The sequence below is a fragment of the Symphalangus syndactylus genome, chromosome 15 (genome assembly GCF_028878055.3).
Source record: "Symphalangus syndactylus isolate Jambi chromosome 15, NHGRI_mSymSyn1-v2.1_pri, whole genome shotgun sequence".
In the NCBI taxonomy this organism is placed as follows: Eukaryota; Metazoa; Chordata; class Mammalia; order Primates; family Hylobatidae; genus Symphalangus; species Symphalangus syndactylus.
The window spans coordinates 90340032-90412120 of record NC_072437.2 but is presented as its reverse complement, the minus strand read 5'-3'; the positions used below and the strand labels follow the sequence as shown (position 1 = coordinate 90412120).

At 41.3% G+C, this 72089-nt stretch overlaps 1 long non-coding RNA gene across 2 annotated transcripts; it reads left to right on the top strand.

The window, feature by feature from the left end:
* The first annotated feature begins 42146 nt into the window (after positions 1–42146).
* On the top strand, positions 42147–65139 carry LOC129464029 (uncharacterized). 2 transcript variants are annotated; one of them, XR_010116090.1, is made up of 3 exons: positions 42147–43817; positions 46925–47142; positions 64853–65139. It is a non-coding gene; the product is annotated as an uncharacterized lncRNA (long non-coding RNA). The 2 variants fall into 2 exon arrangements; XR_010116089.1 differs by lacking the exon at positions 64853–65139 and adding an exon at positions 51720–52750.
* Positions 65140–72089: the final 6950 nt, after the last annotated feature.

Genomic DNA, 72089 nt, shown 5'->3' with positions numbered 1-72089 from the left:
GATGGGTTTCCTGGAGAGGGCCAAGGCAGGATGGAATGGGCTGCTAAACAAAGCAGGTAAAGCCTTCCGGGAAAGCCCCACCGTTTGTCTTCCTATTACTCCCAGGCAGGAGCTGACTGAAGCTGGTGGGGTGAAGGACTGATAGTGTTAGTCCTGTATCTCATTCCCACCTTGAAGGGTCATTTCACCCAGATGAGGAAGTAAGAACTGGAAAAAGTCCCTATGAGTTCTCGAAGCCCCTTCATTGAGAGGGGTCTCTAAGTGTAGGTGGTGGAGGAGGAGGAGTTGAGAATGAGATTCCATTTTTCTTTTGCACCAATCTTTTTTCCAGTGGCCTGGCTTCTTACAGAAATGGCCCAGCTCAAGGGGTCTCCACCTAGGGTTACCTCTGGGAGCCTCCACCTGTTGTAATTGAAGATTAGGAATCTTAGTAATTTTGATCATTAAAGAAATGCAAATCAAAACCACAGTGAGATATCATCTCACACCAGTCAGAATGGCTATTACTAAAAAGCAAAAAAAAAAACAGGTGCTGGCAAGGTTGTGGAGAAAAGGGAATGCTAATACACTGTTGGTGGGAGTAGAAATTAGTTCAAGCATTGTGGAAAGCAGTTTGAAGATTCCTCAAAGAGCTAAAAACAGAACTACCATTCAACCCAGCAATCCCACTACTGGGTATGTACCCAAAGGAATATAAGTCGTTCTACCATAAAGACACATGCATGCATATGTTCACTGCAGCACTATTCACAATAGCAAAGGCATGGAATCAAGCTAAATGTCTGTCAATGGCAGATTGGATAAAGAAAATGTAGCACATATACACCATGAAATATCATGTAACCATAAAAAAGAACAAGATCATATCTTTTGCAGGAACATGGATGGAGCTAGGTGCCATCATCCTTAGCAAACTAATGCAGGAACAAAAAACCAAATACCACATATTCTCACTTGTAAGTGGGAGATAAATGATGAGAACACATGAACACAAGAGGGGAATGACAGATACTGGAGCCTCCTTGAGGGTGGAGGGTGCTAGAGGGAGAGGATCAGAAAAAATAACTATTGGATACTAGGCTTAATACCTGGTGACAGAATAATCTGTACAACCAATCCCTGTGACATGAGTTTACTATATGACAAACCTGCACATGTACCCCTGAACCTAAAATTAAAAGTTTTACAACAAAAGAAATGGGCCGGGCCTGGTGGCTCACGCCTGTAATCCCAGCACTTTTGGAGGCCAAGGCGAGTGGATCACCTGAGGTCAGGAGTTCGAAACCAGCCTGACCAACATGGAGAAACCCTGTCTCTACTAAAAACACAAAATTAGCTGGGTGTGGTGGTGGCGCTTGCCTGTAACCCCAGCTACTCGGGAGGCTGAGGCTGGAGAATCGCTTGAACCTGGGAGGTGGGGGTTGCGGTGAGCTGAGATCGCACCATTGCACTCCAGCTTGGGCAAAAAGAGCGAAACTCCGTCTCAAATTAAAAAAAAAAAAAGAACTTTAGTGGTTATTTTTTTATTAATGTCCTGAAGTGTGTGGGCAAGCTGGTTTGTCAAATTAGCTCCACCAGAAGTGGGTATAGTTTTCTATTTTATGTGGGCTCTCTCCCCTTTCGTGTGTGTGTGTGTGTATGTGTGTGTGTGTGTGTGTGTCAGGGTCTCACTCTGTTGCTCAGGCTGGATTACACTGGCCTGATCATAGCTTACTGGAGCCTCCAACTCCCAGACTCAAGTGACCCTCCTACTTCAGACTCCTGAGTTGCTGGGACTACAGGTGTGCACCACCATATCCAGCTAATTTTAAAATTTTTTTGTAGAGATGGGGTCTCACTATGTTGCCCAGGCTGGTTTCAAACTCCTGGCCTCAAGCAATCCTCTCATCTTAGCCTCTCAAAGTGCTGGAATTACAAGCATGAGCCACTGTGCCCAGTCCTACATGGGCTTTTTCAACAAGCTGGGGAAGTTCTTGAGAAAAGGCCTTCACAAACATAAAATGAAAGACTCCTTGAGTAGAATCTACATCTACAGGTAATTCAGAATTTTTAAAAAATGCAAGCTGAGGCTGACTATAGTAATTTTAAACTGGCTCATTGTGATCTTGGGTACAGTCCTGGATTTTATTTCAGTCTAAGGTTTTAGGAAAAGGCCCCAGAATAGCTTTGTGAAGATTCCTTTTTTTGCCATGCCTTGGGCTTTTTCACAGTCTTTGGATGTATATTTATCTAAATCCTTCTCAGGGCCATGTCAACAAGCCTAGGCCATCCAGCATTGGGCCTGACCTTCACCAACAGGCATGTGAACCACTGGCATAGATGAGAAGCCCTGGTTAATCCACTTGAATTACCACGTTGAATTCATGAGCAAGCTGGTGAGGGTCCTTAGCGACTTTGGGAAATCCTTGCAGCAACTTGTAGTTCAGCCTTGCACCAAGGAACACGAGAAACATGGGGGTTAGAGGAATCATTAGTGAGCTTAACTTTAGAAAGACAGGTTTTAACAGGATCAGGTTCAGGGTAGTAAGAGCTGAGGAATCTAGAGGGAAAGGCATTTCAGCCAAAGGAGGATGGAGAGAGGGGACAGAGGAGAGAGAAGGGAGGTCGCCTTCAAGGAGGAAAGAGTCTGAGCCTCCAAGGCTTTGTCATCTTTCCCTGTTTGTCTCAGTTAATTTGGAGACAGTATCTTGTAGGGAGGCAATGTTAGAATCCTGAATGTGCTTAGAGCCTTTTAGGTGCCAGTTGAAGTAGGCCTTCCATTTGGATTGTTTAATTTTAGGACTAGAGTCTTCTAATTTTGTCCTAAGAAAGACAAGTTTTGAGGAACTCAAAAGACCCTCACCATGGTTATTGAAGCTCCAAGTTAGTTTTGGTGTACTCTTTCCATTAGGAGGATAATTTTTTGTCATATAGCCTGCAGCGTTCTCAGAAGGGGAACCGTTATTGCCTCCTTTGGAATTTTGGGATCCCATTCTGCTTCTTATTAATCTCTTGAGAACAAAAAAAAAAGTCTATAAGCCCTGTCAGGGAGTTTTAGGGGTTTGTTTTAGTGTGCTTGGCCCAGGGTTTTGTTTGACATGGCTGGAGCCTGTGCACTAATCGCCCCACCTGTGACCAAGTTTGCTCTAGATACATAAATCTTTTCTTGAAACTGGCAGGCCCCCTAGTGGTAATCTTCTCTGTCTGTGTCCCGGTTTATCCTGACGGGAGAGACTTCTCTTTGGAGACTGATATCCCTGGCAGAATGGTGGTAAATGCCCTAATGGCTTTTAAGGGGTCAACTGTGCCCACCTTTTTAGAAAGTAAATTTTGTTCTCAAAAGATGTTTGGAAACAGAAGGAAAAAATCAAGCAGCAAACAAAACTGTAAATGTATGCAAGTACTCAGAAACCAAAAGTGCATTACTAGAACCAGAAAAACAAACTGTCTTTTTACCAGAAAATATTTGGCAGGAAAGACAAAAAGTCTTTTATATTCCCAGAAGCAGGAGCCTTTACTAAGGTCCCTTAACCCAACCAGATCCTGAATAAGGTCAACAGACAACTGCTACCAAAGGAAGGGAGCTTGACCTGAGAGAAGCTGTATCTGGGTAGGGAAAAAAAAGACAATCTGTGGAAGTGGAGTGCACAAAAGGCCCAATTGTGTGTACCTCGCCTTGTCCCAAAGGTCGCTGATCCCTTCCAAAGGTAATTGTTTCATCCTACTTCTGACACCAGATTATGTCAACCTAAAGAAAAGACATTAGAGAAAGCTATCCTGAAATATATTGAATTTATTCGGGAATGGAAAAAGGGAATTATAATCTGGGATTCATGGAATGGCAAACCACAGGTGAGAGAAGGGTAAAGGAAAGCTTTTACTGGCAAAAAGAGAGGTTCAACATAAGCTATGTAGAAGCAGAATTCATTGGTTCCAGTGGCTCAAAGTCAGAACTGTCATCAGTTTATTGGTGGAGATGCTGTTACTGGGCAAGTGTTCTTTTCAGAGCATCTTATATGGATTGCTGCAGCCTAAAGAATATCTGGTGATGCACCTTATCATAGAAATACATGTATACGGGTGAAATGTGCAAGCTTTGCAAGGCAGAAGATGTGCAAAGGATGTGAAAGGATTTCTTGTCAGCTTTTTAGAAAGTCCTTTGAAACAGTTCTTATCTCAGACATGTTAGCATGTCTTATCTGAGATAAGACCCCCTCCTTTCTGCATTCCCAGCCCTAGTTTGTCAGGGTCTGACAAGAGTGATTTCATCCTGGTATCTGCAATTCTCGCAGCTTGTATAGACGTAGTTTTGCAACTGTGCAAACATTTCTGCAGAGTAAATATCTAGGAAGAGAAAGCTAGATCAAAAAGTAAACATATTTGAAATTCTAATAAGTGTTGTCAACAGCCCTCCTTAGAGCTGGTACTAATTTACACTTCTAAGACCTGTGTATGATAGAACCTATTTTCCCACAGCCTCGCCAGAAATACTTTATCATATTTTTCAGTTTTCCTGCTTGAGAAATGAGTAGTAATTTCTCAGTGTTGTTTTAATTTGCTTTTCTTTTATTATGAGAAAAGTTGAGCATCTTTTCTTATGCTTAAATTCTTTTGTATTTCCTTTTCTGTTAATTGTCTGTTCTGGTCATTTTTCTATTGGATTGTTGGTTTTTTTCCTATGGATTTCTAGGAGCACATTATTTTATTCACAGTTCATCTTTTGATGAACATTATTTATAATGTTATTTTTGTCATACAGGTTTAAAAAAATTTTTTTAAATAACTTCTGGATTTTGTGTTATGCAGTTGGCTATCAGTATCTGTGAGTTCTGCAACTAAACCATAGATTGAAAATGTTAAGAAAAAAAGAATAAAAAATAAAAATACTGTAATAAATATAATGCAAATTTCAAAAAATATGAACACTATTTACATAGTATTTACATTGTATTAGGTGTTATAAGTAATCCTTATAAGCATAGAGATGATTTAAAGTATACAAGAGAATGTGCATAGGTTATATGCAAATAATACACCATTTTATATAACAAACTTGAGCATTCATGGGCTTTGATATCTGAGGGAGATCTTGGAATAAATCCCCCAAGTATACAGAGGGACAACTGTAATTAGAAAGGCTTTTACCGCTTGCTATAGTTTGAACGTATCCCTTCAAGTTTATGTGTTGGAAACTTAATCCCCAATGCAACAGTGTTGAGAGGTGGGACCTTTAAGAGGTGATTAGGCCATGATGACTCTGCCGTCATTAATGAATTAATGCTGTTTTGGGGATTGAGTTGTTGATAAATAGATGAGTTCAGCCTCCTTCTCCTCTTGCTCTCTCATGTGTGCTCTTGGGCCCTTCTGTCCTTCCACCATGGGATGACACAGTAAGAAGGCCCTAGCCAGATGCAGCTCCCTGATCCTGGACTTCTCAGCTTTCAGAAGCATGAGCCAAACACATTTCTGTCTATTATAAATTACTCAGTCTCAGGCATTCTGTTATAACAGCACAAAACAAAGACAACACTCTAAAATTACAACAAATTATCTTGTGTTTACTTCTAATACTTTTGATTCCATTTTTGACATTTAAATCTTTGATTTGTTTTGAGGTTTTCCTGTTGAATAAGATAAAATTCAATTGTATTTTTATTTCCAGAATGCTACCTGTTGTCCCTAAACCATTTCTTAGTCTATCTTTTCCCTCGCTGATTTCAGATGTAATTTTTGTTGTAAATTTTTGTGAGTATTTGGATATATTTCCAGGCTTTTTGTTTGATAACATGTCTTTCCTTCAATTCATAATTATTGCAATTTTGTTTTAATATTTACTCTTCTTTTTCAGAATTGTTCTAACTATTCTTGTTTGTTTCATTTTCAACATGAATGTTAAAAGTAGTTTGTTTAATAATGCAAGAACAACAACAGCAACAAAACAATAAAATATCTGTTGGTATTTGATTTGTGAATGCGCTAAGGAAGAATTGCCATCTTTGGATGTTGGAACTTCCTATACAAGTACATGAACGTCTTTGCATTTGTTTATGTCTTTTTATGTTGATTTTGATGTTCTTTATATAGCTCCTGTGATTTCTTGCTTGTTAATTCCAATGAATTTTTTTGTTGCTACTATTGTGGTAAGCAGGCTCTGTATCAGTAGGAGTTACAATACGAAACAAATGACTCTATTTAAATTGGTTAACTAGAGGAGATAAAGGGGATATTAGCAAAAATGTGAACAAAGTACAGAAAAACCAAAGGGACGGAGTGGTACCTTTGGGCTACTAATAGAAGTCCTAGGTCCCTCATTTTCACACATAGGCATGAAGAGTTTGAAGGAGTAGTTGCTGAAATCCAGAGACAGCACTCTTATTGGAGAGGCCATCTGACAGGAGCTATAACCTTGTCCTAGCCCACTGTGATCCCTCCAGACAGAATAGGAGTAAAAGAGGAAATAACTATGCTCCCCAACTCTCCTCCATTCCTTAGATCTCCTGCTAGAAATTCCCAGTGGCCAAAGTCAACCAGAGGCAAGAGGGCAAGAGGGTCCGTTGATAAAACCAACACTGTCAAGCCTTGCTGGGGGGAGAGCAGGAGAGAGTATGGTGAGAGTGAATCTGGAGGGCCAACAGAGGATACCGAATGCTGTGTCCTTTTTCCCACTGAAACTTCTACTGGCCGTTATTTTTTATATTTGTAAGATACTGATTTTTACTTTTTTTTTTTTTTTTGCATTTTTGAGGCACAATTTGCATTCAATTAAATTCACAGATTTTAAGAGTATAGTACAATTGGCCTGGTAACAGTGGCTCACGCCTGTAATCCCAGCACTTTGGGAGGCCGGGGCAGGCAGATCACGAGGTCAGGATATCGAGACCATCCTGGCTAACATGGCGAAACTCTGTCTCTACTACAAATACAAAAAATTAGCCGGGCGTGGTAGCGGGCGCCTGTAGTCCCAGCTACTCGGGTGGCTGAGGCAGGAGAATGGCGTGAACCTGGGAGGCGGAGTTTGCAGTGAGCCGAGACTGTGCCACTGCACTCCAGCTTGGGCAACAGAGCAAGATTCTGTCTCAAAAAAAAAAAAAAAAAGGAAAAGAAAAAGAGTATAGTACAGTAAGTTTGGCAAATACATACAAATATGCAAGGCCCCACCAACATCAAAATTCCTCTGTGCTCCCCTGTAGCCAATCGTTTCTCTCCAACTCCAGGCCTAAGACAACTGATCTTTTTTTTCACTATAATTTTGCCTTTTCCAGAATTTTGTGTAACTAGAATAATATGTTGTCTTCTATGTCTGGCTTCTTTCACTTTGTGTGATATTTTAGTTTCATCCATGTTGCAGGTATCAACAGTTCATTTTGTCTTTTTGCTGAGCAGTATTCCATTGTCCGGATATACAACAACTGGTTCATCTTTTCACTAGTTTATAAATATTTGGGTTATTTCCAGTTTGGAGCCGTGAAGAATAATGTTGCTATTAACTTTGGCTTCCAATGTCTTTTTCGTGGAGATATATATATGTACGTATGTGTTCTTGGTTATATAACTAGAAGTGGAATTGCTGAGTCACATGTGGTGTGTGTTTCACGTGATGAGAAACTTGCAACTTCTTTTTCAAAATGGATATGGAAAACAGTGTAACTAACCACTAGCAATTATGAGTGTTCCAATTGTTGCATCTTCGTGTGGATACCAATCAATGCTTGGTGTTGTCAGGCTTTTCAAATTTCTGCCATCCCAGTGTCTCTCCTTGTATACTGGTCTCTCCTTGTTGTTTTGATTTGCATTTCTTTGGTTTCTTTGACAGTGATGTTGAGCATCTTTTAAATGACTTATTGGCTATTTACATATATTCTTTTGTGAAGTGTCTGTTTAAATCTTTTGTCGATTTTTTGATTGAATTGTTTGTCTTCTTATTAGTAAGCTTTTTGTATATGCAGGACACAAGGCCTTTGTTGGATACGTGTTTTACAAATTTTTTTTTCCAATTTTGTTTTCTGAAGAGGGTCCTTTGAAGAACAAATATTTTTCACTTTAATGAAATTTAATTTGCAAATATTTTTCTTTTGTCTAACCTAATATCACAAATCAATCCTTCTATTTTTCTGCTGCTTGAAGTTTTAAGATTTTAGCTCTTAAATGTAGGTCTATGACCCATTTTGAGTTTATTTTGGTATACAGTAAAAGAAAAGGGTCCAGATCCTTTCCCCCAGCAATATGGAAACTATTCTAGCACTGTTCATTGAAAACACCATCCTTTCATTACTTAATTACTTTGGCACTTTGATAAAGATCAGTTGACTATGCATATGTCAGTCTACTTCTGGACTGGACTCTGTCCCACCGGTTGGTGTGCCTTTCCTTATCCCCATACTACACTTTCTTGGTTACTGCAGTGTTATAGTCAGTCTTCATATCAGGTAGTTTAAGTCCTTTGACTTTTCTCTTCTTTTATTTATTTATTTATTTATTTATTTTTATTTGTTTTTTTGAGACAGAGTCTCGCTCTGTCACCCAGGTTGGATTGCAGTGGTGCGAACTCAGCTCACTGCAATCTCCACCTTCTGGGTTCAAGCGATTCTCCCACCTCAGCGTCCCGAGTAGCTGGGACTACAGGTGCGCACCACTAAGCCCAGCTATTTTTTTTGTATTATTAGTAGAGACGGAGTTTCACCATATTGGCCAGGCTGGTCTCAAACTCTTGACCTCATGATCTGCCCGCTTCAGCCTCCCAAAGTGCTGGGATTATAGGTGTGAGCCACTGTGCCTGGCCGACTTTTCTGTTCTTTCTAAAATTGTTCAGCTACTTTAGATCCTTCACATTTTTATATCAATTTTAGAATCCACTTGTCAATTTCTAAAAGAAAATGCTTGCTGTAATTCTGATTAAAATTACATTGAATCTATTGATATCATAACAATATTGAGTCTTCCAGTTCATGGACATTACCTATCTTTCCATTTATTTAGGCTTTCTTTAATTTATTTTAACAGCATTATTTATCAGGGTATAGATCTTCCACACCTTTTGCTAAATTTATTCATAATTTTTTTATGTCATTGTGAACATATTTGTATTTTAAATGTCCTTTTTAATTGCTTGCTGTTTATATATAGAAATAAAAGTGATGATTGCATATTGATCTTTTATCCTGTGATCTTGCTTTAATCACTTATTAGTTTTAGTAGATTTTGTATATTCCCTTAGGATTGTTTTATGTATGTACTTATATTGACTGCAAATAAAGACAGTTTTATTTCTTCTTTTACAGACTCTGTGCTTTTTTTTGTCTTATTGAACTATCTTTATAAGAGTGAATATCTTTGTCTTGTTTCTGTTCTAAGGTTGAAAGCACTTGGTTTTTCACAATTTAGTACGATGTTAGCTCTGAGTTTTTTATAGATATCTTTTTTCAGGTTGCAGAAATTTCATTCTATTCCAAAATTGCTCAAAGTTTTATCATGAATAGGCTTTGAAGTTTGTCAAATAGTTTATTCTGCATCTGTGGAGATGATCACGTTTTTTCTCCTCTATTCTATTAATATGGTGAATTATGTTAATTGGTTTTCATATATTAAAGCAATATTGCATTTCTTACATAAACACCATTTGATCGTGATACATTATTCTTTTATTATATTACTAGATTTCCTAATATTTTCTTAAACATTTTTGCATGTATGTCCATGAGGGATATCGGTCTATGGTTTTCTTGTTATGTCTTTGTCAGGTATTAAATGAGGGTAATGCAGGCCTAATAATATGAATAGAGCAGTATTCCAACTCCTTTTTCCTGACATAGTTTGGGAGAGATTTAAACTTAATGTTTTAACTTATGTTAAAACTTAAATGTTTGGGCCAGGCGTGGTGGCTCACACCTGTAATCCCAGCACTTTGGGGGGCTGAGGCGGGTGGATCATGAGGTCAGGAGTTTGAGACCAGTCTGGCCAACATAGTGAAACCCCGTCTCTACTGAAAATACAAAAAAAAAAATTAGTCGGGTGTGGTGGTGTGTGCCTGTAATCCCAGCTACTTGGGAGGCTGAGGCAGGAGAATCGCATGAACCTGGGAGGCAGAGGTTGCAGTGAGCCGAGATCGCGCCACTGCACTCCAGCCTGGGTGACAGAATGAGACTCCATCTTAAATTAAAAAAAAAGAAACTTAAGTGTTTGATAGAATTCGCCATGAAGTTATCTGGGACTGGTGTTGTCTCTGTAGGAAGGTTTTTAATTAAAAAATAATTCTTATATATTTTTTTTTTGAGATGGAGTCTCGCTCTGTCGCCCAGGCTGGAGTGCAGTGGCGCAATCTCGGCTCACTGCAAGCTCTGCCTCCCGGGTTCACGCCATTCTCCTGCCTCAGCCTCTTCGAGTAGCTGGGACTACAGGCGCCCGCCACCACGCCCGGCTAATTTTTTTTTTTTTTTTTTTTTGTATTTTTAGTAGAGACGGGGTTTCACCGTGGTCTCAATCTCCTGACCTCGTGATCCGCCCGCCTCGGCCTCCCAAAGTGCTGGGATTACAAGCGTGAGCCACCGCGCTAATTTTTTTATATGTTATAGGACAGTTTAGGTCTTCTGTTTTTCTTGAGTCTGTTTTTGAAATCTATTTCATCTAAATCCTCAAATTTTTTGTCATAATGTTGTTCACAATGTTTTTTATTATTCTTTTAATGACTACAAGAACTATATTGATAATTTTCTTCCATTTCAGATATTGATAATTTGTGCATTTTTAATTGACCAGTTCAGCTACAGGTTTATCAAATTAGTTGATTTTTCAGAGGGCAAGTTTTTTATTTCACTGATTTTCTCTTTGGTTTGTCCATTTTCTAGTTCATTGATTTCCACTGATATCCTTGTTATTTCTTTCCTTGTACTTACTTTGGGTTTGTACTATTATGAAGTTTCCATTTATCTCTAGTACTACTTCTTTCATAAAATCTTTGTGTCTATAATCATATAGCTGCTCCAGCTTTCTCATGCTTTCTTATGTGTCCATGGTATGTCTTTTTCCATTCTTTTACTTTCAACTCATTTGCATCTTTGCATTTAAACAGCATCTTTTGTAGACAACACATAGGTGGGTCTTGCTCTTGTATTTCAATTGCCAATCTCTGTCTTTTGGTTGGAGCGTTTAGTCCATTTATATTAAATTATTGATATGATTTCTGTTAAGTCAGACTTTTTACTCTTTGTTCATTATTTGTCATATCTTAAAAAAAAAATCACTCTAGCCAGGTGCAATGGCTCACGCCTGTAATCCCTACGCTTTGGGATGCCGAGGCGGTGGATCACTTGAGGTCAGGAGTTCGAGACCAGCCTGACCAATATGGTAAAACCCCATCTCTACTAAAAATACAAAAATTAGCTGGGTGTGGTGGCGCACACCTGTAGTCCCAGCTACTCAGGAGGCTGAGGCAGGAGAATTGCTTGAACCTGGGAGACAGAGGTTGCAGTGAGCCAAGATCACACCACTGCCCTCTAGCCTGGACAACAGAGTGAGACTCTGTCTCCAAAAAAAAAAATCACTTTAGTTCTTTTTTCGTGCCTTTCATGTGTTAAACAGATATATTTTAGTGTACTATTTAATTAACCTATTGGCTTTTTAGCTAATTTCTTTTCATTAGTTTTTTGGCAGTTGTCCTAGGATTACAATATGCATCTTTAACTGATCAGACTTTACTTAAAGTGAATGTGGAATTACTTCTGTTAATACACAGGAATCTTGCAACAGTGTAGTTCTACTTACTACCAAGCCTTTGTGCTACTGTTGTCGTACATATTACTCCTGTACAGTTTATTAACCTGACAACACAGTGTTCTAATCTACGTTTTATCCAGTTGCGTGTATGTGTGTAAAGTCTTGTATATTTACCTACGTTTTTGGTGCTCTTCATTTATTCCTATATATCTGAGTTACCACCTGGTATCATTCTCCTTTAGCCTGAGGACTTCCTTTGGAATTTGTAATAGTACAGTTGATCCTTGAACAACATGGGCTTGAACTGTGGAGACCCACTTATATGTAGATTTTCTTCCACCTCTGCCACTCCTGAGATAGCAAGACCAACCCCTCCTTCTCCTCCTCAGCCTATTCAAGGTGAAGACAATGAAGATGAAGACCTTTATGATGATCCATGTCTACTCAGTGAATAGTAAATACATTTTCTCTTCTTTATGATTTTCTTAATAACATTTTCCCTAGCTTACTTTATTGTAAGAATACAGTATATAACACATACAATGTATAAAATATGTGTTCATCAATCGTTTATGTTATCAGTAAGGATTCCAGTCAAAAGTAAGCTATCAGGAGTTAAGTTTCTAGGGAGTCGAAAGTTATACACAGATTTTCAACTGCTGTGGGGCAGGGGTTGGTGTCCCTAACCCCTGTGTTGCTCAATTATCAACTGTACAAGTCTCTTATACCAAATTTTCTGTTTTCTTTTATCTGAAAATGTCCTTAATTTACCTATATAGTTGAAGTATAGTTTTCTAGGATATAAAATTCTTTTGAGACATTGTCTCACTCTGTTGCTTAGGCTTGAATGCAGTGGCATGACCATGGCTCACTACAGCCTCAACCTCCTGGGTTCAAGCAATCCTCTCACCTCAGTCTCCGAAGTAGCTGGGACTACAGGTGTGTACCACCACACTTGGCTAATTTTTGTATTTTTTGTAGAGACAGGGTTTCACCATGTTGCCTACCCAGGTCTCAAACTCCTGAGATCCAGTGATCCTTCCACCTTGGCCTCTCAAAATGCTAGGGTTACAGGTGTGAACCACTGTGCCTGGCCTAAAATTCTTTTTTGACATGTTTTTTCTTTCAGCAGTTTGAATATAAACACCAGTGTCTTCTGGCATCCATTGTCTGATGGGAAGTCAGTCGTCATTTCCTTTCTCCATTCCATGTAATTTTTATTTTGTTGCTTTCAACATTTTTTCTTTATTTTTGACTTTTTGTAGCTTAGATATGATGTGTCCAAATGTGTGTTTATTGAGTTTTGTTGACTTTTATGAATCAAATTTGAGATCTCTTTTTGTTATTATTTCTTCAAATATTCTCTCTCCATGATTCCGATTACGGGTATGTTGGAGTGCTTGATATTGCTCCTTGGGTCTCTTGGCATTGCTCATATTTTTCAATATTTTATTCTTTATTTTTCAATTGAATAATTTATATAGCTCTATCTTCAAGTTCACTGGCTGATTTTTCTGTCACCTACATTCTGCCACTGACCTCACGTGGTGGTCTTTTATTTCAGTTATTGTAAACTCTTCTCAAGCTTTTGTCTATCTTTGGTCATTTTTCAGGGCTTGCAAATAGTTACCTTTTAATAACTTTGCTCAGTTTTTGTCATTGTCTGTGGAAAGAATTGTCATCCTCTTCATACCTGCATCACCAAAAATGTCTCCTGCTCTTTTTTTTTTTTTTTTTGAGACAGAGTTTCGCTGTGATGACTAGGTAGGAGTGCAATGGCACAATCTTGGCTCACTGCAACCTCTGCTTCCCAGGTTCAAGCTATTCTCCTGCCTCAGTCTCCCAAGTAGCTGTGACTACAGGCACCTGCCACCACACCCGGCTAATTTTTGTATTTTTAGTAGAGACAGGATTTCACCATATTGGCCAGGCTGGTCTCGAACTCCCAATCTTAAGTGATCTGCCTGCTCAGCCTCCCAAAGTGCTGGGATTACAGATGTAAGCCACCATGCCCAGCCTCCCTCTTTGTGTAGTAATTGTTTACATTACTATTTCCTGAATTTCCTTGTTTCTAGTAGCTTAAAAATTGATTCTCTTGGGATATAATTATATCATCTTCCAACTGTGATATTTTTACCATCTGCTATAGTTTGAATGTGTCCCCCACAGTTCATGTGTTGGAAACTTGATCCCTAATGAGGCAGTGTTGGGCAGTGAGGCCTAATGGGAGGTGTTTGGGTCATGGAGCACTGCCTTTATGAATGAATTAATGATGTTGTCACAGGGGTGGGTTCATTACTATAGGTTGGGTTCCTTATAAAAGGATGAGTTCAACCTTTTCTTGCCCTCTCTCTTGCTCTCTCTTTGTCCTTTTGCCTTTTGCTGTCAGATGACACAGCAAGACGGCCCCCACCAATGCAGGTCCCTTGATCTTGGACTTTCCGGTCTCCAGAACCATGAAAAATAATTTTTTTTTGCTTATAAGCTATCTAATCTGTGGTATTCTGTTCTAACAGCACAAAAGGGACTCAGACATCATCTTCACAATGTTTATATATCTGATTTCTTTCTCTTGTCTAAATTCACCAAGATTTCCAGTAATAACAGTGGTAAGTATGGGCATCCATGATTTATTCTGAAATTGATTAGGATATCACTAGTGTGTCTCCAGAAATCCTGGTGCTATTGTTTAAGCTAAGATAGAAATATCCTTTATCATATTAAGAAAATATCTACGGCCAGGTGCGGTGGCTCACGCCTGTAATCCCAGCACTTTGGGAGGCTGAGGCAGGTGGATCATGAGGTCAGGAGATCGAGACCATCCTGGCTAACATGGTGAAACCCCGTCTCTACTAAAAATACAAAAAATTAGCCAGGTGTAGTGGCGGGCACCTGTAGTCCTAGCTACTTGGGAGGCTGAGGCAGGAGAATGGCATGAACCCAGGAGGCAGAGCTTGCAGTGACCCAAGATTGCGCCCCTGCACTCCAGCCTGGGCGACAGAACAAGACTCCGACTCAAAAAAAAAAAAAAAAGAAAGAAAATACCTATTTATGTTTTATTATTTTTAAAATAAGAAATACTGGCTATTTCAAAATCATTTTCAGAATTTATTAAGATAAATATATGATAAATTAGTGTATTACATTAAAATATTTCTAATATTCAACCTTCAATGCTGAAATAAAGCCCAACCAGTTGCGTTATGTTACTCTTTTAATGTGGTGCTAGATTTTTCTAGTAGGTTCTTATTTTAAAATTTTAAAGTCAGTATTTATAAGTGAGAAGTGTGTCTGACTTTTCTCTTTTGTGCATTATTTTCAGGTTTTGACATCATGTTGTCTGGTTTGTTTGTTATTTTCCCTTTTCTTCTTTTATTCCTTCCTCTTTTTGGGGGGGTTAGTTAATGGTTTGTCTATTTTGTTGGTTTATTTAAAAAGATCAACTTCTGGTTTTATGTATTATTAGTTTTAGAGTTTTTCTACTTTGAAATTCATTTACTTCTTTATTACTGCCCCAGTCAAAAAGCACTTTAGTTTCTATTTTTAATCCTTAGAGTTTGTTTTGTTCTGTTTTTCTCTTTGTTTTTTTTGTTGTTATTGTTTTGTTTTGTGTTTTTGTTTTCACTTTCTTTTCTCGCTCTCTCTTAAACATTTGAGTACTTTCATTCTTTCCCTTGTTTAGATTTATATTATTATTAAAGTTAGAATTTTATTCTGGACTCTGCTTCAGTTCAATCCTGTAGACTCCAATACGTAGCATTCTCATTTTGTTGGTTTCTCAGAATTCTGTAATTATGGATTCTATTTCTTTTTTAATGGAGAATTATTTAGGAGAGTTTTAAAAATGTCTAGTTAAAAGAGTATTTTTAAATGTCTGGTTTTCCTACTCATTACTAGTTTATTGATATTTGATCAGAAAATCATATTTGTCTTTTTTCCTACATTTTGGGACTTACTGAATTTTTTTGTGGTCTAATAAGTGGTTATTTTTATTGCCATTTCATGAACATTTGAAGAAAGACTTACGTCTTCAGATTACAGAGTTTACAGAAATATTCTGTATACTTACATTTATTTTTTTCTACATGATCTGCCATTGGCCGAACGAAGTGAATTGAAGTCTGCTATGAGTAATGTTATTTCTTCTTTACCTTCTTGTAATGCCTGTAATTTCAGCTCTATGAATATTATTGGTACTTAGGTATTCATAATTGTTGTATCTAAATTGTGAATTATACTCCTTGGTGTACCATAAATTGCCTTTTTTTTGGTTCCTGTGTAATACATTTCATCTGAATTTCATCACATCTCATATTGAGTTTGTGACCTTGATTTTTGTTTGTATTTTCCTGGAATATTTATGCTAATTCTCTTATTTTCAACCTTCCTGAATCACAGATTTTAGGTACGTCCCTTGTAGATAGCGTGGAATTGGGATATGCTTTTTCATCTAATTTAACACTCTTTTAAAAAGTGAGTCAGCCCATTTGCATTGACTGATGTGGCCAGTATGTTGCTTCTTAGGCTGATTGTATCATTTTGATTTATTTTCTATTTTTATAGTTTTTTAAAATCTTTCACTAAGTCATTTGTTTTTCTTATTTTGTACTTTCTGTGATGTTCTTATAAAATTCAGAAAGGTTTATATTTCTGGTCTAGAAAATATCTTTATAATTATCACTTTATATAATACCCTATTTCCTGTATTTCTTCATGTGGTATATACTAGTTCCCTGCTATGAGAAATTTTTTATTAATAATATTATCTGATCAGGCATAGTAGCTCATGCCTGTAATCCCAGCACTTTGGGAGGTCAAGGTGGGAAGATGACTCAAGGTTAGGAGCTTGAGACCAGCCTGGGCAACATAGCGAAAACCTGTTACTACCAAAAACAAAAAAAAAAATTTTGTTGGGTGTGGTGGCATGCACCTGTAGTCCCAGCTACAGCTGCAGTGAGCTGTGATCATGCCACTCTACTCCAGCCTGGGCAACACAGCAAGACTCGGTTTCAAAAATAATATTAATGTTATTATTATCCACCAATCAAATTTTTAGTTAGTAATATTCTCTCCCTTACTGTTTACTTTTACACTGTTAATTATCTGCTGGAAATGAGACCTGTTTATATGACTTTGCCAACTGTGATTTTTCCAAATGTGTCAATTGCTTCCATAAATTTTCTGAATTTATGGTGATGTTTGGTCACATTTTTTGTTTCCTCCTTGCAATATTTTATTTTACTTAATTTGAGACGCAGTTTCACTCTTGTTGCCCAGGCTGGAGTGCAATGGCACAATTTTGGCTCACTGCAATCTCTGCCTCCTGGGTTCAAGCGATTCTCCTGGCTCCAAGCGATTCTCCTGGCTCAGTCTCCTGAGTAGTCGGGATTACAGGCACGCAGCACCGTGCCCAGCTAATTTTTGTATTTTTAGTAGAGACGGGTTTCACCATGTTGGTAAGGCTGGTCTCAAACTCCTGACCTCAGGTGATCCACCTGCCTTGGCCCCCCAAAGTGCTGGGATTACAGGTGTGAGCCACCACACCCAGCCCCTCCATGCATTATTTTAATTTAACGGTAATTAAATTCACAGTTTTCATTTGTTGGTAAGTTCTGGTGCTCTGTTTCACATGGTTTAAATAGCTTCTTTGTATTGAAACTGGGTGTCTTTTCCTTTTTCTTTTCTTAAACCTCACTCATAATTGAATACACTGCATTGTCCTTGGTAAGGCACTTGAAGGACTGGACATATACTAAGTTGTACAGAAATGTTCATATCCGATGCCCAAGATTTTGTAAAGCAGCCTGTGAAGGAAACATGCCCACTACAATCCTAGTTACTTGCACTCTCAGTAGCTACACATTTTCAACAAACTCAGTGAATTTTCTCATAATTTCCTCTGAACAATCTTGCTTTTTGTGAAGGCAACAGAGCACAGAGAGGGTGGCAATATTCGCTTCTACCTACAACTATAAAATGGAGCTAAAACTATGATTTTCACCTCCCTTTATCATCTCTGGTGACATCCTGGAGCTTCTATGCCCTCCTCCTGGCCTCCCAGTCTCCTTAGATTTTACCTTTACTTGGCACTCGCTAGTTGGTGTTGTGGTGGAGCTATCAGGCTCCAGGTCACAATGCACAAATAGCTACACTATTTCCAGAAGACACATTCCTTTCTCCTTTTTTAGGGCAAAATGTTTCAATTTCTCAGGGTGCAGCTGCCTTCATTTGCAATTCATCCACAGAAACACTTCCTCACTTCCACAATCTGTCAACATCAGCTAAACTTATAGAAGCTTTACCTTGTAATTGGGATTTTGTTTCCCTCCACGATGACAATTTGAAGCAGATGGCCTTAGTTATCAACAATGGGGCGCTGAGCCTATCAATTAGTGTTTAGCGATTCTAGCCTAGGATATTGTCAGTCTATTGATGTGTTACTGGAAGAAGATAGTTTATATCTTAATTCTATAGAAGAAATAAGATCACGGTAAACGTGAGAAATGTAAATTTTAAAATATGAATATTCTTTCAATGGAGAAAATATTAGTGAATAATGATATGGCAAAGCCTGCTGAAATACATCAATCATCCACTTAAAGATGATTCCTACTAGGCAGTGAAATGGAGCAAACTTCCAGTACACACATAGCATGGATGAATCTCAAAAGCATCACACTCAGCGGAAGCCAGACACCAGGGAGTCCCTCCGCAGGGTTTCCTGTGTGTAAAGCGCTGCAGCCACAGCGCTCACCTGTGAAATAGGAATCAAAGCCCGCGGTTGCCGGGTGAGGAGGAAGGACTGGAAAGGGGTGGGGGAGAAAACTTTCTGAGCTGAGGGGAATGTTCTCTATGGAGGTAGGTAATTAGCTGGGTCTATACCTTTTTTAAAGCTTATGAAACTACACTTTTAAGATTTGCATGTTTTACTGCATACAATTGTACCACAATTTTTTTTTGAAAGAAGATGATTTATTCATTACTTCAGTTCCCTTAAGGCTTTATCAGGGAGTTTCAAGTTAACTAGGAAGTGCTTTCGTAAGAGCACAGTTTTCCTCTGAGAGACGCTTTTTATCTAATGTGTCTTATCAGTACTAATCCGTGGAGAGGTCATGGAAAACGTTTAAGTGTGGAGGTGCACCAGCCGGTTTCAGCGAGGTGTGTGCACCTGGCCGGCGTCACTGAACCTCCAGAGCCGTGGTTTTGGCGCACGTGAGCCAAGGAACCCACAAGTCCGGCCGGGCTGCAGTGTGCCCAGAGCTGCTGTTTTGAGCCCTGGGAGTATGTTAGCTCATCTGGTCCTCAGAACCTGTGATATGGGTGCTGCTATTATTCCTACCTTCCTGATGGGGAATGAGATGCACAAGGCTTGGTAGATTGCTCAAGGCCACAGTGGCGGGCAGGTGGCAGAGGCCACGAGCGCTGCCTAACCACGCCTGCCCACGCCGGTGGCCAGCCTGGGCCGCGGCGGACACAGCACTGCGCATTTCTTCACCTCCGGAGGGTGGGCCCTGGGCTGAAGAACCCCGGCCTGCATCCGAATGGGCTCTCATGCAGACACGGATGTTCTGTCCGCTCCTGGAGTTGTCTTCGCAGGAAGTGGTGGCCCCTCTTTGTGTGGGGCTCCGCAGAGGGCGAGGAGTGAAGTTTCCTTCCGGAAAGTTTGCAAAACCTCTCGGGGGTCTCCTCACAACCTCCCTGCCCCTGTTTACACGGCTGCCGGATGGTTCTTTTCAAAGTACAAACGTGTGCCGCTGCTCCCACCCCGACTGGATCCCCTTCAAAGAGTCCCCGAGCTGAGAGGCGGATCTGGAGCACGCGGACTTCGGGGCTGCGCCTCCCCAGCTCACCCCACGCCCAACTGCGGGAGCCATGCTCTTAATTCCTGGAAATTGATGCTTCCACATCTACAAACCGGCCAGTCCCTGTTCCTGGTAAACCGTGGCCCACCCAAAACCATCTGCAGACTTTTTTTTTTTTTTTTTTTCAGTAGTCAGGGAATCGCTGTTTCTCCCAGTCTGGAGTGTAGTGGCACAGTCACAGCTCACTGCAGCTTTGAACTCCTGCTTGTGTGCCTGTGCGTGCGTGTGTCTGTGTGTGCGTGTGACATGTGTGTGCGCGTGTGCATGTGTGTGTGTCCGTGTGCGTGCGTGTGTGCCCGTGTGTCCACGTGCATGCATGCATGTCCTTGTGTGTGTGTTCGTGCGTGTGTGCCTGTGTGTGTGTGTTCTCACTGCTTATCTAATGCTTATCTGCCATTTTTTTCAATTTAAAGTGAAATTGAGAGGAATCTTATCTAGTGTTAAAATCCAGATCATTTTAGATCCCCAAATAAAAAGATTCAGTGACCTCTTTCTGAGCGTGCACTGACAACAAAACAGTCAGTCAAACTGAAAATTTTGGAATGCTCTATTTGAAAGTGGTACTGTCAGGTAAATCTAGAATAGGGGCTACCAAACAAAAGGGCATCTAATGCAGACCATTTTCCATTTTTCTGTCTAAGAATGTCTGCTACTTTTGTTATTTGTACTTATAATGATAGCAGTGTTGATAGCAACTGATATGCCTACGGATGGTTATAAATGTCAAGCCCTGTTCTGAGCCCTGAGAGTGTGTTAGTTCATCTGGTCCTTGGAACCTGTGAAATGGGTACTGTTATTATTCCCACCTTCCTAATGAGGAATGAGATGCACAGGGCTTGGTAGATTGCTCAAGGCCACAGTGGCGGGCAGGTGGCAGAGGCCACCCGCACTGCCTACCCATCCATCCCTCCTGCGCTTCCTGCACCTTGGAGGGTCCTCCCTCTGCCCGGCTTCTACCTGCTAAATCCAATCTCACCTTTCATGGAGTTATTCAAATATTTCTTCCCCAAGGAATTTAGTGGAAATAAGTGCTTCATTCTCTGCATTTTCTTAACATTTACCTGTACCTACCTCTTTCTTTTTTCACAGATTCATTCAATACACATCTATTAAGTGCCTCATGTATTCCATACCTGTGACCCTCGGGTAGTTCCTGCCCTCAAGTGGCTCACCAGCCTAGGGAGGTGACAGCTGAGCCAACAGGACATTCTTCACTGGGATTTGTGTGGCGCTGGAGCTCTGCACAAGATGCTGTGGATGCACAGGAGGTCCCAGGCTGTGGGTGTCTAGAGGTTTCCTGGAGGTGGTGTTGCTTTAGCTGAGTTCCAAGCTTAGCCAAGCCAACCAGTTGGGAGCAAAAGGGTTTTCTTGGCAGAGGGTTTGCAACTCCCAAACAGGGAACTTTAGGAAACTGCAGTGAGTTCAGCCTAGTGAGGTTCGGGGTGAGATTCACTGACCTCATGGAGCTTTACTCAGGACAAAAATCTCCAGAAAGCAGGAAGCCAAGCCACCTGGTCCTCTTCTTGGCTGAGAACCAGACAGGGAGGGGCTTGGGGACAATTTAGGGATACAGGCTGATCTGGGATTTCTGGTCCAGGTGGTGAGGAGGGCCTGGCTGGGTGTCTTTTGTTACTCAGTTCCCTCTGGAGTCTGTGCACTCTGATGTTAATCCATCCCCTCCTACTCCCTGGACTCAGAGTGCCTAAGGCTGTCTATATCAAGGAATGCTGTGTTTGCAAAAACCAGCGGCTTAATCTCAGCTTCTCTCTCCACCAGCACCTTTGGTTGCCTCCCAGGCGCAGCTTTTCCCACCTTAGCCAGGTTGGGGTGGGGGGCACCATGAGAGCAATAGCCACTCTGCTCATTCTCCCCCAACACCTGAGCATCAGGGGGCTTCAGAGGTGCAGGGCTCAGCGGGGAAATGGCAGCAATGGTGGAGGCAGTGGCAGCAGGGGCCACAGCAATATTCCCGCTTGTTTCAGAGCACTAGGTCAAATCTGAGAGGATTTGATCTGGATTCCAAATCACAACATTTAAGAGTGTTGACATTTGCTCCAGCTAACATCCTCCCACTCTCTACAACATTATTGCATTCTGACCGTTTTCTCTAAAGATAGGTCACATGTGATGACTTAATAGTGGAATTGGATCTGGCATTAAGCTACACTGATTTTCAAACTGGTTCTGGGACACAGAGCAGTCTCAGTGTGTTTTACGTTCTGAGAACTTTGCGTGTATATTTTAGTTTCTTATTTTTATTTAAATGAGTAACAACAGATAGAAAACAGAAGTGCACATCTCTCACCTGCTCAACCTCTTACTCTCTGAACGCCTTCTAAAATCATGGGGAAACTCACAGACATATAGTTAACTTCCTCATTTCAGATTGATGAATATTAAAAAGCAAGTCCGATATTTTGAATGGCATAATTCATTCAGTAAATATTGTTTGAGCATCTATCAAGTGTTGTAGGAGCTGGGAATATAACAGGGAATAAAATAGACAAAGACCTTGTCTTTGTGGTGCTTACATTCTAGTGGGAGGGAAAAGGCAATGAACAAACACGTAAATAGATAGTAAGTCAAACGGTGATACATGGGATAGAAAATATAAATATCAACATATAGTGGTGTGTGTGTGTGTGTGTGTGTGTGTGTGTGTGTTGAGCCTGTGTTGCTATTTTACATTAGTTAATCAAAGTTCCCCCTATCTGAGTGACAATGGGGAAGTGGCCTGAAGGAAGCAAGAGACGAGCCAGGCAGCTGTGCCGAGAGAACAGCAAGAGAACCCACAAGTGCACAGGCTGTGAGGCCAGAGATGAGCAGTTCAATGGATTAAAAGCATCAAGATTGCTAGTTAAATGGTATAAATCAATGTATTTGCTATGGACTAAATGTTTGCGTCCCCCCTCAATGTATTTGTTGAAACCTAACCCCCAATGTGACAGCATTAGGAGGGAAGGGTCTTTGGGAGATGATTAGATCATGAAAGTGGAGCCCTCATGAGTGGGGTTAGTGGCCTTATAAGAGGCTAAATAGAGAGGAATTTTTTCTCTTCCACTGTATTAGTCTGTTCTCACACTGCTATAAAGAACTGCCCCAGACTGGGCAATTTATAAGGGAAGGAGCTTTAATTGACTCTCAGTTCCACAGGGCTGAGGAAGCCTCAGGAAACTCACAATCATGGCAGAAGGGGAAGCAAATATGTCCTTCTTCACATCCTGGCCGGAAGGAGAAGTGCCTAGCAAAAGGAGGAAAAACCCTTATAAAACCATCAGATCTCGTGAGAACTCACTATCACGAGAACAGCATGAGGGTAACCACCCCCAAGGTTAAATTACCTCCCACTGGGTCCCTCCCACAACATGTGGGGATTGTGGGAACTACAATTCAAGATGAGATTTGGATGGAGACAGAGCCAGACCATATCATCCACCATGTGAAGACACAGCTAGAAGGTGCCATCTTTGAATCAGGAAGTCAGCCCTCACCAGACACCAAATCTGCTGGCACCTTAATCTTGGACTTCCCAGCTTGCAGAACTATGAGAAATAAATTTCTGTTGTTTATAAGCCATTTAGTCTAAGGTATTTTGTTAAAGTAGTGTGAACAAACTAAGATACTACTTAATTTTATTTTTCTATTGTTTTGTGTTTCTTCAGGCCATAAGTGCTTTTTAACTAGATATGTACCTGTCAAGATGTGAGGGTGGACTTCTCACGTTTGATTTGCCAACTTCCAGAAGGAATCTCATGACACACCCACAGGGAACAGCAGAAAAGCCTCTTCCACTTTCATGCTTTCTGAGTGAGGGTCTCAGGTGATTTTGAAAGCACTCCAAGGAAAGCTTTTGAGAGCTTCCTCTTGTCACGGTGGCCAAGGAACGTTCGGCATCCATGAACTGGAATTGCAGAGTTTAGAGTGGGTGTTCATTTTTCAAAAGTTGAAGTCAACTAGTTGCTGACACTGGACTGCATGGTTACGGGTGAACCTGGGATTTTTCTCATTGGTGCTGTAGCTGACATTCTTCATATCCACTCAAATCTCTTATGTGAAAATACTTATATCCTTTCAGCTACGTGTAATGTAAAACTACATCCTTGCATTACACATTCTGGACAGGCGGTTTAGTATTTATGGAAGAATTTAAGCAACTTCAACATCAGCAAATAAAAGAGAAAAACAGACATATGCAGACTCACATACATGATCAGTCCATGAGGAGAACAGGCCTCTTCCAGAGGGGGAGGTTCCCAATGCTTACAGTTAAAGTGAATTTCAAAAGAAACTGACCACACCTAGAGTGCATGCTGCTAAATTGTTTACACAATTGACATCTAACGGCAAGGTAGCCTGAGGGTACAATCTTTTTATGATGTGTCCACAATTGAAAGACTATTTTCAGTGCAGGTCAAATGCTAAGAAAAATAGAACAAATCTTAAATTTGAAAAGTCAAGAGTCAAAGGAGGCTTCCATAAAGGACTGGCTAAAAAGGTGATGTTTAATTTCAAAAGGTGATGCTAAAAGGAAGGATTCTGAAGTTCTACAAAATCTATAAAATTGTATAAATTGGAAGTGACAAGCACACTCCTGAAGCATTTCACATTTTTGAGTTGGCTTTTCTCTTTGATGTTTCTATGGCATCTTCCTTGCTCAGAGACTTTTCCTTGCATTCTAGCTGTAAGATCCTTTTCTCAGTCTGTCTCCACCATCACACCATTAATTCCTCCAGGACAGAAAGCACATTGTTTTGTTTCTTCTGTGCCTGAAACAGAGCCTAGCATATGGTTTAAGCTAAATCAGTGCTTATGGAGCAAATGAATGAACAAAGGGCCATGAGCAAAAGCATGGAATGAGGTTCTGCCCTGTGACACTAAGGAGAGAAGCCATTTCTCTTACTGTCTCCTGTCTCCAAAGAAAAGGAGGAAGTAAAAACTGAAGAATAACACACTGATCGGTGCCACTGGTCAGGCCTGTAGGGTAAAGATTAACCCCCACCCGAATCGCTTGTGCTATCTATAGATCACAGACAATGGTGTGGAGAAATATTTGCCTTGCTTACCCCCACCTAGTCATGTACCCCATGCTTGCTCAATCTATCACAACCCTGTCATGTGGACCCCTTAGAGTTGTAAACCCTTACAAGGGCCAGGAACTCTTTCTTTGGGGAGCTCGGTTCTTGAGATGCAAGTCTGCCAACTCTCCCAGCCAAATAAAGCCACTTCCTTCTTTAACCCGGTGTCTGAGGAGTTTTGTCCATGGCTCGTCCTGCTACAACACCTTAGTATCCTAGCAAGGCAAGCAAAAACCAAAGTACTGTTTATGCAATGATTTTAAATTAGATGCCTCTCATTGTTCATGAGAACGTGCACAGGCTGAAAACAGAAGACGTTCAAAAAGATTGAAATAAGCTGATGGATAATGGTTCCAAATGGATTATTTGAAGGAAACTAGGAATTGAAAAGGTCAATGATGTCACTGAGATAACGTATATCCAGAGAGCTGAGCCAAGGTGCCAGGCATGTGGACAGACCTCAACAACAAACAACCTTTCCTCCTTCTTTTGTTATTAAAGAGCAAATAGTCCTGGGTGAATTGGGTTGTTCTTAGCAGTTCAAAGATCTGCTATTTTACACCAGAGAAGCAGCTGCTCTCTCAGAGGCTGCCTCTTCGGAGTGTTTGGCAACCGGCTGCTGCCTTCATGACACCAGGAGAACTAATTGAGTCAGGTAGATAACAGGGTTGCATGAAGAGCCACACAGAGAAAACTGAGGTGGGCTTAGGGGGCCTCCACATCAATCTCCTGAGGTCACTTATTCTTTCTCCTCAAGGTTCTTTGAATCTGCCTGATACACTTCCTCTGCCTGACCTCAGCCACTGAGGGGGCTAAAAAAAAGGGGGGGACATTAAGGTCCCAATTCCTGGATTACTCACAGTTTTGCCTGTTTTACCACTTTCAGCCACACAGCAGCCAAGATGATAGCCCTCACATGAGCACAGTTTTCACCATGTCACCAGCTCCTTGAGGGTGACAGTGGGTGGTAAGTCCATCTCATCTTCTCTGCCTTAATTTAGAGACATCCCCTAAACCAGTACTATTACCTCTCCCCACTCTTCTGGTGGTGCCCATTCTCCTTCCTCCCCTCATGCACTCTCTCCTGTTTTCTTGTCCAAGTCTCTCCCCATCTTCAATGCCCTTCTCACCACGTACGCCCTCTAGTGAATTGCAGGAAGAAATCTACCATTCTTCAGCGACCTCTCAACCTTAGAAGCCGTTTTCTTTACGTCGAAATTCCAATTTACAAAGTAAGTAAAGGCTGCCTTTTTTTTTTTTTTTTTAATTACAATTGGGTTCCTTGCTTTTTAAAAGAATTTGCCACAGTATTCTTCAACTTGTGTCTTTTGAAACCACAGTTGAACCAAAATTTAATTTCCGGGAATTAGATTAACACACACTTTATCTTTCCCCTATATGTTGATGCCCTCATGGGCAATTCTTTTTTTTTTTTTGAGATGGAATTTCACTCTTGTTACCCAGGCTAGAGTGCAATGGCACTATCTTGGCTCACTGCAACCTCTGCCTCCAGGGTCCAAGTGATTCTCCTGCCTCAGCCTCCCGAGTAGCTGGGATTACAGGCATGTGCCACCACGCCCAGCTAATTTTTGTATTTTTAGTAGAGACGGGGTTTCATCATGTTGGCCAGGATTGTCTCAATCTGTTGACCTCAGGTGATCCACGTGCCTCGGCCTCCCAAAGTGCTGGGATTACAGGCGTGAGTCACTGTGCCGGGACAGCAATTCTATTTTAAAAATTTCCCAGGAGACTAGCATCTTGCCTTATACATAGTTACTAGATAAATAGTTGCCGAATGAATGAATGAACAAGAGTCAAAATGAGGAATAACAATTTGTTACCATTTCTTCAATAACAGCAGAGCTATATGCACAATTGGCTACAATGAATGCTTTAGGGAAAAATCTAACACTTAAGGGCCTACTAAGGAGTGAATTTACTCGGACACCTCAATTTTAACATCATTTCTTCACTCTCCACATCTACCTGGTAGATTGAGGATGGGCTTTGTGTGCACCAGCACATTATGATGGGATTCTGTGTTAGGATGACCAGGTTTGGCATTGATGGTTACTAACTGCCAGATATTGTCAGTTTTGTTTACACATCTGTTTCTCTGGGGCCCACAATGAAAATGAAAGGAAGTAACTTTAATTAGGGTCCCAAGGTGAAATGCTTGTTTTTTGTGTGTGTTTTTTTTTTTTTTTTTTGAGACAGAGTCTCGCTGTGTCGCCCAGGCTGGAGTGCAGTGGTGCAATCTATCGGGGGACCTGCCCCAATAATCATGTAGGTTCTTTTCTATTTTTCCTAAGCGTCAGCTGGCTTGAGAAATAAAGGGACAGAGTACAAAAGAGAGAAATTTTAAAGCTGGGCGTCCGGGGGAGACATCACACGTTGGTAGGATCCGTGATGCCCCACAAGCCACAAAAACCAGCAAGTTTTTATTAGAGATTTTCAAAAGGGGAGGGAGTGTGCAAATAGGTGTGGGTGACAGACATCAAGTACCTAACAGGGTAATAGAATATCACAAGGCAAGTGGAGGCAGGGCGAGATCACAGGACCACAGGACCGAGGTGAAATTAAAATTACTAATGCAGTTTTGGGCACCATTGTCATTGATAACATCTTATCAGGAGACAGGGTTTTGAGATCAACCAGTCTGACCAAAATTTATTAGGCGGGAATTTCCTCTTCCTAATAAGCCTGGGAGGGCTATGGGAGACTGGAGTTTATTTCATCTCTGCAGACTCAACCATAAGACCATAAGAGACAGGCCACGCCCAGGGGGGCTGTTTATAAGCCGATACCTCCAGGCACATATTCTCTTTCTCAGGGACATTCCATGCTGAGAAAAAGAATTCAGCAATATTTCTCCCATTTGCTTTTGAAAGAAGAGAAATATGGCTCCGTTCTGCCCAGCTCACTGGTGGTCAGAGTTTAAGGTTATCTCTCTTATTCCCTGAACAATTGCTGTTATCCTGTTCTTTTTTCAAGCTGCTCAGATTTCATATTGCTCAAACACACATGCTGTACAATTTGTGCAGTTAACACAATTATTACAGGGTCCTGAGGCGATATACATCCTCCTCGGCTGACAGGATTAAGAGATTAAAGACAGGCATAGGAAATCACAAGGGTATTGATTGGGGAAGTGATAAATGTCCATGAAATCTTTACAATTTATGTTTAGAGATTGTAGTAAAGACAGGCATAAGAAATTATAAAAGTATTAATTTGGGGAACTAATAAATGTCCATAAAATCTTCACAATCCACGTTCTTCTGCCATGGCTTCAGCTGGTCCCTCCGTTTGGGGTCCCTGACTTCCCACAACAGTGATCTCAGCTCACTGCAACCTCTGCTTCCCAGGTTCACACCATTCTCCTGCCTCAGCCTCCCGAGTAGCTGGGACTATAGGCGCCTGCCACCACTCCCGGCTGATTTTTTATATTTTTAGTAGAGACGAGGTTTCACCATGTTAGCCAGGATGGTCTCGATCTCCTGACCTTGTGATCCACCCGCCTGGGTCTCTCAAAGTGCTGGGATTACAGGCGTGAGAAATGCTTGTTTGATGCTTAGAAGGATTTAGTGTAGTAGATGAGAGTGAATCCTTGCTACTCCTCAATTTCCTTTCATTTAATTCAAGGAGGAATAAGGCACTAGAGCAATTCATGGGAACAATATTATATTAGAAAACTTGGAGAGACTTTGAAGTATGTACTTTTGTCTGTACAGCTTAGAATTAAGAACTTCACACATAATTAGCCTAATATTTTTGGAGTGTATTAGCTTGGGACTCAGGATGGGAACACAATGCATTTCTGTGTATTTCAAAGGCAGAAGAAATTTTTAACCAAATTAGTTGACCATAAATGAACACAGAAGCTGAGAAATGAGTTGGCTAGGGTGATGTTGAGTTAAATCTTATGGATAGCAATATCTAATCAAGTGGAGCATCCACGAGATTCTTGAATATCCAGACCAGTGAACACAGATTTTACTATATGTGCTGCGTGTTGGTACGAGGCACCATCTGTGTTCCACCAGCCTGTGTGAGCTATTTACTTGAGAAGTAGCTGACACCTTCACGTGTGACTGAATGCTCAGTCGCCTTTTCTGGAGACCCAGGCACTCCTGATTTGTGGGGCCGCCAGTCTCCCCACTCTCACCTTGTCTTCCACGTCAGCCTCTTCCTAACTCTGTGTGTGAAGGTCCAGGTCAAATTGAGAAGTGCTACCAAAATGCCATCTCAGACAAATTTATGGCTAACATTGGAAATGTTTCTCAGTGCACACCCGAAGTCAGTCCTGAGCAGAAATGGGAGAAACAAGGACCCAGGAAACACACAAGAAAGTCACGCACAGGAATGGGCAGAGGAAGCAGAGAGGCTGGCCAACAAGTCGGCCACCAAGCACAGACTGCACTGACAGAGAGTGGAGTGCTGAATGACACGAAACCAGAGGGAATGTAGACACTTGTTTAATTCTACCTCTCACATAACTTTACTAACTCTTCAGACGTGATTAGAGCACTAAAGTTACTGTACCCTGGACCTCCAGGTCTTTGGCTTTTGCATAAGTAGAGATTACCACCAGGCAAAACGGGAATTTTTCTCAGGCAAGGGTTAGGCTTGTGGCTGGAGCACAGGGGAGCCATGTACAGGGAAGGGACCCTGGTGCTAGCTCGCCAAGGGGCTTGGCGCTTGTCATTTTAAGGAAGTTGAGGTGGGAAAAGGGAGTGGTACCCAAGCATGTTTAGGTGGGGTTTCCTCTGCAGCTGCATAGTGGGGCGTCATGCCCTAACCTGTGTTCCATGTACAGAAAATGGCAGATAAGCCTTTCTTTGCGTGGAGATTTTAGTATTACCATGAAATTATAATGAGGCAAAAGTCAGTGAAAGGTCAGTGCTGGAGTCCATCTTGTGGCCAGCTGGATCTTGTCAGGTTCTTATTATAATGGAAGGTCAGAGTCTTGCTTCCACAACCTTGGCAGATATTCCTCAGGGACGTAAATGGCAAGGTTCTTCCTTTTATGCTTAGGAATTGAGCCCGGTCAGCTGAGTTTCTGCTCTGTGACTTGGGTCAGCTTATTAAAGGAGACAAGAAGGTACAGGAAGAAAGATACCTGGATGTGTGAGGCCTAGTGGGAGCCTAATCACCGTGTCTCTTGTCTGCCAGGACTGAGTCTCTTCCTTATACTGTCTCACTAAGGGAAAAAAGAACCATACACCACCAATATGGGGTTAAAATTTTTTTAACTGGGAGGCCATTAGGCTGGAGCAGCTCTAGCCCTTTAAATTCCTATGGAAGCAACCCCCAGCCCAACATAAACAGTACCAACATAAACAGTAAAATGAATGTAGAGTCTTAGCCAATCAGAAGCCACCAACTAACCTCGCATTTCCATTCTAACCAATCAAATACATTTTCTTTGTCTTCTGTCTGCACCAGCTACAAAAGTTCACTGCATGTGCTGCTGCAGTGGAGCTGTCAGAACCTCCTCTGGTCTGGAGTGCTGCCTGATTCATGCATCATGCTTTACTCCAAGTCTGTTAAATTTATATTCCTTGAAGTTTTTCTTTTAACAATAGATTGCTTTTTTCTTCTATCATAGTAAACTAAGGATGATAAATGTCTAACAAGTACACAGAGCAAATATATACACCATAAAAGATAATGATAATTGTTTCCAGCCCCAGAAACTTCAAGGCCTCCCTGCCTCATCACAACACCATCCTTCTCCCTTAAACACAGTACACTTTTTTTACAAACTATACCATGTCTTTTCATTTTTAATGTGCTAAATATTAATTTTTGCATGATTTGTGTATATCATTTTCAGAGTTAGTACTAAAAGTTTCTTGATATAAACTGATACATATGAATTTGCATAGATGTAAATATAGGAATGCCTGCCAATCTTTTCTATTTTCATTTCCCCTCTGTCTTATTTTCTTCATCTGCATATTTTCAATTCTTTTCTTTTGCTATTGGATTTTATGTATTTATATATGCCATCTAAAATTCTTTCTGGACCAAACTATGATATAAATAAAACAATAAGCATAAAGATATGCTGACAACTAGCATTAGCATTTCCAAAAATTTCAAGTAAAAATAGATTCCAATATGTGTAGCAGAAGATAACACAGTTTAAGCAACATCTCCCCATAAAGAAGATATGGATCCTTAGAGAAGTGAACCACAGGTGTGGCATCCAACCTAGAAAAGAAGGCAGTAAATTAAATTCTTCCCCAATCTAAGGGGAACTTTAAAAAGGCTTGTTTTTAGGTCTGCACATATTATTTAAGCACATTTTTCACTCTGGGCACTTTCATCCTCCAAACTGTTCTTTTTCCCTTCTTTTCATTGCCCTACCGTTGCATTTTTCCTATTCCCCTACGCATCTTATGTCCAGCTGTTGTTATGCATTTTAAAGAGTTTTTTGATATTGAGGGATTGCTCTAATAACTGCCTTTGACACCTTGTAATATTTTGATGATTGCTTCTTCTGGATTCTTACTCAGAAAGACCTATTTCTAGGCATTGAAACCTGACAATGTCTGGTATAAAGACACCTGCTTGCTTTCCATGTTCTTGCATTTGGAAAGTGGGCAACAGGGTGAGTTACTACGAGGGATGCAGTCTTCAAGGGGCGTCCTGCTGAGAGACTGGCCAGAGCCCTCCAGGAAGCAGTTTGCCAGGGAGGACCCAGGGTAGTCTCTATGCCCTGCTGCCCAGTGGGCAGCCCTGGCTGGGATCCCCAGCCCAGCATAATCAGGAGGCTCCCAGTGGGGAGGCAGGTGGCTCTGTGCAGCTCTTCTCTTCTCCGTCACTCATTGCTGTGGCTCTGGAGCAATTTTGAGACACATTCTTGGAGCTAGAAGACATACATACCTCCCTCTTATTTTTGTATAAGACAAGAATAATGTGCTTACTATTCTGTTATTGAAGAATCAGTGAACAATGAGAATTCGTAATGGTTTGTTGCTGTTAAAAATAGCAGATGCCCTGAAGGAGGCCAGGGCTATAAGAAATACCACCGTGTCGCAAAAGAGGCATTTAAATCCTAGTCCCTGTAACACAGTGGTTTATGCCTACAGTCCCAACACTTTGGGAGGCCAATGTGGGAGGATTGATTGAAGCCAGGAGTTCAAGACCAGCTTGGGCTGCATAGTGAGAGTCCATCTCTACAAAAAAATTTGTTTAATTAGCCAGGTGCAGTGGTGCATGCCTGTAGTCCCAGCTACCCAAGAGGCTGAGGCTGTAGCAAACCATGATCACGCCATTGCATTTCAGCCTGGGTGACAGAACGAAATCTTGTCTCTAAAAAGTCAATAGTAAATAATAATTAAAAAAAAAAAAACCCTAGTCCCATTGTGCAACATGCTGTATGTTGGTGGCAAGGAAAGGGACCTCCCAGGATCCTCTCTGGATGTGCAGATGCTCTAGTGGTAGCTACGACAGTGAGCTGATATACATAGAGGGCCAGCAGATGCCTCTGCAGACCTCAGCCTTCCCTTGCACCCTACCTCCCTTTGCAGGGAAAGAATTATGAGTGGGCAATAAGCATTAGAAAGCAAAGTTAGTGCTCATAGGCCCAGTGTGGTGGCTCAGGCCTATAATCCCAGTAATTTTGGAGGCCAAGGCGGAAGCATTGCTTGAGCTCAGGAGTTTCAGACCATCCTGGCCAACATGGTGAAACACCATCTCTACTAAAATACAAAAAATTAGCTGGGATTGGTGGCGTGTGCCTGTAATCCCTGCTACTCAGGAGGCTGAGGCATGAGAATTGCTTGAAACTGGGAGCAGACTCTGTCTCTCAAAAATAAATAAATAGGCCGGGCGTGGTGGCTCATGTCTGTAATCCCAGCACTTTGGGAGGCTGAGGTGGGTAGATCACAAAGTCAAGAGATCGAGACCATCCTGGCCAACATGGTGAAACACCATCTCTACTAAAAATACAAAAAATTAGCTGGGTGTGGTGGTGCGTGACTGTAGTCCCAGCTACTCTGGAGGCTGAGGCGGGAGAATCGCTTGAACCCAGGAGGCAGAGGATGCAGAGAGCTGAGATCACGCCACTGCACTCCAGCCTGGCGACAAAGGGAGACTCTGTCTTAATAAATAAATAAGAAAGCAAAGTTAGTGCTCATTATCCAGCAACTAACACTTTCAAAGGACACTGCCACAGGGCAGGTCTGCTTTCCAGAACGCCCCAGGACTTGGGTGGGAAATGATTGTAACCGCTAGCCCTGTGCTTTTGAAGTTCTCTCATTTAGCATTCCCAGCAACCTCAGAGGTGGGGATGACCACCCATGCTACAGCTGGGGAGCCCAGATGCAGAGAAGAAGCCCCTTGCCCAGCGAATGCATCTGGAGCCCAGGCTGACATCAGCATCCACACACTGACCATTCCGCCACTGTGTGGGGCCTTCTGAGCCTCCTGTGCACACAATGCATGCTGCAACTTTCCCTGCCTACTCTAAAAACAGTGAAAACCCCACATAACCCAGTTTCTTTGTTTGATGAGGACACTGAAACCCAGAAAAGCACCCATATAGCTAGGGTCACACAGCTGGACTTCAATCCAGTCAGAAAACCTGGACTTAGTTTCTTCCTCAGGGAGGTCCGGGTATGTCTATGCCTTCTGGGCTTCAAGAACCTGACTTTCTAAATGGCTGTATTTTTCTTTATAGGGATGGTGACTCCCTGACTCCTCATTTGTCTGTGCTCTGTCCCGCACTACAAGGCAAGCTCCCTGAGGGCAGGGACCTGGGCTGTTTGGTTGTTGGTTGTTTCCCTGGCACCTGGAAGACAGGGACCAGCAAGGATGTGTGGAATGAGTGGATTTCTAAAGTCTGTAAGTCTAGCTACCTGTAAGTAGTGAGTGGTAATGGGTACAGATCACCTGTTTTAGGTAACACGTGTATATCCTGACAGAGACTTTGAAGAGCAAATCCTACAGGGAAGCATCATGGCAGGTCGTTTGCAGAGTACGGGGTGGAAGAATCTCTGTACCCTCCAAATCACCCTTAGATCGCCACCTGTGAACTGTTCAGTGAAAGATTGGACCTGAATTCATGATGTAATTTAGGATGATTCTACTGCTGGGAACTTCAGGAAGGAAACAGAAACGTCTGGAGGACCACTTGATATGACCCTGGAAAACAGCTCAGTGCCAGTAGCACATGCCTGTCGTCCCAGGTACTCAAGAGGCCGAGGGTACAGTGAGCCATGATCACACCACCCGTCCTCCCGCGCAGACTACGCTTGTCCCCTGTGTGGACTTCCTTAAGCCTGTCATTTTTTTTCTTTTTCTTTTTCTTTTTTGTTTTTCCATAAGTTATTGGGGTACAGGTGGCATTTGGTTACACAAGTAAGCTGTTTAGTGGTGATTTGTGAGATTTTGATGCACCCATCACCTGAGCAGTACATACTGCACTATATTTATGGTCTTTTATCCCTCGTTCTCCTCCCACTCTTCCCCACAAATCCCCAAAGTCCATTGTATCATTCTTATGCCTTTGCGTCCTCATAGCTTACCTCCCACATATCAGTGAGAATATACGATGTTTGGTTTTCCATTCCTGAGTTACTTCACTTAGAACAATAGTCTGAAATCTCATCCAGGTCACTGAAAATGCGTTAATTCATTCCTTTTTATGGCTGTGTAGTGTAGTATTCCATCATGTATATACATATACATATACATATACATATATATATATATATATATATATATATATGTATATGCCACAGTTTCTTTATCCACTCATTGATGAGCATTTGGGTTGGTTCCATGATTTTGCAGTTGTGAATTGTGTTGCTATAAACACGCGTGTGCAAGTATCTTTTTCGAATGACTTCTTTTCCTCTGAGTAGATACTCAGTAGTGGGATTGCTGGATCAAGTGATAGCCCTACTTTTAGGAATCTCCACACTGTTTTCCATAGCAGCTGTACTAGTTTACTTTCCCACCAGCAGTGTAAAAGTGTTCCCTGATCACCACATCCATGCCAACATCTGCTGTTTTTTTGTTTTCTGATTATGGCCATTCTTGCAGGAGTGAGGTGGTATTGCATTGTGGTTTTCATGTGCATTTCCCTGATCATTAGTAAGGTTGAGCATTTTTACCTGTGTTTCTTGGCCATTTGTATATCTTCTTTTAAGAATTGTCTATTCACGTCCTTAGCCCACTTTTTGATGAGATTGGTTTTTTTGTTGTTGTTGTTTTTTCCTTAATCATTTGTTTGAGTTTGTTGTAGATTCTGGATATTAGTCCTTTGTCAGATGTATAGATTGTGAAGATTTCTCCCACTCGGTAGGTTGTCTGTTTACTCTGCTGACTGTTCCTTTTGCCGTGCAAAAGCTCTTTAGTTTAATTAGGTCCCAGCCATTTATCTTTGTTTTTATTGCATTTGCTTTTGGGTTCTTGGTCATGAAATCCTTGCCTAAGCCAATGTCTAGAAGGGTTTTTTCAATGGAATCTTCTAGAATTTTTATAATTTCAGGTCTTAGGTTTAAGTCCTTAATCCATCTTGTGTTGATTATTGTATAAGGTGAGAGATGAGGATCCAGTTTCATTCTCCTACATGTGGCTTGCCAATTATCCCAGCACCATTTGTTGAAAAGGGTGTCCTTTCCCCACTTTGTTTTTGTTTGCTTTGCCAAAGATCAGTTGGCTATAAGCATTTGGGCTTATTTCTGGGTTCTCTTTTCTGTTCCATTCGTCTATGTGCCTATTTTTGTACCAGTATCACGTTGTTTTGCTGACTACAGCCTTATAGTATAGTTTGAAATCAGGTAGTGTGATGCCTCCAGATTTGTTCTTTTTGCTTAGTCTTACTTTAGCTATGTGGGCTCTTTTTTGGTTCCATATGAATTTTAGAATTGTTTTTTCTAATTCTGTGAAGAATGATGGTGGTATTTTGATGGGGCTTGCATTGAATTTGTACATTGCTATTGGCAGTATGGTCCTTTTCAACAGTACTGATTCTACCCATCCATGAGCATGGGATGTGTTACCATTTGTTCGTGTCCTCTATGATTTCTTTCAGCAGCGTTTTGTAGTTTTCTTTGCAGAGTTCTTTCAACTCTTTTGTTAGGTATATTCCTAAGTTTTTTGTTTTGTTTCGTTTTCAGCTATTGTAAAAGGGGCTCAGTTCTTGATTTGATTCTCCACTTGGTCGCTGTTGGTGTATAGAAGAGCTACTTATTTGTGTACATTAATCTTATATCTGGAAACTTTGCTGAATTCTTTTATCAGTTCTAGGGGCTTTCTGGAGGAGTCTTTGGGGTTTTCAAGGTAAACGATCATATTGCCTGCAAACAGGACAGTCTGACTTCCTCGTTACAGATTGGATGCCCTTTCTTTCTTTCTCTTGTCTGATTGCTCTGGCTAGGACTTCAGTACTATGTTGAAGAGGAGTGGTGAGAGTGGGCATCCTTGTTTTGTTCCAGTTCTCAGAGGGAATGCTTTCAACTTTTCCCCATTCAGTATTATGTTGGCTGTGGGTTTGTCATAGACGGCTTTTATTACATTAAGGTATGTCCTTTGTATGCCAGTTTTGCTGAGGGTTTTAAGTGTAAAGGGATGCTGCATTTTGTTGAATGCTTTTTCTACATCTATTGAGATGATCATGTGATTTTTGTTTTTAATTATGTTTATGTGGTGTATCACATTTATTGACTTGTGTATGTTAAACCATCCCTGCATCCCTGGTATGAAACCCACTTGATCATGGCAGATTATCTTTTTGATATGTTGTTGGATTCCGTTAGCTAGTATTTTGTTAAGGATTTTAGCATCTATGTTCATCAAGGATATTGGTCTGCAGTTTTCTTTTTTGGTTATGTCCTTTCCTGGTTTTGACATTAGGGTAACACTGGCTTCATAGAACGAATTAAGGAGGGTTCCTTTTTTCTCTGTCTTGTGGAATAGTGTCAAAAGAATTGTACCAATTCTTTGAATGTCTGGTAGAATTCTGCTGTGAATCCATCTGGTCCTGAACATTTTTTTTATTGGTGATTTTTAAATTACCATTTCAATCTCACTGCTTGTTATCGGTCTGTGCAGGGTATCTAATTCCTCCTGATTTAAGGTAGGAGGGTTTCTTTTTTCCCAGGAATTTATCCATGTCTTCTAGGTTTCTAGTTTATGTGCATAAAGGTGTTCATAGTGGCCTTGAATGATCTTTTGTATTTCAGTGGTGTCAGTTGTAACATCTCCTGTTTCGCTTCTTAGTGAGGTTATTTGGATTTTCTCTCTTCTTTTCTTGGTTAATCTTGCTAACGGTCTATCAATTTTATTTCTCTTTTCAAAGAACGAGCTTTTGTTTAATTTATCTTTCTTTTTTTTTTTTTGTTTCAGTTTCCTTTAATTCTGTTCTGATCTTGGTTATCTCCTTTCTTCTACTGGGCTTGGTTTTGGTTTGTTCTTGTTTCTCTAGTTCCTTGAGGTGTGACCTTAGAATGTCAGTTTGTGCTCTTTCAGTCTTTTTGATGTAGGTGTTTAGGACTATAAACTTTCCTCTTAGTACTGCCTTTGCTGTATCCCAGAGGCTTTAGTACGTTTTGTCATTATTGTCATTCAGTTTGAGGAACTTTTTTCTTTTTTTTGACGGAGTCTCGCTGTGTCACCAGGCTGGAGTGCAGTGGCGCGATCTTGGCTCACTGCAACCTCTGCCTCCTGGGTTCAAGCGATTCTCCTGCCTCAGCCTCCTGGGTAGCTGGGATTACAGGCACATGCCACTAGGCCCAGCTAATTTTTGTATTTTTAGTAGAGATGGGGTTTCACCATGTTGGTCAGGATCATCTCGATCTCTTGACCTCATGATCCGCCCGCCTCAGCCTCCCAAAGTGCTGGCATTACAGGCATAAGCCACTACGCCAGGCCAATAATTTTTTAATTTCTATCTTGATTTCATTTTTGACCCAGTGTTCATTCAGGAGCAAGTTATTTAATTGCCCCGTATTTGCATGGTTTTGAAGGTTCCTTTCAGAGTTGATTTCCAGTTTTATTCTACTGTTGTCTGAGAGAGTGCTTGATATAATTTCAATTTTCTTAAATTTATTGAGGCTTGTTTTATGGCCTATCACATGATCTGTCTTGGAGAAAGTTCCATGCACTGTTGAATAGAATGTGTATTCTGTGGTTGTTGGATGAAATGTTCTGTATATAACTGCTAAGTCCATTTGTTCTAAGATATAGTTGAAATCCATTGTTTCCTTGTTGACTTTCTGTCTTGATGATCTGTCTAATGCTGTCAGTAGTGTTCCCCCTATTATTGTGTTGCTGTCTATCTCATTTCTTAGGTCTATTAGTAATTGTTTTACAAATTTGGGAGCTCCAGTGTTAGGTGCATATATGTTTAGGATTGTGATATTTTCCTGTTGGACAAGGCCTTTTAGCCTTATACAACGTCTTTTTTTGTCTCATTTAACTGCTGTTGCTTTAAAGTTTGTTTTGTCTGATATAAGAATAACTACCCCTGCTCACTTTTGGTGTCCATTTGAGTGAAATGCCTTTTCCCACCCCATTAGTTCAAGTGTTCAAGTGTATGTGAGTCCTTATGTGTTAGTTTTGTTTCTTGAAGGTAGCAGGTAGTTGGTTGGTGAGTTTGTATCCATTCTGCAGTTCTGTATCTTTTAAGTGGAACATTTAGGCCATTTACATTTAATGTTAGTATTGAAATGTGAGGTATTGTTGCATTCATCTTGTTCTTTGTTTACTATGTACTTTGGTTTTCTTGTTTTTGCTTTTTAACTTGTATTTTTGTTTTATAGGTCTGGTGTGATTTATGCTTTAAAGAGGTTCTGTTTGGATGTGTTTCCAGGATTTGTTTCAAGATTTAGAGCTTTGAAATTGTAGTAGTTCTTGTAGTGGTGGCTTGGTAATGACAAATTCTCTCAGCCTTTGTTTGTCTGAAAAAGACTGTATCTTTCTTTCATAAATGATGCTTAGTTTCGCTGGTTAGAAAATTCTTGGCTGATAAATTGTTTTGATTGAGGAGGCTAAAGATAGGGTCCCAATCCCTTCTAGCTTGTAAGGTTTCTGCTGAGAAATTTGCTATTAATCTGATAGGTTTCTTGTATAGGTTACCTGGTGCTTTGTCTCACAGCTCTTAAGATTCTTTCCTTCATCTTAACTTTGGATAACCTGATGACAGTGTGCCTACGTGATAATTTGTGATGAATTTCCCGGGTGTTCTTTAGCTTCTTGTGTTCAGATGTCTAGGCGTCTAGCAAGGCTGTGGAAATTTTCCTCGGTTATTCCCCCAAATATGTTTTCCAAGCTTTTAGAATTTTCTTCTTCTTCAGGAACACTGATTATTCTTAGGTTTGGTTGTTTAACATAATCCCAGACTTCTTGGAGGCTTTGTTCATATTTTCTTACTCTCTCTTTTTTTTTTTTTTTTTGGTGTTTGTTTGGGTAAATTTGAAGACCTTGTCTTCAAGCTCTGAATTTCTTTATTCTGCTTGTTCAATTCTATTGCTGCGACTTTCCAGAGCATTTTGCATTTCTAAAAGTGTATCCAAAGTGTCCTGCATTTTTTATTGTTCTTTCTTTAAGGTATCTATTTCTTTGAATATTTCTCCCTTCACTTCATATTTTGTTTTTTTTAAATTTCTTTCCATAGGCTTCACCTTTCTCTGGTAACTCCCTGATTAGCTTAATAACTAACCTCCTGAATTCTTTTTCAGGTAGATCAGGGATTTCTTCTTGGTTTCAATCCATTGCTGGTGAACTAGTGTGATTTTTGGCTGGTGTTAAAGAGACTTGTTTTGTCATATTACTAGGGTTGGGTTTCTGGTTCTTTCTCATTTGGATAGAGTCTGTCAGAGGGAAGGTCTAGGGCTGAAGGCTGTTGTTCAGATTACTGTCACAAGGGGTGTTCTCTTGATGTAGTACTCTCTCCCTTTTCCTATGGATGTGACTTTCCGTGAGCCGAACTGCTGTGATTGTTGTCCCTCTTCTGGGTCCAGCAACCCAGCAAGTCTACCAGGCTCCAAGCTGGTACTGGGGTTGTCTGCAGAGTCCTGTGATGTGAGCCGTCTATGGGTGTCTCAGCCACAGATACCAGCACCTGTTCTGGTGGAGGTGGTGGGGTGGGGGAGGGGTAGCTGCAGTAGACTCCATGAGGATCCTTAGCTTTGGTGATTTAATGTTCTATTTTTGTGCTGATTTTGCTGGTTGGCCTCCTGCCAGGAGGTGGCACTTTCCAGAGAGCATCAGCTGTGGTAGTATGGAGTAGAACTGGTGGTGGGCAGGGTCCTAGAACTCCCAAGATTATATGCCCTTTGTCTTCAGCTAACAGGATGGGTAAGGAAGAACCATCAGATGGGGGCAGAGCTAGGTGTGTCTGAGCTCAGACTCTCCTTGGGTGGGTCTTGCTGCGGCTGTTGTGGGGGATGGATGGGATTCCCAGGTCACTGTAGTTGTGTACCTAGGAGGATTATGGCTGCCTCTGCTGAATCATGCAGGTTGTCAGGGAAGTGGGAGAAAGCCAGCAGACACAGGCCTCACCCAGCTCCCATGCGAACTGAAGGGCTGGTCTCACTCCCACGTGCACCCCCTTTAACAGCCCCGAGTCTGTTTCCAGGCTGTGAGCAAGAGGGGCTTGAAAACTTGCCTCAGGCTACCTGCCTCCCAGCTGCGAAAGAAAAGGGCTTGGTTCTTCCCCTGCTTGTGGAGTCTGCACACCAGATTTGTGCCCTCCCCTGAGTTCTGGCTGGGAGGCTTCTCGCTCCGCTCAAATTATTATAAAGTTCAGCTAGAGATTTCCTTCTCCCTGTGGCGTTTTACCCCTTGCTCTTCTGGCCGCCCTCCCTGTGAATTCCTGTGGCAACAGGAAGGAATGGGTTGCTTGGGGACCCAACGAGCCCCCAGGGCCTTTCTGCTGCTTCCTCTACCCCTGTATTTCACTCGGCTCTCTAAATTGACTAAGCTACAAGTAAGGTTGGAAACTTCTCCTGCAAAGGGACCTTCAGTTTCTCCAGTGGGGAGTGTGTGTTTGGGTGAGGAGGGTCTCCCTTTCCCACTTCCACTATTGGGGCACTCACAGTATTTGGTGTGTCTCCCAGGTCCTGCAGTAGCAGTCTGCTTCCTTCAGAGGGTCTTGGGTCCTCTCAGGATTGCTGGTTTGTTCTTGCAGTTGATCTGGAGCTTAAATTCACAATGCGAATATATATCTGCACGCTGCTCTGTCTGGAGCTATCGGCCTGTCATTTTTCTTACACTGTTTCCTTTTATTTTCTGCAAATGGGATTCCAGTAACAACTTGACTATTCATACATCGGGTTATTTGGATTATGATATAATGAAGGGCTGCACTACATTAAAAAGCAAAGGACTAATCAATTATGATGAAATTCAATAAATTAATGCAAAAATCAATGCAGCTAGCAAAGACTGCATATATATATTTTTAACTGCTTTCTTTATGGATGAGGAGCACATAGTTCAAATCATGGTTAAAAATCCTTGGTTAAAAAAAAAATGTCCCCATCTAAGTCTAATACTATAATTAGGACAAAGGGGCTTAGTCAGGACTTCCTCAAAATTTCTTGTGCTCAATTCAGGCATTAAGAAATGATGTGTGTCGTATGTTCACTGCAGCACTATTCACAATAACAAAGACATAGAACCAACCTAAATGCCTATCGATGGTAGACTGGAGAAAGAAAATGTGGTACATATGCACCTTGGAATACTACGCAACCATAACAAGGAAGGAGATCATGTCCTTTGCAGGCACATACAGCTGGAGGTCATTATCCTTAGCAAACTAACCGCAGGAAGAGAAAACCAAATACTGCATATTCTCACTTATAAGTGGGAACTAAATGATGAGAGCACATGGACACATAGAGGGGAATAAGATACACTGGGACCTACTGGAGGGTGGAGGGTGGGAGGAGGGAGAACATCAGGAAAAATAACTCGAGTGCTAGGCTTAGTACCTGAGTGATGATATAACGTGTACAACAAACTCCTGTAACACGAGTTTACCTATGTAACAAACCTGCACATGTACCCCTGAATCTAAAATAAAAGTTAAAGAAAAAATAAGTGTGTTTTTGTGTGTGTGTGTGTGTGTGCTCGTGTCCTCACGCGCGCTTGCAGCCTGAGAGTGGAAGAAGAAATTGTGAACAGGAACCCTATGTTTGCTTATTTGTCTGTGTCACCACTCATTCTCCCACCCTATTCTCCTCCTAGTGATCCCTCCCAAACTATGTCTGCCCCAAATCTTTTCCTCTCACCCTCAAGCCTGGAAGATTCAAAGGAGATGGGAAGCGACCCCGCCTTCTTATGAATATGCGACAGCAAGGGACTGGGAGAAGCAGAAGAGAAAATCCCTGCAAGGAATCCACCCCAGGTCTGCCTGCCCCGGCTCAGCCCCGGCCTTCCCACCCTCCCCACGTCCTTTCAAGAACAGCAAACAATAGCACAACCCAGCCCTGGAAGCCGCGCTGGCCACGGAGGGTGACGCAGAACTGCTCATCGCCAGCGAAAGGCGGCATCCCGAGAGCCCTCCAGAGCCGATCTGAGCTCTGCTGGGCGGGAAAGCGGAGACTAATTCTCAGCGGTCCCGGGCCCAGCGGCTGGGAGGTCCCGCGCTGGTCAAGCAAAGGAGGAGGGCGCAGGGCACGGGGGCGGCGCGCGCCCGGGACAGTTTCCCGTCGGCTTCTCCCGGACTGTCCTACCACTTCCATCCCGGAGCGGGATGCTCGTATCCCCGCGCAAGGCCTCCTGCGGACGTGGAAGAGATGCTGAGAAAGGCAAGCGGGGTTTCGCTACCGGCTGCCACCCCTCCCGCCCTTTTGGAGAAGGTAGAGCTAATCAGCATTTGGCCGAAATCTTGTGTCCATGGAACACTTATTATTATTATTTTTCCTGAAACGCAGGTGAGAGTTGATGAGGCTCAGCGTCTCCAGATAAAAGAAGGGACGGAGCTGTAGGTGCGGTGAGGTTTGAAAAGTTGCGGCGGCCCCGGCAGCTGCAGGGGGAGAGGGCGGAGCAGAGCCCAGGCCGCACCAGACTGGCCCTGAGTCTCCAGGGCTCCTCGTCCCCATGCGCCAGCGTGTCTGATGCTTCACTGGACCCGGATCTCTTTCTCAATGTCATCTCACAGCCTCTGTCCCTTGGGTAGGGAATCAGGCTTCTGAGCTATCATCTGCTTAATGCCGTCGTCCTCTGCTTTGGAAAATATTTGAATTGTGATCTGATAGAAGACACGAAAAAGTTAGAATACTGCTAGATTCCAAAGGAAAAAAAAAGTTTCTTCGTTTACAAGTAGCACTACTGATGGGAATTTCTTAATTATTATCATTTTAAAAAATACAGAACCAGGTTTGGATCCTTGAAAACGAATTGGTCCTCAGCCTTTCAAACACTGGCCAAAAAAATTTGCAAAAGAAAAACACAGGCATCAGGTAGCAGGCACAGTATTAAAAATTCAGACAGTTTTACTGTTGGATCTTAAAAATATATTAGAAGGGTGTGACTTTCATAAAGGACGAGAGAGAATCAACTTCATTCTATTTCGATGGGTATTTTCTAGATATGCCAGATAATTTTGTCTTATTATCTCAAAGATTACTTGTTTCAGCCATACACCATGGAGAAAAAAATGGCAAGGGGTTTGAATGATCGTTTCCAGAGCAGTTTTTGGTGGCTGCAGTAGTACTTCCATTTTACAAATTCTCTGTGTTAGTCATTCATTCATATATTCATTCACCAAACATTTATTAAGGCTCTTCTATGTGCTGTGTACAGTGCTAGACTTGGGAGAAGAGGGATAAGTGGTGAGAGGGACATACAAAATTGAATTAGAAAAATTCACAGTTTAGGGAACTGGAAATGCTAGGAAGCAGTTGTAAACCACTATGATACATTCTTGTCGTGAGACGCCACCAGGACAGCCCCTGCTACTGGCCGGGAGAGGTACACTGACCACAACTGAGCGTCAGTGTTCATCTGCGTGGTGGCCTTTGCTCTTTCAAGGCAGCCATTATTGGTTCCATTTTCAACAGGAGGAGGCCAACACTAAAAGTGCAGTGATGAGCCTCATGTCTCACAGCCAGTCAGGCTCCTAATCCAAAAGCCACTGCTATGACTTGCACTTCCGGACGTTCTGCCATTTGATCCCTACAACCTCACTACCTGAAGGACTATATTTTGACCATTCTTAATGGTGAGTGCAAATTTCTAAATAATAATAATGCAATTTTGTTTTTGGTTGAGATGTTTCTAAAGTCACATATTTCTAAAGTTAGATATCAATTGCATTTCTGAAGAATATGTGTTTTTCCTACTGGAATGTTGCTGTTGTCCATAACCTTTTTTTTCCCCAGGGTTTCTGAGAAGTTATTGAGAAAATTAAAATTTAGTTATTTATGATTTTAAGACATTTAGAGGCACTTGTATTTTAAAGTATGCTATAAGTTGCTATAGTATTAGATTTGTTTGAAGCAAACACACCAGTTATTATTGAAAATTTTATTAACTTTTTAAATGTTTTGTCAGATTTGTTAGTTTCCACTTGCAGTCACATTAGAGAGGTGATAGGAGAAATTTCCATCTGGAAAGTTGTCCTAGAAAGTTCAGGTATGGACCTGGCTGGTCCTGCGTGGAGATTTAGCTATGTGTGCCCCGATGCTGAAAACCTCTTCGAACTGATTTTATTAGTGATTTCACTGTTTAATGTTTTCAAATAGATTACAGAATCCCTGAAGGCAAGAACCAGGTCTTTTGTGTCTTTAGAATCCTCTTCCTAATGCCAAATACAACACTCTTCATAAATGTTAACTGGCAGAAAAACAAAAATAAACTTTACCAGGCTGATGAAAACCACAGTAGAAATAATCCTTTCATACATACTATTCGGAGTCACAGAAGTTTTATTTCTTGGTTAATTTTTTTATGACGGCTATACTGTAAAATGCTAGGGAGTATCTATTTTACAGGTAGAAAAACTGAGCCATGGTGATTAATATACAAAGCATTTTCCACTGCATTATCTTAATTGAACCTCACAACAACCATTCAGGAATTCAAATGCAATTTTTTCTTTCTTTTTTTTTGGAGATGGAGTCTCGCTCTTGTTGCCCAGGCTGGAGTACAATGGCACGATCTTGGCTCACTGCAACCTCTGCCTCCCGGGTTCATGCTATTCTCCTGCCTCAGCCTCCCAAGTAGCTGGGATTACAGGCATGCGCCACCACGCCTGGCTTATTTTGTATTTTTAGTAGAGACAGGGTTTCTCCATGTTGGTGAGGCTGGTCTTGAACTCTCGACCTCAGGTGATCTGCCTGCCTCAGCCTCCCAAAGTGTTGGAATTACAGCGTGAGCCACCGCGCCCAGCTGCATTTTTTTTTTTTTTTTTGAGACGGAGTCTCGCTCTTTTGCCCAGGATAGGGAACAGTGGCGTGATTTTGGCTCACCTCATTCTCTGCCTCCCTGGTTCAAGTGATTCTCCTGCCTCAGCCTCCCGAGTAGCTGGGATTACAGGCATCCGCCACCACTCTCGGCTAATTTTTGTGTTTTTAGTAGAGACAGGATTTTGCCATGTTGGCCAGGCTGATCTCAAACTCCTGACTTCAGGTGATCTGCCCGCCTTGGCCTCCCAAAGTGCTGGGATTACAGGCGTGAGTCACCGCGCCCCCCCCCCCATTCAAGAATTCGTATCACCATTTTAAAAATGTATGTATTTTAAAATGATACGTATTTTAAAAATACATGAGAAAACAGAGGCTCAGAGAAGTTGAGTGAGTCAGTCAGGAAGAGGTGCATCTCCTGACGGTGTGAAATGGTTTTTATTCTGCCATTGCAGGCCAGGTGCACGTATGAGCTTTGGGAGGCTGGGTCTCACCAGCCCCAGGGTGCCGAGTGCAAGATACCTCCTCTCCCTCACCTCCCCAAGGCTCTGCCTCTGTACTAGAAGAAGCCAAGAGAAACTCTTTTTTTTTTTTTTTTTTGAGGCGGAGTCTCGCTCTGTCGCCCAGGCTGGAGTGCAGTGGCTCGATGTCTGCTTGCTGCAAGCTCCGCCTCCCGGGTTCACGCCATTCTCCTGCCTCAGCCTCCCGAGCAGCTGGGACTACAGGCGCCCGCCACCACGCCCGGCTAATTTTTTATATTTTTAGTGGAGATGAGTTTCACCGTGTTAGCCATGATGGTCTCGATCTCCTGACCTTGTGATCTTCCAGCCTGGCCTCCCAAGAGAAACTCTCTTAAAAAACAAAGAATGAGGCAGAGCAGGTGAAAGGAGAAGCTGGAGAGGGGCTCCACGGAGCGAAAGGAAGTGAGGGTAAGAAAAAAGAGTCAAGTGAAGTGGATGGAAAACCAGTCAGTGTTCAAAAATGGGATTCAGGGGATGAGAGAGAGTGTCTTTACTTGGGCTGCCGTCACAAAATACCACAGCCCCGGGGGCTTAAGCAACACACATTGATTGTCTCCCGGTGCTGGGGACTGGGAGCAGGAGACCAGTGAGTCCGCAGGGATGATTTCTTCTGAGGCCTGGCTCTTTGGCTTGCAGACAGCCACCTTCTCACTGAGCCCTCACCCGGTCGTCCGTCGTTCTGTATTGTCTGTGACCTAATCTCCTCTTATAAAGACACCTGCCATGGCCGGGCGCGGTGGCTCACGCCTGTAATCCCAGCACTTTGGGAGGCCGAGGCGGGCGGATCACGAGGTCAGGAGATCAAGACCATCCTGGCTAACACAGTGAAACCCTGTCTCTACTAAAAATACAAAAAAATTAGCCGGGCGAGATGGCGGGCGCCTGTAGTCCCAGCTATTCGGGAGGCTGAGGCAGGAGAATGGCGTGAACCCGGGAGGCGGAGCTTGCAGTGAGCAGACATCGAGCCACTGCACTCCAGCCTGGGCCACAGAGCCAGACTCCGTCTCCAAAAAAAAAAAAAAAAAAAAGGACACTTGTCATATTGGATTAGTGCTCACCTATATAACCTCATTATACCTTAATTACCTCTATCATGACCCTATCTCCAAATATAGTCTGATTCTGAGGCCCTGGGGTTAGGACTTCACTATGTGAATTTTGAGCTCATAACAGAATAAAAAAGGTGACACCGGTCTATGACTTTGAAGGCAAGACCTGTTGACCTGTTTCAATTGCTTCTTTATTCCCATTAGTACTCTCTCCTAGCACAAATAAATGGTTGAGTGAGTTGTGGCCATTTATTTTTACATTAGTATATCCTGTTGGTTGTTTAAAAAAAAAATCCAGAACTGAATTCTATATTTATCTTGCTTTGTACTTTATTTTCACTCTCACCTCTGCAGGGCCAGCTTCAAACACTGTCAAGTTTTGAGGAGGGCAGATGAAGCTGATGACAGCTCCAATTCCAGCTAGGGGTGACCTGTCTGTCTGCCTTTTTTGAGCTGTGGAGTGATCGGAGTCATATTTGCTGCCTGTGCAGCACCACAGGCCTGATGAAAATGAAATGGCAACACCATGCAGATGGCGAAGCGTAGGTCTCACAAGTGTCCTGGCCACGAAGGTAAGTCAGGGCAACCTTCTGCCTGCATGGCATTATGCATGCTTATTTCCAGCAAGATACCTGCGAGTATCTCAGGCTGTTTGTGAAGGGCAGACAGTAGAATTTGAAGGTTTTCTCTGAGGCATTGAGCAACTAACAAGGTTATAATTGGAATGTGTGGAAAAGACTCAAATTATTAAAATATGTGGTCATAAAGTAACAGAGTCCAGAGCGAAGCCTGTAGGTCTTGTGGTCAGTGCCTTGACCTTGACTGGACTACACAGCGCCTGCTTTGTGATACGAATCAATACTGTTTCAAGTCGGCCAGAGAAGAAAGTTCTAGTGTCTTCTGCCATAGAAGTTTTGGTATTCTCCAATCATCAGAGTTTCACAGTACTTGGCTTTGTGTCCTTAACTTCCTTCATTACTTCATATTCTGCCTTCAAAGGGAAGGAGAGTCGTTGTCTACTTTATTCATTTAATGTCTTGTCATTTGCTGAAAGAGGCTTATTTGTTTGTTTGTTTGAGCTGGTCTCGAACTCCTGAACTCAGGTGATCCTCTCACCTCAGCCTCCCAAAGTGTTGGGATTACAGGTGTGAGCCACTGTGCCTGGCCTTATTTACCATTTTTAAGTGTACACTTCAGTGGCATTCAGCACATTCACATTGTTTTGCAACCTTCACCACCATCCATCTGCAGAACTCTTTTCATCTTGCAAAACTGGAATTTTGTATCTGTTAAACAATAACTCCCTACTTGCCCTCCCAGGCCCCTAGCAACCACCGTTCTACTTCCTGTCGCTGAATTTGCCTACTCTATGTACCTCTTACGTGTGGATTCTACAGTATTTGTCCTTTTGTGTTTGGCTTATTTCACATAACTTATTGTCCTTAAGTTCCATCTATGTTGTGGCATATGTCAGAATTTTGTTCCTTTTTAAGGCTGAGTAATATTCCATAATGTGTATGTACTACATTTTGTTTATTCATTCACCGTTGATGGAAATTTGGGTTGTTTCCACCGTTTTCATTCTTTTCAATGGCCACATGGTATTCTGTTCTATGGTGATAATGTATTACATAAACCAGTTCTCTGTGGATAGGCTTTCAGTGTTTTTCCATGCTTCCATGAATAACTGTAAACTTAAACCATTTCACACGTATACAAGCATGTTTGTCAATCAAATGTATTGATATTGATTTGTTGAAAAGGAATGTTTTGATGATATTAAATATTGGGATGTTGATGAATTGCCTTCTGTGGAGATTATACCAATTTATGTCTCCTGTAGAGAGAATCTGTCTCCCAAGCCTTCACCAACACAGCGTGTGAACAAATTCCTTCATCTTTGCTCATCTCATGATGGAAAATGATGTCTCAGTATGGTTTTAGTTTACATTTCTCCTATTTTGAGTGATCTCTGAATGTTTCAGGGCCACTGTATTTCTTTTACCGCAACTATCTGTTCCTTTGTTCATTATTCAGTTAGGCTTTTGGGTTTTTCCCCTCCTTCTTCTTTATATTGGCTGTTGTTACAAAATGTGCTTTTATTTGTTTGTGCAGCCTGTGGGAGTTTTTGGGGCTCTGCTGTGAAACAGGAGATTGTCTGAGAATTAGTAAAACCTACTTTTCAACGCCGTTGATCGAATACTGGCTCGGTGACAGTAGGTTTTATTCAGGGGAGAGTCCAGTGCCGTAGGAGGCCTTACTGAGTGGTTCATATTCAGAAGGAAGAATATCTTTGTGAGAATGTTATACCAATCTCTATTCTCATAATTGTTTTAATGTTAAGATTTACTTATCTTTTAAAAGTTGAATGTGTAAACTCCAGATAACAAATAACTTAGTAATAGCATATTGTTAAATTTCATTTTGCTAAGCCCATACAGCTAACTGCATACTGGAAAACTCAAACTCCACATGTCCCACTCTGAATTCGTTCCTTTGACCCATAGAGTAACTTCTCAGTCCCTGAATTTTCTGTCTTGCTTTTCCAGATATCTCTCCACTCTCCTCCTCATCCAGTACATCACCGCCATGGGCTGAATGTTTGTGTCCCCCCAAATTTCTATGTTGAAATCTAAGCCCCAGGATGATGGTATCAGAGATGAGGGCTTCGGCAGATGGTTAGGCCATGAAGACAGAGGCCTAATGAACGGGGTTGGTGCCTTTAGAAAAGCGGCCCCAGAGAGCTGTCTTGTCCCTTCTACCATGTGAGAACACAGAGAGACAGCACCATCTGTGAACCAGAAGGTGGCGCTCACCAGACATTGAATCTGCTGATGCAGTGATCTCGGATGTGAACCAGAAAATCTGAGACAGGTCTTAGTTAATTTAGAAAGTTTATTTTGCCAAGGTTGAGGACGTGCCTGTGACACAGCCCCTCAGGAAATCCCGATGACATGTGCCCAAGGTGGTCAGGGCACAGCTTGGTTTTATACATTAAGGGAGACATGAGGCATCAATCAATATACGTAAGAAGTACATTGGTTCGGTCTGGAAAGGCGGGACAACTTGAAGCAAAGGCAGGAAGGCTGGAAGCAGGGAGGGAGCTTCCATGCCACAGATGGGTGATACACAAATGGTTACATTCTTTTGAGTTTCTCATTAGCCTTTCCAAAGGTGGCAAATCAGATATGCATCTATCTCAGTGAGTAAAGGAGTGACTTTGAATAGAATGGGAGGCAGGTTTGCCCTAAGCAGTTCCCGGCTTGAGTTTTCCTTAGTGATTTTGGGGGCCCAAGATGCTTTCCTTTCACATGGACTTCCCAGCTTTTAGAACTGTCAGAGATAAATGTCTGTTGTTTATAAGCCACCCAGTTTATGGCATTTTGTTATAGCAGCCCAAACCAAGTAAGAAGACCACAAACCAGTTCTACCTAAACAGTCCCTCCATGTGTCCACCATCCTGAGTCCCCATTACCACGCCTTGTCCAGACCCCAACATTTCTGTGGCTTGATGCAATAAAAGTTTACTGCCTAAATAACAGGTACAGAACTTTGTGTGGACAAATGTGCTCTTTTCTCCTGGGGTAATATCTACGTACAAATGACTGGATCATGTTGTAGGTATTTTTAACTTTTTAAAAAACTACCAAAGTGTTTTCCATAGTCTTTGCACCATTTCACTTTCCCACCAGCAGTGAATGAGTGTTCCAGTGACTGCATTCTCAGCAGCACTTGTTATCATCACCTTAAAGAGTTTTAGCCATTCTAAAGGTGTGTAGTGGCATCTTGGAGTGGTTTTAATTTGCATTTCCTTAATGACAAATGACGTTGAGCTTTTTTCATTTTCTAATTTTCCATCTGTATATCTTCTTTTACAAAATGTCTGTACAAATCTTTTGTCCATTTTTACCAGGATGTTTGCATATTATTGTATTTGAGAGTGTTTTAGAAGCATGTTCTGGAAAAAAGCACTTTATCAGATACATGATTTACAAATGTTTTCTCCCCACCTTTTAATTTTCGTAACAGTGCCCTTCAAAAAAACAGAAGTTTTTAATTTTGATGAAATCTAGTTTACCAATTGTTTTCTTTTTTTTTATGGATTGTGCTTTTTGTTGTTGCGTGTATGAAATCTTTGCCTAACCCAAGATTGCAATATTTTCTTTACATGTGTTCTTACAGAAGTTTTATATATCTATGTTTTACGTTTAGGTCTATGATCAATTTCAGTTAATTTTCATATAGGGCATGAGATATGGATTCAGGTTCATTTTTTGGCACATGAACATCCATCTGTTCCAGCACCATTTGGTGAAAAAAAGATACTTTTCCGTTGAATTACTTTTTCATTTTTATTGAAAATAAGACAAAATTCCAAATACCGTAATCCTGAATGCTAAAATCCCAAAAGACCAAAGATCCTAAAGTATAAATCTCTAAATTCTAAAATTCTGAAAATCACAATCACAGGATAGGGTTTTTTTCCTTTTCTTTAATTTTTTTCACTATTTTAAATAGCATTTTTTTAACAATTCACTATGCTATGTATTTCATCATTGCATTATTTCCAAAACTTGAGGTATAGATTGTGCAGAGACGTTCAGAGAGTCCTAATTTGTTTCATGCATTTTTTGCAAATGTGACTCCATGAAAGTTCATTATCTCAATGTTGACTTTATGTATAAACATTGTGTATGTACGTGAAAACATTGAAACTTCCTCAGTGATGTCCTTTTTGTACACCTGCATTTGTAAAAGACAACATTTTTTGAGATCTCAGCTCTTTGGGTGACTGCATATAAGTGGTAATCCATTGTGGTTTTTGATCAATCTTGTCAAAAGACTTTGGTTTTTTATCACAGTATTTCAGATGAGCACATTTACAAAGCTGGGTGCACACAATTACCAATCATAGTGATATGTGTTTAAACGTTTTCCTTTTGACCTACTTCTTTAGGAATACAGTTTGTCTGCTCACAAATGGTATATCTGTGCCAGGTATAGTCGTATACCTGAGTATTTATTCTTGCAAAAACAAGTATGCTATTATTGCTTATTTTATTGTGTAAAGTGGTAAAGTGGCTGATGAAGTGTTCTGTTGTGTTTTTATATGTTTCTCAAATAAACTCCCCCCCCCCTTTTTTTTGAGATGGAGTCTCAAGTTGTTGCCAAGGATGGAATGTAGTGGTGTGATCTCGGCTCACTGCAAACTCCGCCTCCTGGATTCAAGCGATTATCCTGCCTCAGCCTCCCGAATAGCTGGGATTACAGGCATGCACCACCATGCCCGGCTAATTTTTGTATTTTTAGTAGAGATGGGGTTTCACCATGTTGGCCAGGCTGGTCTTGAACTCCTGACCTCAGGTGATCCACCTGCCTCAGCCTCCCAAAGTGCTGGGATTACAGGAGTGAGCCACTGTGCCCATACGCCCCCCCCCTTAAAATGTAAGTAAATATCTTAAGGAATTTTTAAAATTATTTTTCCAGAATTATATTTTCAGGATTTTGGATTTTAGGGATTTTTATCTTTCAGAATTTTAAGATCTGGGATTGTGTCTTTCAAGATCCCTTCTTCAGGGACTATGACAGGCTTCCCTCTAGACAGCGTGGGCTAGGAAGCATGTTCTGGAATGTGACATTTAAGCTGAGAACTGAATTGTACAAAAAACCTAGCCACGCCAATTACCCTAAGTGAATTAATGCAAAAATAGAAGTCCAAATACCACATGTTCTCACTTATAAGTGGGAGCCAAGCATTGGGTACACAGGGACATAAAGATGGGAAAATAGACACTGGGGATTCCAAAAGGCAGGAGGAAGGGAGAGGGTTGAAAATCTACCTATTGGGCACTGTGTTCACTATTTGGGTGATAGGATCAGTTGAAGCCCAAACCTCACCGTCATGCAATAAATCCTTGTAACAAAGCACTCATGTAGTTCCTGAATCCAAAAGAAAAAAAAAAAAGAACAAACAAAAACAATATTAACTTTGACCCGAAAACCACCTAGCCACAGAAACCAGGGGGCAGTAGTGGAGAAGAGGCCCCAGGAGGATTCTAGGTGAGACGACTGGACATGCAGAAGCCCTCCTGGCAAAGGAAGGGGTTTTGTGTTTAGGAAGTGAAAGCCCAGGTAGCTGAGCTGTGGTGAGCCGGGGAGAATGAAGGGATGAGACAGGAGAGACACAGGCTTCCGTTCTGGGGGTCCTGTTGCTGCCCTACCTCCTCAATGATCCTCCTGGCCCCTCTCCACTAGGCAGGAAGCAATGGCATCTTTTTTTTTTTTTTTTTTTTTGAGACAGAGTCTTGCTCTGTCGCCCAGGCTGGAGTGCAGTGGCGCCATCTCGGCCCACTGCAAGCTCCACCTCCCGGGTTCACGCCATTCTCCTGCCTCAGCCTCCCGAGTAGCTGGGACTACAGGCGCCTGCCACCACACCCGGCTAATTTTTTGTATTTTTAGTAGAGACGAGGTTTCATCGTGTTGGCCAGGATGGTCTCGATCTCCTGACCTCGTGATCTGCCCGCCTTGACCTCCCAAAGTGCTGGGATTACAGGCGTGAGCCACCGCGCCTGCCCTCAATGGCATCTTTTACCATGAAGTTGTCAGCACAGTTGGGAAATAGCCGGCAGTTTCGGGGGAGTTTCTCAAGGCTTGGATTTGGCTAGGAATTTAGGCAGTGGTGGGGACAGACAGAGGTTTTAGGAATGACCACCCTGTTTCCAGTATATAGGAAAATGACTTCTTGAGATAGAAAACTCTGAAATTCTTTTTTTTTTTTTTTTTTTTTTTTTTTTTTTTTTTTGAGACCGAGTTTTGTTCTTGTCACCCAGGCTGGAGTGCAATGGCGTGATCTTGGCTCACTGCAACCTCCGTCTGCTGGGTTCAAGCGATTCTCCTGCCTCAGCCTCCCAGGTAGCTGGGATTACAGGTGCCCGCCACCATGCCCAGCTAATTTTTGTATTTTTAGTAGAGACGGGGTTTTGCCACGTTGGCCAGGCTAGTCTCGAACTCCTGGCCTCAGGTGATCCACCCGCTTCAGCCTCCCAAAGTGCTGGGATTACAGACGTGAGCTACCGCGCCCAGCTGAAATTCTTTTTGTTTTATTTTTGTCAAACTTGGTGGCAGAGTGTGCAAAAGAACAGAGTGAGGTTTTGGAAAGGTTGGATTTGTAGCATTTTTGTGATGTCTGGTTGAAGATGTGAGGCAGCCAGTTACAATTGTGGATCTGCAGCCTGTGGGAGAGCCCTGGGTTATTGGTGTGAATTCAGGACTTGGTGGTGGGTTCCTTTCCTGTGGTTGCTGTCAACAGAGGACCACAGCACAGCGGCTTGAGCAACAGATGCCTTCATGCCTTCTCCTTCATGGCTCCGGAGGCAGAAAGCCTGCGGGCGAGGTGTCATCAGGCCAGCAGCTTCTCCCAGGGCTGTGAGGGGACCTGCTCTAGGCCTCTATCCTCACTTCCGGCAGCTTTGGGCACTCCTGAGCTTGTAGGTGGCCACCTTCTCCCTGGGTCATTATGTCGTCTTCCTCTGTGTGGTTCTGCCTCTGCGTCCAAATTTCCCTGTTCTGTGAGGACCCTGGATTATGCCCCAGTCGAATCACCTAAAGCTTAACTGCATCCTCTGCAGAGACCTTTTTTTTTTAAATAAGGCCACATGGATAGGTGCTGGGGGCTAGGGACTTCAACGTCTTTTTGGGGGCACAATTCTACCTGTAGCAGATGGTGATGCAGCTGTGAGCCTGGGTGACATCACTTGGAGAGAGTTGGGGGTAAGAGCAGAAGAGGCCACGTGCCCAGCCTGGAAGAACTGTGTGAGTTCATAATAATAGTGGCCAAGGAGGGGAGAGAGGAGAGAGGCGAGGGGAGCAGGCAGCAGGAAAACACAGAGGCGGCAGCCCAGAGCTTGGAGGAGGAGGAGAGGCAGTGAAGGAGGGTGAGGCATAGTTTCAAATGCTGCTGAAAGGTTAAGTATGTTGCAGTAATTTGAAGGCTAAAACATGCCATTGGATTTCATAGTCAGGCGTCACCTGTGCCCTGTGCCTGAACTGCTGTGGTGTAGATGAGCCTGGCTGAGGAAGCAGCCAGCCAGAGGGGAAGGAGGGGAGCCAGGCTCCGGGCCTGCTTAAGGGTTGGAAGAGGGTAGACCGGCTGCCAGAAGGCGCATGGGCTTGGCTAGGGAGAGGCTTTTAAAAACGAGAGGGATCTTAGAAGAAAGGGGATCCAGTGGGTTGGAAAAAGTACAGGGGTCAGCATGGGCGGTCCAGGAGTTGAAGGAGCAGTGGTGAGGGCTGACTGAGCAAGCGATCTGCGATCTGCTGGGAGAGGCCCCGGCGCTGACCCCATAGATTCGCAGTGATTTCGGAAGATGAGGCTGGGGTGTGGCTGTGGGAAGGATGGTCAGACATATTTTTCTTCTATTGTATTAATGTCTTATGTGAAGATGGAGTAACCTCTTGGCTACCATATATATATATATATCTCACATCTTCTCACACATTTAATTGTAAAAATGCTCTACTTAATCCTAATCCAGCCACCTTCTGTGCAATTCCAAATGTGCTCACCTTCTCCCCAGTGGGTAACAATCCAGAATCACATATAGCTTCTGTACTGTGAAGTGACACAATTTAGCCCTTCTGAGTTCAGGTTTTCTGGGTAGTGTCAATTCCTCCATTAGCTTGGATTTGATCAGGTTTATGACTTCTCACCATTCTGCAGGTTATGACATAAATGATAAAAGTAGCTTCTCCTGCCTACCCGATACAGTGAAATGGAATAAAAATCAAACCGTAAAGGGGGAAAGAAGTGCCATACATTGATTACTGGTACAGATTCTATGACACCGTATCTCGCTGAGCAAGCGTAGCAGGATGAATGATAGAAACAATGAGTCTCATGAGCATTCTCTTCGTTGCCTCACTTCTCTGGATGTAGAATAAATTGTTGGAACCACCTTCAGAAAAGGCACCGAGGGAGGATTTCCTACTGGTGCTTGTGGTGATAGCAGGCAGGTGTTGGAGGAGATGCTAGTGAATGGCTTTGATCTTGGCACTTCAATGTTGTGGTTTGGTTCAGGGTCTACCATAATGCTGGACGGTCACAGGTCTCTGTACCACAGGCTAGGGACTTTTTTTGACAATACACTTTCCTTAAAACTGTAACTAGTTTCTTAACAATTTTATTTAGGATCTTGTATCCGATGCCAGAAATCTTGTACTGTTCTCAGTTTGCTAAAGGAATAGCCATGGTCCTCACAGCCTTTAGGTCTTTTGTTTGTTTGTTTGTTCTTTTTTAGCATTTTGTCAAGAAGATCTTTCTATGACTCTAATTCTTAGCCACATAGAGTTTGTCTCTGGAATACTTAGGAGTCTTTCTTTAATCTTCCCTTGAATGTCACCCTTGTCCATTCATTGCATTTCAGACCAGTGCATTTAGCAATAGAAAAAGGCACCTTCATTTTTGTTTGTAAGATACAGCATGGTGGTGTGGGCCTGTAGTCCCAGCTACTCAGGAGACTGAGGTGGAGAGGATTGCTTGAGCCCAAAGGGTAAATGCTGCAGTAAGCCATGATCACGCCACTGCACTCCAGAATGGGCAACAGAGCTTGACCCTGTCTCAAAAAAAAAAATTATTGCCATAATATTTATAATATTCTTTCATTATATTTTAATCTCTACTGCAACTGTAGTTATGCTCATCTAATTCTGAACCATATTTGTATCTTTATATTATTTTCTTTAAAAATATTGTTAGATGTTTTTCAAAAAATGTTTCATCTTTGTTGATCTACTTTAGGGTATCTTTGTTTTCTGCTTTATTGCTTTCTGCTCTTATTCATATTAATTCTTAATTAAACTTTCTATGTATTTATCCTATTATTTTTTTCTTAACTTCTTACATTTAATTAAAATGGATTCTCAGCTTATTAATCTTCAGCTCCTTATCTTTTATAATCTAATCATTTGAAGCTATAAAATTTCTCCTAAGTACAGATTGGGTTATATTTCATATCTTAATATAGACCCTTTTCATAATTATTCACATCTAATTGCTTTCTAATATCCTTACTCATTTGTTCTCTGATCCATGAGCTATTAAAAGGTATATTTTTTCAAATGTCCAAATGTATGGAGTGATTTTAATTATCTTTTTATTACTTATTTCTAGTGTAGTTGTATTGTGGTAAGAGAACACATTCTGTGAGGAACTATTTTTTGAAATGTGTCAAGACTTACTTCATGGTATAGGATGTAATCAGTATTCACAAATGTTTCATTTGCTTTTGAAAAGAACATGGATTCTCTAGTTGTTATAATATGTGGCCAAATGTGTTGCTCAAATCTTTATCCTGACTGATTTTCTGCCTGCTTGATCTATCAGTTACCAAAAAATATCTAGGAAACAGTCCTTCCCCCCTTGCTGTGGATGCGTCAACCTCCCCTTATGGTTCTCAGCTCATTCTTGGACCACGGAATGGAAAGCTGTCGGCCTCCAGGGATCAGTAGCTACATCTGATGGTTTCCGGCTTCCCTTCCTTGAAAGGCTTCCCTACCTGTTACACATAGAAAATGAAAACATACCACCAAAAACAAAATAAACAAAAACCAGAAAGCAACTCTTTAGAAAGACTCCAGTGGCCCGAATGTTGCCGCTACCTGACAGTCAGCGCGGATTAGCCAGCCTCATGAGAGATGATAAGGAATGGAGATTTTCTGAGTAAAAGGCTCAGAATTCAGATCAGAGTCAGAATAACAAATGAACTTTTCAAAAAGCAGCTGCCCAAACCAAACAAGGAATTTTTCACTTCTTTACAAAGTGTGGAGAGAAATATGGGCCTCCCATTGGTCTTTCCACGAGACAGTCACACACACATCACTTCCTCATCATCACCATCATTAGCATAATTTATAAAAGTTGAAAAGACTGGAAATAAAATTGATCCTGGAGAAATAGCAACCAACAGAATTCACTTTAAATGCAAAGGAGCAACAAAATTTATTGACTGAATTAAACACAACAGTTAAAATGGCAGTGTTGTAGTTTCATTTTCAGATGTTCGAATGGAACAAGAAAAGTGCTATTAGCTCAAGCTTCTTACATTCATTAAAAGAGTGACTATCAAAAACAGCAACATGCACAATGGTACATATGCACAAAATGGAATTATATCAACAAATATACAAAATACCCAAAATAAAATATTTACAGGTTTAAAAATATAAACATTGATTCCTCTATCCCATTAAACCATTGGAGTAAAGAAAGGAGAAAAGACCCTATTGCTATTTAGAATCCCTTTTTAAAACAAGTTTTTAAAACATAGAATTAGTTCTAGGAGACAATTTTTGATGTTTTTCAGGGGTTCAACATTCTATTATAAAAATACTATCTATAAACCTACTAACAATTTTCCTCCTGTGCACAAAAGTAATACTGCCAAAAGCCTGTCCTCAAAGATGCCTGACTTTCAGGAAAACTAATTATAGAAATGGAGTTTCTCGTTTGGGTTATCTTTGTTACTATTTTCAAATAACCTGCAATTCCCTATATTACACTGAGATACTTTATATAAATAACGTGGGCGAAACCTGAATTTCACAATGAGCCTGCTAGGTAGCTGGTGTCAAGTACAAATGATAGGAATTGACTTTGCCTTCATCAAAAGCATTTTCCCTGATATTCCTGATACACCTACCACTATCAGATCCTCCATATTCAGTAAGATTTATTCTGGAAGCAATGAAAATGTTAAATATTACTTTGCTAGAGTTTCTCTTCCTTTATTTAGAAATAAATGTGTAGCGGGGACCAATGGTTGTAATGTAGATATTTGAGAAAGTTCATTGATTCCTTCAGGCCACCTGGAGCCATTTCAAGGCAAGTGAACAAGCATTTTCTGCATGTCTACTCCATGCCCCTATGCTATTGAACCAGATATTTTTAGTATTTCTGCTTTAGTTTATTAAATGATTCAGGTCTGAGAGTATCTGAGAAAGTATAATATGTCTCAAGTAACCAAGACCCTAGGTTGTATGTTATTTAAAACATGACTTCTCACATAGAGCAGAAAGTTATTCTATTCAATCATTGAAGAATTTCCAAAATTACCCCATTTTACCAATACCTACCTTACATGGTTCTCGTGAATAGTAAAGATAACAACGTAAAAAAAGCACACAGCATCCTCTCTGGCACCATAGTAAACATACAGGATATGTTAGTAGAATTCAATATAAAATACTCATCTTCATGGTGGCTGACTTATTGAAGGTGTTCAATAGCTATTAGTTGAATGAGTTAATGAATCAGAAAATGTAGGACAGGATTCAGTGGCTGTAGACAAAACATAGGATGGACAGCTATTAAAGGAGCCACGTGCTTATTTCTGAAGTTCAGAATTGCATCGAGGCAAGGGACAACTCATACAGGTGTCATTTAAACAAACACAGATAACAAGTTGGCAAAGATGTGGAGAAACTGGAACCCTTGTGCACCATTGGTAAGTATGTAAACAGATGCAACCACCGCGGAAAGCAGCACAGAAGTTTCTCAAAAAATTAAAAATAATTCTATGTTTAATTCGAATTACCATATGAATGACCCAGTAATTCCACTTAAGCCAGTCACAGAAGGACAAATACTGCGCGTTTCCACTTCTATAAGGGATCTAAAATAGCCAGACTCATAGAAGCAGAGAGTAGAATGATGGTTGCCAGGGGCTGATGGGGAGGAAATGAGGAGCTGCTGTTCAATGGGCACAGAGTTTCAGTTACGCAGGATGCATAGGTTAGAGAGATTTGCTGTACAACACTGTGGCTATAGTTAACAATACTGTATTGTGCACTTAAAAATTAAAGAAGGTAACCCGGGCATGGTGGCTCATGCCTATAATCCCAATGCTTTGGGAGGCCAAGGCAGACAGATCACTTGAAATTGGGAGTCCAAGATCAGCCTGGCCAACATGGAGAAACCCCATCTCTACTAAAAATACAAAAATTAGCTGGTGTTGGTGGTGCACGCCTGTAGTCCCAGCTACTTGAGAGGCTGAGGCAGGAGAAGCACTTGAACCCGGGAGGTGGAGGTTGCAGTGAGTCGATACCATGCCATTGCACTCCAGCCTGGGTGACAGAGTGAAACTCCATCTCAAAAAAAAATTAAAGAGGGTAGATCTCATATTCAATATTATTACTACAGTTAAAACACACACACACACAGACCACCCAGAACTCACCTAGACTGGGCTTAAGGTAGGAAAAAAACAAGTGAAACAAGCATGCTTGGAATGGCTGAAATCCTGTCAGGGCAGTAGTATCACGGTGACACCAGAAGAGATTTCTGCCTGTACTTCCCACGTTAATCCTAAGAGAAGAGGATCCCTCCAAGGGAAGGCCAATGTTTGCCTACTCAGCGTAGCACAGTGACAGGGTTCCCTGTATATGACTGTGGGCACCATCATCTCAGACACAAAACTCATTTCCAGCTGCATGGACATGGGTTAGCTCTTTCTATTACAAGTGAGCTGACAATGACACTAAACAGGACTTAGCTCTTCTATTACTGAAAATCACTAGAGTTTATATCCCTGTCGTAGAGACTAGGGGAAAAGAGAGAGAGAGATAGAGACAGAGATGGAGAGGGATAGAAACAAAAAGGATGAATTAAAGCTGTCATACTGGGGAGATAATATTACCTACCCCATATGGCTGTTAAGAGGACTAAGTAATTATTTCTAAGTCTCCTAGCAGCGTCTGACACATAGTAAGTATTCAACGAATGTTAACCATTGTTATATTTACTATTTTTTTTAGAGGCATTTGTGTGGCTTAATTCATAGTGCCTTTCTTCAACCTCACACCCCTCTACTTCACCCCACAAACTATAAGCAACAAATGCAAATACCAAAAAAAGGTAAAGTACATTGTTTTCCTGTTTTTAATGAATATTAAGAAAATCCAATTACAGCACAGCTTAGGTGTGAGCTCCAAACCGAATGAGTTTTATTAAGTATTAGATACAGTCTATGCCCCATAAATATGTGTTGCATTGAATTAAAGTAAGTATCAGTCATAAAAGGTGCCCAATTTCAGTTCTGGAGGCTTCATGACTATTTTCATCTTTCCTTTTGCCTTTTGAGAAGGAACTCCTTTCTGTAATCATGGAACTATCATTCTGAATCATCTCTTAAAAACATCATCTGCAGTGACATAATAACATTCCTTAGAAGTGGCTATTGCTGCAACAATCTGTCTCCTTCAAACCCTTATCACAGTGCAAGGCTTTTGAGAAGCAATGCATGACAGCCACCAGGAAATCTTCAGAGCAAGATGAGGTCTCACCATCAATGGCTGCCTGTGAGGAGCCCCACTTACACGCTGCACTGACAATGTCACAGCTCGCTTCTGCCTGTGAACTACACCCTTGCCTTTTGCTTCCCCACACAGGCTCTGTAAGACACTCGTCTACCATACTACCCCTTTGGTCCCAAACTGTTTCATAAATATTTTTGTGTGTAACGAATTGAAATTTTCTAAGGCTGAGTTTACACAAATAAGAACTGTGTTGTTCATTCCTTTCACCAGCCAGGAAAGCTGTATAGTGGCACCTTTTCACCAAGGATTCCATATTCCCCAAAGCATCCTTAAAATTGTAGTTTCCATTTTCTCCCTGCATACACTCCATTTCTCGTACTTAAATATGAGCTCCTGTCCTGGGCTTACCCTGCTAGGCACCAGGTGACCATATTCCTGAGCTGCTTCTGTGGTCTAAGAAGAAAGGCAATCCTCTAGTCCATTGAAGATCCCCGATTCTCACCTCTAAACATATGAGTGTCTTTTAGGAATACAGCTTCATAATCCATCCAGTTTTTTTTTTTTTTTTTTTTTTGAGATGGAGTCTTGCTGTGTTGCCCAGGCTGGAGTGTAGTGGTACAATCTCGGCTCACTGCAATCTCCGCCTCCCGGGTTCAAGCGATTCTCCTGCCTCATCCTCCCAAGTAAGTGAGATTACAGGAGTGCACTACCATGCTGGGCTAAGTTTTTGTATTTTTAGTAGAGAAGGAGTTTCAGCATGTTGGTCAGGCTGGTCTCGAACTCCTGATCTCAAATGATCCGCCTGCCTCAGCCTCCCAAAGTGCTGGGATTACAAGCGTGAACCAGCATACCTAGCCATAATCCATCCAGATTTAGCAAACATAGTAAAAATGTAAGAATCAAAACAGTTTTCAAATGTGAGCACAATAGCCAGGCTGCCAGAGAACAGAATTTATTTGCAATTAAATGCTGATGTCATCTTCCAGCATCTGTTAACTTCTCCCCTAGCGACTCAGAGAAAGCAGAGTTCTTCCAAATTAAGGACTCTCAGAAAAGTACTTACTTTGAGGAACTCTTAGATCTTTTAAAATGGAAAGCAATGTGGCAAAGATAACCTATATGTCATGAAAAAGTAGCCTTGTAAAAGAGAATGTAGATTCATTTTCAAATGCATATCAATTAATTCGTTTGATTTGTTCTCAAAGACAGTGGATTGTGATAACAGAACAGCTAAAGTCAATAGGTGCACTTTAAGCTTTTGCTGCAAATCTGATAATGGGAAGAGTTTGTGGTTTAATGTAGGGGTCTCGGGTGGTTGGCATTTTGTTATCTGAGTGTCCTTTTGTGTCTTGCTAGTAGCCTAATGTCACTGTAGACTTGCCCACAGCTTTCACGGATACTGTGACTGAACATAATTTGGGAAGATAAATCGTATGGAAAGGAAACTTTCAGCCTTGTGTGTATGAAGCAGTCTCGGAATTGATTTAATTGTTGCACTGTGCTGACCATTCCCAGGTCTTCTTGGGGCAGGGTCTGTTGCCCACAGCCAGCTCCAGGACACCCGATGGAACTCCCAAGGGAAGGAACACCTTCATGGGGGTGGGGGGTGGGGGCGGCCCCATCTTCCCTGAGTCCCGTCTGCTCCCCTGCGAGGAGCCCCTCAACCCTGGATGGCCACAGAGCTAAGAAAACCTCTTGATTTTCCAAGAGAACTCCAGAGCCGGAGAACAAACAAGTATACCATGGTCCATCCAATCTAGATGAGAGAAATTTAACAGGAAGGAAACAGTTGCCACTTTAACTGTAACACTGCTGTAAATGGTATCTGTTCAAAGTGCACAGATAGGTATTGGTACAAGAACTGGGATTTCACTCCTGACTCTTTATTGACTGATGACTGCAGAGCAAAATTGCGTATCTGCTTTTTAATTTCATCTTTCTAATAATTCATCTTTATGAAATTTACAAACTCGGGGTTCACGATACTGTGAAGATTTTTAAAAGCAGTGTTGCCGGGCCCGGTGGCTGATGCCTGTAATCCCAGCACTTTGGGAGGCCGAGGCGGGCGGATCACGAGGTCAGGAGATCAAGACCACGGTGAAACCCCGTCTCTACTAAAAATACAAAAAAATTAGCCGGGCGTGGTGGCGGGCGCCTGTAGTCCCAGCTACTCGGAGAGGCTGAGGCAGGAGAATGGCGTGAACCCGGGAAGCGGAGCTTGCAGTGAGCCGAGATCGCGCCACTGCACTCCAGCCTGGGCGACAGAGGGAGACTCCGTCTCAAAAAAAAAAAAAAAGCAAAAAATCCTTGAGCCAACATTGTTCCTTGCCTTACTCCTCTTACTTTGGTTATTTTAAAAATACATTTGTTCTTGAGACTCACTGTTGCAATATCCTCAGGGTCTATGTCATAGAACTGTGTTATGAGTTCAAAAGTATTATCATCAGATCTTAAGTGTGGTAGTAAATTCCTCCCAGAGAAGTTCAATATGAGGCTGCTCAGCACCTTCAATATGTCAGGTCCCTGTCAGTAGGTGCTGATTTACCAATGACGAACCACCACCAACTTTTGTGCTAAAGTAATGCAGGACCTAGGGAGGCTTCAGCTAGCTGAAAAGCTGACTGACACACTTATATCTAGGAGAAGTTACAAGACACAGTATTAAGGAATACAGCTAAAAAATATCATTAAGTAATGGTCTATTTAAATAGCCATTCAAATGTGGCTTTCTAATAACTGAATTGGGAAAACTTTCTGAAAAATTATTAATTAGGTTTGGAGATTATTGTTCCAAAAAAACTTTCTGCCATATTTGGAAACTCATTTCTCAGTCTAGAAGTTCTCTACTGTAAGTAGCATTTGTTTTGTGATGGTGGAAAATTGAGACTTTTTTTGTATCAACCATACTCTTCAATACAAAAGGACAAAATATTTTTTAAATAATTTAGGTCAGAGTTGAAGAAGTGGCTATGATTATATGTGGCATGAATTGATAGTTATTGTTACATCCAGTCCTAATCTTTTCTTCAAATGTGAACTGGATCGAATAACTCCTTAAGTCCAGCAAGGCAAAGGTAAATTAAACCTCTGGTCTACACACTTGCAATGCAGAATATTTAATGGATTTTGATAGAGTCAACTTTGGATTTGATGGAAATTTTTTACAAGTTTTTTTTTTTTGGATGCATACAAACAATAAGCTTTTTCTTCTAACATGAGCAAAGTCCCTCAAAAAGTGAGACCTGGGTGGAGCTTCATTTGATGCTGCTCCTCAAAAGTGGTTCTTGCTAAAGGATACCGTTTTTTTTTCCTTTAAAACACTGTGTTCATTTTGGAGAAGTGATAAGCTAGATCACTTTTATTCTTTTATATAAATTTCTAAAGATTTCGGTAACATTTAAATTTACATACTACTTGGTAAAGCTGTTTTTGTTAGTTATCAGATTTTTGTTTAGCCAAAAATGCTAACTTCTATCATTTAGAACACTAGGCATAAATGGGTTGACCAATTTATGCCTAGTGTTCCATTATTGGAACGCTCAGCATGTGGGAGTTATATCCTACTGCTCAAGGTCATTTCCAAGGTCTGATTGTAAAAATTCAAAAAATTGCAACCTCGCACATAAATTAAAAGAGATATAGTATTTTATTACTGGGTTTTCATTCATGTCTATCCTGATACCTGTCACATAGAGAAATTTAGATATTTTATTACACTGGGATGTCATTAATTCCATATAAAGCAATGCTAAGAGAGTCAGCATGTGTCACTGATGTGTTGCTGAAGATTAAGGTATTTTTAAGTCTCACTAAAAAGGTGGAAGGAGCCAACTGAGACACAAAAAAGGAGCTGGGGTTCTGTTCATGGTGAGGTTCTTTTTTTGTTTCTTCCAGCTCTAACGTGGGTACCCAACTGCATGGCTTTTCAGTGAGCCCCAATATAAAATGTAATAATTTTTTTTCTATTCTTAGGCTTTATCTACCAAGAAATGAATTGGATAATCCACATAAACAAGAAGCATGGAGAATGTATCCACCAGAATTTGCTGTGGAGATACTTTTTGGCGAGAAATGACTTCCAATGACATTGTAGCTGAATCCAATTAAGTATAATTCCCCCTTCCCCTTCTGGGAAAGAATTATGTTCTTTCCAACCCTGCCACATGTTCAAATGTCCTAAGTCTTCCTTGATGATGTATCTGTATTTATATATGTTTATATATGTTCTTCATAAATCTATTAAATATATATAGATAAAATGTCAGTGTTTTTCTTCTTTTTTGAAGGCACATACTTCACAGTTTCTATCTTGTATTTACGTAAATTTGGAACACAGTATGCAGGAACATCAGGCATCATTCTGAAGAACTTTGAAATAGAACTTTCATATAAAAAATGTGAGATAATTAAAAATTGTGATTCCCCAGCACCCACTTACTTACATATTTTTGGTCAAGTATTTATTCCCTGCTTTGGTTCACATTTGTAATTTCAGATTTATTAGAAAGCTAATTTATATATTTTTCTTCCCCTTCATTTACAAACTGTCTGTTAACAGATTGGCAACAAAGACTAAGTTTTAAATCCAGAAGAGAGAAATGTTTCACACAAGCAGTCCCCCAACTCCCAACACACACTTTCTCTCATTCCGAGCACTAAATAGGTAGCTTACTTGACAAGCTTCCTTTAATTACGCACAGACATGGAGGTTGGGGTAAGAAGATTGTGGTAAATATGAAGATAAGTAATCTTTGGTAACTTCTGCTTTTGTATAAAATTGTAAGTGAAGTCAAAAGAAATATTATTCTTAGAGTAATCTAGGTGTATTATTTTGAAACTCACTACTCCTGCTCCCAACCAACTTCACCTAAGCTTGGGGGAACTCTGAAGGGAGGTTATCTTTGCATTATAAACACTGGTTAGCCTTATGTATACAGGAAATCATTATTGTTTCGTCTTTGGTGCTGGGTGCTACTTTTTTTTTAACAAATTTTTTATTTGTATTTTTTATTTTTTGAGACAGCGTCTCACTCTGGTTGTCGAGACTGGAGTGCAGTGGTGTGATCTTGGTTCACTGCAGCCTCAACCTCCCAGGCTCAGGTGATTCTCCCACCTCAGCCTCCCCAGTAGCTGGGACTATAGGCGCATGACAGCACACCCGGCTAATTTTTTGTATTTTTAGTAGAGACGAGGTTTTGCCGTTGTTGCCCAGGCTGAGCTCAAATTCCTGAACTCAAGCAATCTGCCTGCCTCAGCCTCCCAAAGTGCTGGTATTAAGGCATGAGCCACCATGCCCACTCCGTGGGTGTTACTTTTTTCAAAATACCTTTATTGCCACTGTATCTTCAGGCCATGATTGTCCTTGAAAACGTTCTATCTTGTCCTTATTGAAATTATTCTTATTTGAATGATTTTCCTTTTATTGGCAAGGCCCTCAACAATCTAGACCAAGATGAATTCATCAGGAAATGAAAGGTAACAACTAATAAGACAAAGTGTCACTGCTAAAACACGATATACTCATTCCTGAAAAACCTGGCACTCTACAGAAAGGACTAAAAAAAGAAGCAGTTCATGAAAATACAGGGTTTGAGAGTCCAGGGCAAACCTGTCCGGCATAGCAACTTTCTAACCAACACACTAACCGCTCGGACCACCCACATCAGCAGCTCAATGTCGGGAATTTGCCATAGAGCTTCTTAATTTTTGAGTGGAAATAGACAAATACTTGCTATAAGAGCTGTGGGTACCAGAGTGGCACAGATGAGAGTAGAGCCGTGAGCCATGGTGGGCATGGAAGGCAGCAACCTGCCAGGAGCCAAGAGCCCCACTAGGCTGGTGAGCCGCCTCGCTGCAGGTGATTTTTTCTCCTCTAAATAGTCCAAAAAAGCTTCCAACTGCCAGTGCAGCAGCCCAACTAAAGGCCTTTTTCCTTTGCTCCCCCGATCTGGCTCCCTCTTTGAGGAAAAGATCATAGAACATGCTTTCAAATTCCTTTCGTGTTAATATTATGCCCCGCCATTCATATGACAGAAACGTGTAGGCACAACATAGTTTATACTATTTCCTTTAAAATTCACACAGCAATAATCTACAGAGGGCAGATTGTGTCCTGGGTTTAGGTGAATAGGGAGGAAAATACTTAGCTGGCTCAGTGAAGATTACGATCTCTCTTTTTCAATACTAGAAATACAGGAAGGAAGGAAACCCCCTTTTTTATTTTAAGAATTTCCCTTTTTGAAATAAGGAGATTACCATTAAGGTTTCTCTTCCCCAGACCTCCAAGACCCACCAAAATTTCTGGAAATTATGAGTTGTCACACTATTCTGCTTTTGCTTATTCAAAGAAACCTCATTTAAGGCCTCTCTAGATATTGCTTTCTTAGAATGCAAAATGAATGATTCTTTGAACAACTCAAGAAACTTAGATCAGAATGATACTCATGTCTTAAAATTTTAGCTTTAATTTTAAATATGGGGGTATGTGTGCAAGTCTGTTACATCAGTATACTGTACCCTGGTAGTGAGCATAGTACCCAGTAGGTAGTTTTTCAACCCGCACCCCTCTCCCTCCATCCCCCTCTAGTAGTCCACAGTGTCCATTGCTCCCATCCTCATGTCCAAGGGTACCTGTTGTTTAGCTCTCATAAGCGAGAATATGTGGTATTTGGTTTTCTGTTCCTGCATTAATTTGCTTAGGATAATGGCCTCCAGCTCCATCTATGTTGCTGCAAAAGGCACGATTTCACTCATTTTTACGGCTGTGTAGAATTCCATCGTGTATATGTACCACATTTTCTTTATCCAATCCACCACTGATGGGCACCTAGGTTGATTCCATATCTTTGCTATTGTGAATAGCACAGCAATGAACATATCAGTGTGTGTGTCTTTTGGTAGAATGGTCTTTTTTCCATTTGGTATATATCCAATAATGGGATTACTGGGTCAAATGGTAGCTCTGTTTTAAGTTCTTTGAGAAATCTCCAGATTGCTTTCCACAGTGGCTGAACTAATTTACACTCCCACCGACAATGTATAAACGTTCCCTTTTCTCTGCAGCCTTGACAGCATCTGTTGTTTTTGACTTTTTACTAATCGCCATTCTGACTAGTGTGAGAGGGTATCTTGTGGTTTTGATTTGCACTTCTCTGACAATTCATGATGTGAAGCATTTTTTCAGATACTCATTGGTCACTTGTATGTCTTCTTTTGAGAAGTATGTGTCCATGTTCTTTCCACATTTTTAATGTAGTTATTTGGTTTCTGCGTGTTGATTTGTGTAAGTTCCTTATAGATTCTGGATATTAGACCTTTGTTGGATGTTTGCACATGTTTTCTCCTGTTCTGTAGGTTATCTGTTTACTCTGTTGATCATTTCTCTTGCTGTGCCAAAATGCTTTAGTTTTATTAGGTCTCACTTGTCAATCTTTGTTTTTATTGCAATTGCTTTTGGGGACTTAGTTAAAAATTCTTTCCTGGCCGGGCGCGGTGGCTCACACCTATAATCCCAGCACTTTGGGAGCCTGAGGCGGGCGGATCATGAGGTCAGGAGATTGAGACCATCCTGGCTAACAGGGCGAAACCCTGTCTCTACTAAAAATACAAAAAATTAGCCGGGAGTGGTGGCGGGCACCTGTAGTCCCAGCTACTCAGGAGGCCAAGGCAGGAGAATGGCGTGAATCCAGGAGGCAGAGCTTGCAGCCTGGGAGACAGAGTGAGACTCTGTCTCAAAAAAAAAAAAAAAAAATTCTTTCCCAAGGCCAATGTCAAGAAGGGTATTTCTGAGGTTTTCTTCTAGGATTTTTATCACTTGAGGTCTTACATTTAAATCTTTAATCTATATCCAGTTAATTTTTGTATATGATGAAAGGTATGGGTCCAGTGTCATTATTCTGCATATTGCTAGCCAGTTACTCCAACACCATTTATTGAATAGGGAGTCCTTCCCCTATTGCTTGTCTTTGTCAGCCTTGCAGTATCAGATTGTTGTAAGTGTAAGGCTTTATTCTGGGTTTTCTATTGTGTTCCATTGGTCTATATGTCTGCTTTTGTACCAGTACCATGCTGTTTTGGGTACTATAGCCTTATAGTTTGAAGCCTCTGGCTTTGCCTCTTTGCTTACATTTGCTTTGGCTATTGAGGCCCCCTTTTGGTTTCATATGAATTTTAGAATACTTTTTTCTAATTCTGTGAGGAATGACATTGGTACTTTGATAGAAATAGCACTGAATCTGTCAATTGCTTTGGGCAGTACAGTCATTTGAATGATACTGATTCTTCCAATCCATGAGCATGGAATGTTTTTCATTTAATTGTGTTATCTCTGATTTCCTTCTGCAGTGTTTTGTAGTTCTTGTAGGGATCTTTCACATCCTTTGTTAGCTGTATTCCTAGTTATTTCATTATCTTTGTGGCTACTGTAAATGGGATTCTGTTCTTGATTTAACTCTCAGCCTGGACATTATTGGTGTATAGAAATGCTGTTGATTTTTATACATTGATTTTTTATCCTGAAACTTTGCTAAAGTTGTTTATCAGTTCTAGTAGCCTTTTGGCAGAGTCTTTGGTTTTCTGGATATAGAATCATATCATCAGCAAAGAGAGATAGTTTGACTTCTTCTTTTCCTATTTGGATGCCTATTCTTTCTTTCTCCTGCCTGAGTTCTCTAGGTAGGACTTCCAGTGCTATGTTGAATAGGAGTGGTGAGAGTGGGCATCATTGTCTTGCTCCATTTCTCATGGGGATTGGTTCCAGCTTTTGCCCATTCAGTAGGTTGGTGGCTGTGAGTTTGTCATAGATGGCTCTTATTATTTTGAGGTATGTTCCCTTGATGCCTAGTCTGTTGAGGTTTTTAATGTGAAGGGATGTTGGATTTTATCAAAAGCTGTTTCTGCATCTATTGAGATGACGATATGTTTTTTGCTTTCCGTTCTGTTTATGTGGTGAATCACATTTATTGATTTGTGTATGTTGAACCAGCCTTGCATCCCTGTACTGAAGCCTTCTTGACTGTGTTGTATTAACTTAACAGTGTGCTGCTGGATTCTGTTTCCTAGTATTTGGTTAAGAATTTTTGTGTCTATGTTAATCAGAGTAATTGGCCTGAAGTTTTCTTTTTGTGTGTTTCTCTGCCAGATTTTGGTATTAGGCTGTTGCTGGCTTCACAGACTGAGTTAGGGAGGAGCCCCTCATCCTCAGTTCTTTGGAATAGGTTCAATAGAACTGGTACCAGTTCTTTGTACATCTGGTAGAATTCAGCTGTTGCTTCATTTGGTCCAGGGCTTTTCCTTGTTGGTAGATTTTGTATTAATGATTTGATTTTGGAACTCGGTATTTGTCTATTTAAGGTTTCAATCTCTTTCTAATTCAATTTGGGAGACTGTATGTTTCCAGGAATTTATCCATTTCCTCTAGATTATCTAATTTGTGTGCATAGAGTTGTTTATAGTATTCTCTGAGGATCTTGTGTATTTCTGTGGGATTGTTTGTAATGTCATCTTTGTCATTTATGATTGTACTTATTTGGCTCTTCTCTTTTTTTCTTTGTTTAGCTATCAGGCTATCCATCTTGTTTATTTTTTGAAAAACTAATTATTGGTTTCATTGATCTTTTGTGTGGATTTTTGCATCCAGTCTAAAAAAAAACACAGCACTTCAAAAAGCACTTCATTCAGTGCTTCTCTAATTTTAGTTATTTCTCCTCTGCCAGCTTTGGAGTTAGTTTATTCTTTGTTTCTAGTTCCCTTAAGTGCAAAGTAGGAATGTTAATTTGAGATATTTCTAACTTCCTGATGAAGGCATTTAGTGCTGTAAACTTTCCTCTTAACACTGCTTTAGCTGCATCCCAGAGATTCTGGTATGTTGTGTCCCTATTTTCATTAATTGCAAAGAATTTTTTTATTTCTGCCTTAATTTAGATTTTCACCCAGGAGTTATTCAGGAGCAAATTATTTAATTTCCATGTATTTATAGAGTTTTGAGAGATCTTCTTGATACTGATTTCTATTTTTGTCTCACTGTGGTCAGAGTGTGTGCTTGGTATGATTTCAAACTTTTTGAATTTATTGAGGCTTGCTTTATGGCCAAGCATGTGGTTGATCTTAGAATATGTTCTGTGTGCACATGAGAATGTATCTTCTGGGTTTGTTGGGTAAAGTGTTCTGTAGATGTCTATCAGGTCCAATTGGTCAACTGTCAAGTGCAAGTACAGAGTTTGTTAGTTTTCTGTCTCAATGATCTGTCTATTGCTGTCAGTGGGTTGTTGAAGTCTCCTGCTGTTCGTGTGTGTCAAAATCTTTTCATAGGCCAAGAAAAACTTGTTTTATGAATTTGGGTGCTCCAATGTTGGGTGTGTACATATTTAGGCTAAGTCTTCTGGTTGAATTGTGCCCTTTATCATTCTATAAGGAATGCTCTTCTTTGTCCTTAATTTTTATTGGTTAAAAATGTTTTATTTGGCCATGTGCAGTGGCTCATGCCTGTAATCCCAGAACTTTGGGAGGCCGAAGTGGTTGGATCACGAGGTCAGGAGTTCGAGGCCAGCCTGACCAACATGGTGAAACCCTGTCTGTACTAAAAATACAAAAATTAGCCAGGTGTGGTAGCGCACCCCTGTAATCCCACTTACTCGGGAGGCTAAGGCAGGAGAATTGCTTGAACCCAGGAGGCAGAGGTTGCAGTGAGCCGAGACTGCGCCACTGCACTCCAGACTGGGCATGAGAGTGAGACTCCATATTAAAAAAAAAATCAACCACTTAGAATAGTACACACATTAAGCAGATCCTACATCTAGAATGGGTTAAGCAACCATTTGTAAGCATCTTCATGAGAAATGATCACCTGTGGGTTTTTCTGGTAATATTTGAAATAAACATGGAACCAAACTATATTTCCTTCAACACATAACTGTCCAAATTGCATGTGCAAGTAGAGGTTTATGTAAAAGCCCTGACAGAACTGTACTCAGTTTTTTGAATTAGGTGCATAAGGCTACTGACCACTCTCTGTTTTACCAAGGGAAAGAGCAGCGACTTCTCTATTTCAGTACAATTATGGGCAAAAATGACATGATGCAAAATAGGGGTTCTTCCGTACAATTTAAGATGTAGGGTATAAGGGAAGACAAAAAAGCAAAATTCCCAAGAAATCAGAATAACTTCACGCTGGTCTTGTACTACAAGAAACCCTGAGATGAACTGTAGTCCT